Source organism: Hypomesus transpacificus, unplaced genomic scaffold, assembly GCF_021917145.1.
Source record: "Hypomesus transpacificus isolate Combined female unplaced genomic scaffold, fHypTra1 scaffold_31, whole genome shotgun sequence".
NCBI lineage: Eukaryota > Metazoa > Chordata > Actinopteri > Osmeriformes > Osmeridae > Hypomesus > Hypomesus transpacificus.
This window is the reverse complement of record NW_025813837.1, coordinates 2966959-3027906: the sequence shown is the minus strand read 5'-3', so window position 1 is coordinate 3027906 and position 60948 is coordinate 2966959. Positions and strand designations below refer to the sequence as shown.

The window sequence follows — 60948 nt, the reverse complement described above, 5'->3', positions numbered from 1 at the left end:
TAAAAGTTAATATACTATGTAATTTTTCTGGTATCTACCAGTTTGTTCACAAATGACTGACAGTGGCATTTCACCAGTCTCACTACTATTTAATCGAAAAGCTATATAAGAAGACCATGTTAATAGAGGACCCTTCAGTTAAATAAGTTACTGACGGAACTGTCAACTAAACTGTCACTTTACAGCAGTATATACAGGGGGCCACTTTTCATTGGCCAACCACGACAGTGAGTCCGCCTTATTTTCAGTTTTCTTGATTTTCATTGGCTAAACTCGAAAGCAGACATCGTTCCTTTTGCTGACGTCATCAAGGCGCTGGAACTCAGTGATAGTGATGTTGTGGTTGTCCATGCCGCCGAGGTCCCCGGTAGCTTACGTGTGAAAATCTATTTTAGACCAGTGTCCCCCCGCATGGAGTTGAGCGCGGACCCGGTGGTGGCAACCTTGGAGATGTCGGAGATTAAAAGTAAAGATACCGAGTCGTCGGAAGGCGACGGTGACTACGAGAGTTTGCCACCTCATGTCTCAATAACGACCCACATGACAGCAGGAGCCGTGGCAGGAATACTGGAGCACACGGTGATGTACCCTGTGGACTCTGTCAAGGTAAGCTTACTGCACTACTGTAGCCAGCTAGCGCATCGTTAGCCTGAATCCCAAGATGCACAGCAATGTTTTACAGCTTCCTCACCTCTTTCCGATTTAAGATTTTGTCCCATTCCACAAGCAGCAGAAATGAAAGCTTTATGCTAGCTAGCTAGTAAGTGCTGCTAGCAAACTTGTATAGCCAGGGTCAGGGAAGAGCCGCCCTTGATGGCTAGCAAGCTAACTGCACTGCCATGTACACGATCATGATAAGAGTAGCCCCAACGTTACGGACATTGGCAGCTTGAAATTGACATTCTGTGTTTCACAAATTCTTGAGAATTAACTTGTTCCAAAGCCACTCTACTGATGGCGGAGTCCTTTCGCCAGCTACGTACTAATCAAGCTACCGACATAAATCTTGCATCAAGTTAGCCAACGTTAGCTAATTACTTGGCTACTTGCTTAGATTGTCAGAATATTGAGATTTGCTGTCGTTTGTTCAGTTAGCTCTTGCAGAGTCTTGCTCTGTCTTCTACTCAGATCACTCTCTGTCCCAGTCCAGGAAGTGAAGGTCACATTCTGGACAGAGGAATGTTAGGTTTCAAAAGCTGCCAATATGATATTAAATCTGCAAGTATATAGGTGTTTCTCATTGGAATCAAATAAGTCCATGAAATCCATTGGAGGTTATGTGTGTCACTGAATCCCCCCCCCCCCCCCCCCCCCCCCCCCCCCCCCCCCTCCTGCAAAGAAAGACAAAACTATGCAGGATACTAAATGTAGTGGCTTTGTAAACTTTGCCCCCTGCCATGCCCTCTCGTGCTTACTTATTTTTTCCGGCTTATTCCGATAGTTCGAGGTCCTGACACCAGTGTATTCATACAGTTGCACAACATACATAATACACAATGTCCAAACTCTTAATCACTATCCATTTATCCATGACAACGAGATGGTTTTGACATGCTCTCAAATAAGTCATTGTTTCTATTGAATAGGCTTACACAAGCTATTGTGGCCACTTCCTCCAGTCTAGCTGCCAGGATCTGTCTGTTGGACTGATAACTGTCCATCATGATACCAATGCTTCGACTGGTTCATTTTTTTACATTCAGTCAAACAATGCACATATCGTATTAATAGATAACTTAGAGACTTAATACCAACTTTGGAGAACCCTAAAATAAATAATGAAACACTTAATTAGTCCAGATGCTTTTTTCCTTGCTGAAGAGAAACATGTACCACAGTGTAGCAAGAAGCCTTTCATTGAATTGTGGTATAGCTAATGAACAGAAGGCTTGTTACTGAGAATCATTTGATTAGTGTGGAAGTTCAAGACTTGTTTATTATTTGATAAAAAAGCCATTCTGTGACTGCAACGCTAATGCCTGTTTAGTTGCGGGGGGTGGCGATGCAGGGAGTAGGCGAGAAGTGTAAAAAACGTTGGATAAAGGGGACGTAATCTTTATGGAACATACGACTCCTATTTGTGACTTTTGGAATCGGAGGTATGCAGAAGTAGGGTGTACTAGGGTGTGTAGAAGTAAAGTTGCTGCTCCACCTTCACAGCTGATTAACAAACGGCCCTACAGCCTCTCCCAGTACTGCCATCATATCATGCACCTAGGAAAACCTTCATCTGTCAAACACAAACTCACCCCAGACCAGCTGTATTCATCTCCAGTCCAAACTGGCAGGGTGAACTGGAGTAGAGTTACAAAAAAGGGGATTTCCAACCAAGATACTAACCACATTGTTGGTATTTCTCAACCCAGACAGAGTTGTTAACCATTTGCTTTGCACCAATGTGTGGTCTGGATTTTTAAGATCTGGGAGAGTGTTTGGCCGCTTGGCGTGAGCATGTTGCGCAACCATGCTTTTTTATTTTGATCACCGGTATAGAATGTCACAAAAATGTTTTTCATTCAGGGATTGCATTTCGTGTTAGTTTGCGCAGGAACATTGCAGTGAATTCATTTATGTGATTCAACCATGCAATTATGCCAATACCTTTATTGTGACAGCGTGGCAGTTCCCAGATACACAGAACCAAATAATGAAACTGTATTGAAACTAGTCGTATTAGGTTATCGTTACATTTCCCGTTTCTTTGACACTGCAGAGTATCCATCTTGAAGACCTGAGGCAGTGTAACGTCACAGGTAGGGATGTCACGAGAACCGATACTTACGGTACCTTCCGATGCTAAAATAACACAACACCGACGATGCCCATTTTTTTGAAGGACCGTAAGTACCGTGAGCGCCGATGCCAGATGTTGGCATCGGTGCTGCGCCTTCAGGAGTGTTCCAGTCGACGTTTACATTAAGAAAAACAAGATAACAACTGCTGCTTTAGCGATCGCCCCGCTTCGACTTGTTGACAAGAAAGGCAAAAAAAGTAGTTTGCGTTTGAGGCAGATGACCGTGGCGTTATAATCCGCAGAAGCCATTATGCAAAAAATGCTACCGCAGTCTTCAGACCAAGGGGGAATACTTCCAATTTAGCTAAGCACCTGAAAGATCGTCATCTGGATTTGTTCAAAGAATTCAAGGCAAGTTCTGATTCAGTTCCAGAAGAGGCGCAGCACCGATGCTAACATCTGGCATCATACAAAATAAATCAATGTTCGTTTAAGTCGCGGCGAAATTCTGAATACATCCAAAGAATGCTCTTTTTCAGTTTTTTTAATCTGTCATACTAAAATACACGTTACATGATGTTTGAGATGGTGGGCACGTGTGTTACAATGGCTTATGTACATAGTTTAGGTTAGCTGTAGTTTTAACGTTAGCCCATAGCTTAGAAGGTAAACTCATGTGATGTTCATCTTGTTAGCTGAATGGCTTAATTGCATGTTATTATGTTGTGCTATGCTCTATTGCACATGTTTTGTATGTCTTTGTAGGACATTTTGCTATTTTTCAAATATTTTAAAGAAGTTCATGGTTCTAGTAGCCTACATGGAATCTTAGACAATCCTCTTTTTTTTACCATGGTATCGAAATTGGCATCGAGAATCGTGTTATTTTAATGGTATTGGCACCGACTACTGAATTTTTGGTATCGTGACACCCCTAGTCACAGGAGACTTTCCAATGTGATATAACCGGTTGTCCATTGCGTTAACCATAGTGTGGCAACTGTATCTGTACCATTTGTATCTCCTGTAATATTTGTATTTTATATTGTAAATTACAGCAACTTTTATTTTATTGTATATTTTATTTTAATTCTATTCCACTTAGTATTGCTAGTTTATGTACCCTTAGCATAGTTGGACTACCTATTTAAATTTAAGATTCCTATATATTTATTGTATGCACCTTCCTGCCAAAGCAAATTCCTTGATAGATAGAGACAAGATGAGGCTAGCATCAGGTAATGAGTCATCCTCCCCCCCCCCTCCTCCTGGGGTTTCTACAGACTGGCCCTTCCTCCCACTGTAACGTAACTCTGTCTGCACACCTGACGATCTGGATCACGAATACTCAAGTGATAAACACCCCGCTCTTCTCCTTAGCACTCATTACGCAGAGATAATCCCATGTTGTCAAGTGCATGGGGTTTATCTCTGGACAAAATCTCTTAAGTAGGGCGTGCTTGGATAGGGCGATTTGATGGTGAAAGGTGAAAAATAGTCTGTTAATTTGAAAATCAGGTTTCGTAACCGCACACGGATACTGGTCATATAATCACATGACGCCAAACAGATTTTTTAGGACAAACAGACGTGTCAGAGGTTAATGACATTGATATGTCATTGTTGAAAAGAAGGAAGGAAACGCAAGAAATATGTTGAGGAAGATAGACGTGGTCGGCCTTCTTAGTTACCCTACGCTTTGGGGCAAAATACAAACATTCTTTGTGCTGTCCAGATATCTTGGCATAGAGGAGTAAAACAAAGATGTCATGCCCCCCCCGCCTGATGCTTGGGAGATACACCATCACTTAGAGAGAGTACTGGATGAGTGTTGTCTCACTGGTAGAGACCTACAACAGAACTGTGGAAGACCGTGCTTCGACAACCATTCCTCAGCTGCCCATCCTGGCCAATCAGGGTCCGAGTTCTCTTTCTGCGTCTGCATCCGGCTTGCTAGTGCAGTGCTGGCTGGCAGGTTACCACAGGGTTTTATCAACATCCAACCCCAGACCTAAATCATAGCTCTGGGACATTTTAATACTTGGAAGCAAGGCAACATTTAAATAAAAAAATGATTTTTTTCATCTTTACCAAGGTCCGACCCTTGGGTACCTCAGACACTGCCCTGCCCCTGCTCATGTCTCTTAAGTGATTGTTTCCCGTTCCTCCAGACCAGAATGCAGAGCCTCCAACCGGACCCCAAGGCCCAGTACAGCAGTGTGTACGAGGCCCTGAGGAGGATCGTCCGGACGGAGGGCCTCCTCCGGCCCTTCAGGGGCCTCAACATCACCATGATGGGTGCCGGCCCTGCTCACGCCCTGTACTTCGCCTGCTACGAGAGGGTGAAACGCAAGCTGAGCGACATCATCCAGAACGGGGGCAACAGCCACATAGCCAACGGTACAGTCACGGTCCCCCCCTCTGGGCTCTCGCTCAAACACTTCTGTTTCCCCTCTTTTGTTCGGCGCAAGCCTTGTGTCTTGAGGTTAGGGTGGTATTAGGTGTGTGTGTGTTCTGATGCTGATTCTGGTCTCTGTCTGAACCAGGGCTGGCTGGTAGCGTGGCAACAGTCCTGCATGACGCCATCATGAACCCTGCGGAAGGTAAGGCAGGCGGGAAGGGGAAGTGGAGGGGCGGCTCTCACTGTTGAATACAACCAGCCGTGGTTGACCAGAACATTCTGACGGTCTTTGTGTTTGTGTCTGTCTCTCTCGCTGTATGCCCGCGACCCAGTGGTGAAGCAGAGGATGCAGATGTACAACTCTCCCTACCGGGGCTTTCTGGACTGCGTGCGGACGGTCCGTCAGACCGAGGGCCTGGCCGCCTTCTACCGTAGCTACACCACCCAGCTGACCATGAACATCCCCTTCCAGGCGGTCCACTTCATGACCTACGAACTGATGCAGGAGCGCCTCAACCCCCACAGACAGTACCACCCCGGCAGCCACATCATCTCCGGGGCGGCTGCCGGGGCCGTGTCGGCCGCCGTCACCAACCCCCTGGACGTGTGCAAGACCCTGCTCAACACGCAGGAGAACGTGGTCCTCAACTCCATGAACATTAGCGGTCACCTGACCGGCATGGCCAACGCCTTCAGGACGGTGTATCGCCTGGGGGGCATGCCTGCCTTCTTCAAAGGGGTGCAGGCGAGGGTGATCTACCAGATGCCCTCCACAGCCATCGCGTGGTCGGTCTACGAGTTCTTTAAGTACTTTCTGACCAAGCAGCAGTTGGAGCACGAGGCTGGGTCTGGGCCAGCCTGAGGTGGGGTGAGTGGGGGTGGAGGACCCCCCCGCTCCCCCCAACCCCCCCGCTCCCCCCAACCCCCCGGACAGGAGAAAAAAAATCCACCAGTAGTATCAAATCAATGCAAAATGCCTCTGAAGAAAAGGCAATGTGTTTCTGTGTGCTGTTGTATAATAATGTCAGTGTATTCTCTCAAAAGGGAAGCCACTAGGGTCCGTGGAAGTTTCCGGGGTATCGACAGAGCGTGTCCCTCGTGAAACTTACCTACCCAAGCAGCTCGGCGCAGTAGCAGAGGCTGTTACGTGAACAGGAAACGCACAAAGATCATCCATCTTTCTGGAGAAGCAAACAAGCGTAAAGGGCATCTTCAAACAAGGACACTCCGTTTTTATTTTTATTTTTTGCCAGAGCTCCTTACACAACATTCTCCTCGCTGTGTGTGTGTGTGTGTGTGTGTGTGTGTGTGTGTGTGAGATTGTGTTTGGCTTCATTTATATGTTTATACATCTGAAATGGAAGTGTTTTATTTATTTCAGTTGATTTCCTGGACCTGACGTTTTATGGTTTTGGAAGAAGCGCACAGTTGTTTGCTTGTTTTATTTCCTTGTATATTTATAAAGGACTGTTTGATTGAATTCCTTAGTTTCACTGCACAGTAACCACAGAACAATTGGGCTTTTAAAGTGCCTCTTAATTGTTGAAGGCTGCCTCTTCAACTAAGTTTGTTCCCTGGTAGAAAGGATTGGTATAGATCCTTATCACCCTTATCTCTGCTTTCAGAAGGGCTTCTTATTATATTTGGGTGTCTTTGTCATGTGATTCAACAAAACACATCATTTCCCTAAACAAAAGAATAGTAACAAACAGTGCTTGTGAAAACAAGATGTACCAAATAGAATCCTGTTATTTGTCTTAATAGAGAAAGGTTGGCAACTGATTTAATATATTTTCTACAACTGCTCTGTGCTTTCCCTTACTAAGGAACAGTTCCTGTGATACCTACTGTTTGGACTGCTTTGCAGTTCACACCCTGAAATATATAGCATCTTCCCTGTGGACCAGTGCTTTTAGCCTGAATACAACTGAAGGTGTCTGATCTTTTGACCACAGGAAGTGATTTGTCTCTTTGCATTCCTCGATTCCTTTGCATATCAAAGGAATATAAGCCGCAACAGGTCCAACGTTAACCTTGTTTTAGCGAAGTATGATGCTCTTAAATCACGCACAATATTATTTAGTGTTAGCGTAAAGGGTATAAATATCTTCGATGTTGCAGAGTAAAGGCAGCTTTTTATATATTTTTGCAAGTGATCGTTTCCTAGGGACTTCATTATGCAAGTGCACCAGACCTGTCTGAGGCTGCCTCAAAGCTTCACGCCGATACATCTGTGATGTTGTTAAGAGAAAGATTTTAAATATGAATTTAGTTTGTTATATAGATGGTTTAAAGCTATGGAATATTTAACATGAAACCGGGCAAGTTTATTCCTACTGGAGCAGCCTTGTGTTCTCAGTGTTCCGGAGAGAACTTTAGAGTTCTTTTGAGTTTGAGTTTAGCTGGGTCAGTTAATCAGTGGAGTTGGCCAGTTTGTGACCATGGAAACCGTAATAACGGCAGGCCGAATCAGCTGGTTGGCAGACTGCGGTTCTCCTCTCCTCTGTCCCATTTCACTCACAAACTTCCTTTTCTCTGCTTGCTCTCTCGTCCTCTCTCCTTCTCTCCCTTGGTAGTCAGACATTCCTCCATTGCTGTAATCCACAAAGCCGAAAGATTTGTTTGTTTGCCTTTCATTAAATGCTTAGTTTTCTTGTCTTATTTTCTTCCACCAGTGAAATACAGAGGTTTCTGTGATATTCACTCACGCACATGTATTCCTAGATACTGACCCAAAGATAGGCCTTATGTCTCCTGCTTCTCCCTCAGAAAACCTCTAGTTTTGATGTTGGAAGGAAATTGTGAACTGAACTACTTACGTCTGTCTTTAATATCCATTTAATTAGCAGGCTCTCATTCCATTTGTTCTCTGCTGCCAAAATAGCTTTACCATTTTAGAGTTTCCTTTCTGCTTTAACTAAACTTGCCATTTAACTGTTTCTAGACTGATGTATGAAATGTTGAGGTGTTGCCTCAGCGCACTATGAAGGGTAGGATACCTTCCGGATGTCTCCGTTGAGGTGATTGGTTGTGGAACGCTGTGTTTCAAGTGGGACTTATAGGTTACGACGCATTGATGCTGCAGTATTTATTATGGAGAAATAAGATTACACAGCGCTCCACGTTTTATATTGCTTCCGTTTTTTTTTTTTTTTTCCCCGCCTCATTTTATAGACCCTATATGCAATAGATCATATCTGTCCATGTCATGGCAGTGTAAATATGCAACATAATAATCACATTGGTTGCTCAGAGGTAGCCCTATTCTGTGGAGTCTTAAATCCTACACTGAAGGCCTTTTGGGATTGATTCAAACAGATACTCTATCTCTCAAGGCCTCTTTATACAGACTTGTATAAATCCCATAGGTCATTTAGGACTTTAAGGATCCCATCGCAATATTGTTTTGATGTTCGACCACTACTCATATTTACAAGAAATATTGGCTTAGAATTGGGCTTTGATGGTCACTGGTTGAGCTACAATTGGGGACATCTGGTTTGGTCATATTCATGAACCATTCAGAACAGATTGGACAGTGTCTGATCCGTTTGTACATGCCCAGTAGGGTTCCCACTCCTGAACGCTGGCCTGGGGCGGAACGAGACGACCGTGTTAGTATGGGTAGTCAGAGTGTGCTTGTTTTGTTTTGTTAGTCAAGATTCAATAATTAAAAATTAATTCCAGGGATGTTTGTCATGTAAATTTCCAGCTGCTTTGTACGCACAACAAAATGATGGTGAAACTGGGATGATTAATGACTTTATAGTGCCATCTACAGTACGAGAATGTTTAACATTTTGAATTAAGACCATGCAGATGTGAAATAATTGTGGTAAAGCTGCTACAGTATGTAACACTGGAGCCGAAATAAAATACAGATGATTAATGAAGGAACTCCTGTTTAATTTGAATGTAAAGCCTCTAATGTCAGTTAATGCATTTTTTCACACGGATGAGAAGTTCCACGAATAAGATGTGGGATTTGCTTGGTACTGTTCTTCATTTTGCTTTGGTCATCTTTCCCGAGAGGATTGAAAGCAGGCTAACGTGGTGCATCTCTTTACCAGCCTGGACTGACAGGATGGACCGGTTTATACAGTGGTGACATGACACCTACCTACAAGTGTCATCATTTCAAATGAATCCACTCAGATGAATGGATGCTGTCATACAATTAGAGGACAATGTAAGTGCTGAAATTACTCCACATTTGCTGTTAGACTGCCATAATTCGCACCAGTAGGGGAAAATAATACAAACCTAAATGCCTCAAAGCATTCAGGGCCACCAGGAATATCAATCATGTCTCATTACCTAGTGTAAGAGATGGCTGAGGACAAGCGTCATTATGTGATGTATATTAAAATATGTATCAAATTTGTTATTTGACATGTATACAGGTGTATGTATGCATTAAAAACATACCTGTTGGATTAAACATAGTTATCAATCCCACCGCTGTTTTTTCTCCACCAACCATCCTGACAATGAGGACCTGTATGTTGATGAACGGCTGAGATATCGTACATGTCCCCAGCCACGTACACGCTGAGAACCTCCTGGAGCTTTTGTGTTTTGTTTTGCTCCCTGTGCTGGCTGTTTATCTGGATCGTACGATGAAAAGCCCCACTGCCCACACGCCACTGCCCACACGCCCTGCTGCCGCAGGATCTCTGCGTCTGTAATAAACTGGCCCGTCACTGTGCGAGTCCCTGCCCGGGTGATAAGGCTGCAGGAGGGTTTCCAGGTATTCCGTCCTTTTGGGAAGATTTAGTCTGGCAGAGGGGCAAACTAAAATATGTATTTCTCTCTCTCTCTCTCTCTCTCTCTCTCTCTCTCTCTCTCTCTCTCTCTCTCTGTATCTCTCTCTCTCTCTGTATCTCTCTCTCTCTCTGTATCTCTTTCTCTCTCTCTCTCTCTCTCTCTCTCTCTCTCTCTCTCTCTCTCTCTCTCTCTCTCTCTCTCTCTCTCTCTCTGTATCTCTCTCTTTGGGTGGTTGTTGGTCTCACCCATGCTGCTCACATACACCACCTACGTACCAGTGCCTATCAATGCCACCCATCAGATGTGTCGGATGTGAGGGAGTATCAGTTGATGAAGAATAGGAGCCATGCTGCTGGTACCCTCAACATCAGGGATCCAGTTCCACACAGCTCTCCCTGGGAGTTTGTAAAGTTTCCCTTGTACATGGATGTGGGCTGTTTTAACCGGCCTTATCAGTTCCTGCAAATTTGTTAGCCGGTCAGGGCTTATTGGAGCGCCGACAATGGTTGTCTTTGTCTGGTTGTCTGGTTAGGGCCCCCCTCCATTTCAACGTGTTTATATTCCAAAGTATGAGTGGCCGCTGTGAGGCCTAGCATGATGGCTGCAATGCCACACTGCCAGCTGGATCTTAAGGGCCAATCAGATCCCAAAGACCAGATAGGGCACAGAAAATAAAGAACTGGTGAATTACAGTGGAAACCGAAAGAGATTTACATGGAGAAACTAACCTTGAGGTCTTTCAATGGCAATAATAAAGCAGATTTGTCAAGTGCAATGGTCTTTGTGTGTTGATTTCATTGTTATTTTATTAGGTTAGCTGATGCTTTTGTTCAAATAAACAGAAATGCTGCAAATGAAAAGTATAGATAATCAAGGATTACAAGTGCATAGTTCTTACTGTATTTTTGTCAGTTAAGAAATCCAAGATTGAATGGAAGAAAGCCAAGGAAATACAGGAGAAGTGTGAATTAAGTAAAAATAAAACCTTTCTTTGGGTGTGTTTTCTTTCATTTGGAGAACTGTAGAGTTTTGAAAAAGGCAACACTTTTTTTTATCCTAGCCCCGTATAATGCTTCACAATAGTGAAATTCTTGTAGCTAATGTACCAGTAATGTGAAATACTATTCATGGCTACCCCTATCTGAAAGTTTGGAAAAGCCAGTTTGGCTGGGTGGTGGAGAGACACACTCAAAGACACTCCCTCCTTCTGACACTCAGGGGAGATTATGAGGAGGAGGAAGTGCTTTCACTTGGCGGCGTTTGTGAATCAATGTACCGTGTCCCTCTTAGCTTGTGGAAGTGCAGACATCACAAAGCCAAGTGGGGTAATAATAGTTCTAACCTTCAGCTGTGCCCGTCATCAACCTCTGTTATTATCTGATGGGCATGTCTGTACACCTTGTTGCCTTAGACACACTGAGCGATACTGTCAGATGTTTTAATGCCGTCAAAACAGATGCTATCTCAACTGTCTTGTCTTATTAGTTGTTCTCACTGCGTGTATTTTGAAAGCTCAGCTCAGTGCACCAGTGTACAGCAGAGGTAAAGTGACTCTTTTGTTGCACCCAAGCAATGGATAACACGCTAACATAACACAGGTGCAGGATCTTGACTCAACTACGCATGTGTCTTGTTGATCGACAAGGGAGTGTTTTAAGAACTGGGTATATGCATGTCCCAGGCCTCAAAGAATGACAGCCTAAAGATCCAGTACCTGTCAAAACATTTCTGTAAAGCAATGCTTACAATAACTATTTTTGGTGGCAGTGGGCGCAAACAACTCATAATCAAGAGTGCAGTACATTAAGTTTATCCAAACTCTTTGTTTACTGTTTCACCCGTCCAAATAGACACTGTGTTAGTAATTTAAATAGATTACTTGTTAATATTGAACACATATAGCACAGTCTATGACAAGGAAAGGATATCTCAGAGATATCCATCAAGTCCAGTAGATTTACATTTACATCATTTAGCAGACGCTCTTATCCAGAGCGACTTACAGTAAGTACAGGGACATTCTCCCCAAGACAAGTAGGGTGAGGGTGAAGTGCCTTGCCCAAGGACCCAACGTAATTTGTCATGGCCGGGAATTGAACTAACAACCTTCTGATTAATAGCCCGACTCCCTAACCGCTCAGCAATCTGACAAGGGGAGTTACCAGCTGTATTGTGACACTGTCAACTTGAGAAACCTTCCAAGGTCATTGAGTCATCAGGCAGAGGCAGGTTACTGTGGTAACAGCTCTGACCCCCAGGATGCAGATTAAGCATCTGATCAGGATCAGGCCTCTGCTTACATGTTTAAGTGTAAACATGCCCTTCCTAAAACTGCTCAGCCACTAACTCAGCTAATCTGCAATGTGTGGATGGGATTGGCCTTTTTTCTCTTATTCGTGGCTTAAAAAGAAGGTCTTCAAAAAGACACAAAGAAATGTATTCCTTTCATTTTTGTCCGCTGGCAACCGGTGGATTCCATCCATGTGTTTTCTTATTGGGGGCACTCTATATTGTCATGGTTCATTATGGCAACATTAAACGGGAATGAACTTTTCCGAAGGAACCACAGATCTTTGAAAACAGGATCTCAGCGCCGCAACTGTTATGCAAACATCTCCTAAGACCTTCAGTTGTGTACAAGCACCTGCCAGATTAAACATGGATAATATCAATTGGCCCATGCTTCTCTTTAGAAGCATACAACTGGACCAAGTGCCACATCTACCACTGCGGTCAACGGATGGCGATCCACTCATCTCATTAACCATATCCTGGCTGACCCAATGCTTATCTCATCATGAAAACAGTGTCAACTGAGAGATAGCAATTATAAAGCAGCATGACATTTGAGCAAAGAGATCGCAATGCATTCTGCATGCTCCACCACATGTGCAGGCAAAAGTACCTTCTTCTGAATCCCAGATAAGCAATCAGAAACCCTTCAGACAGAAAGATCCACCAGTCAATCTAGTGCCCTGTATATCCAAAACTTTTACAATAACAAATAAAAAAGGAATGACAGAATTTCTTTAAATAGTGTGTTTACAGCTCTGCATCCAATGTGACCTCAGCAGTTTGTTGGAGATATTTCAGAATTTCTCTTTGCTGTGTGGTACACAGTTTCCGTCTCTGCTTCACCTTGCTTTTGTGGTGGGTCATACTCAAAAGCATGGCTTTCAGTAGAATGCACTGAAAGCCGTGCTTGTGAGTATGATTCATGATGTCACCATAGAGAAACTGTGAACCACCTGCAGGGCAAACTAAAAACATCTTGATTTTGAATGGGGCCTCACTTTAAATAGATGATAGGGGCTCTTTTATCAGTTGGAGAAGTCATGCATCGTTGTTTAGAGTGGGCCCTCATGTTTAAAAAAAAAAAGATGCCAGTCTAGTTCTTATCTTCTTGTGTAATTTGCCATTTTATCAGTTTAACTTCGGTAAAGCCATGGTTTTGAATGGAGTTGCACTGAAGTTTCACTTCAGCATGCAATGGTTGTCGTACAGCAAAGCAAATAAAGACAATATGACAAATGTTTTTTTTTTTTACCAAAACTTGTATTCAAGAATTTTCACATTATTTATTTTATTATATTAGGAGTCTACAATAAGCATTGAACATGAAATAATATTTTCTGTAAATATTCTCAATATGTTTTATACGGAGACACGTGATAGAATTGATTAACAAAAAGCACATCTGATTCCAACAGGCTCTTAACATCTTATTCAATTCGATTGCAGTCGAATTTGTTTTGGGCATGCAGCAGGAATGCAGAGTCTCATTCTGTTTTGCTATTTATAATTAAAACTACTGTCTACACACGATGACAAAAATCGACCAAACACATTATGGAAAATGGAAAATCTTTGTGGATACGTTATATGATGCTCTCAACAGTTGTAAAAGGAGTTACATAATTAGTAGCCCATATACAGGCCTACACATTGTTTTCAGGTTTTCTCACCAAACCATGGGTCTCCAGACACCTCCAAAGTCACACAAATACGGTCGATATTGGTAGGATTTGTAGAACGTGTCAAAAAGTGATGCTCTGACACAATCGTCCTCTAAACCAAGTCCTTCTGTTTTCTTTGTGTCTTTATGTAACTCCGTAGCTTGTTTCCTTTTAGTCTTGTATCTTCTGTTCTGAAACCAGATTTTTACCTGGGTTTCAGTTAGTCTTAATGTGTTGGCCAGGTGAGATCTTTCGGGAGCGGACAAGTACTTCTGGTGATTGAATTTCTTTTCCAATTCAAGAACTTGCAGATGCGTAAAAGCAGCGCGAGAGCGTTTTTGCTTCCCCAATGATGTAAAACCTCTCGCTGCTACGGAGTCGTCGAAAGGTATGTCACTACATTCTGAAAAAGAAATATGCCGTTACCCTTAATATCTAAGTAAGCTACATAAAAAAGGAAATCAACGCAGTAATAAAACATATCAGATAAGTCTGAATGAACAGTTGGCAATGTGGGTTGTTAATTGAATAAAAGATGCTCACCTTTTCGTCCTACAAATTCGGTGTCCTGCAAGTTAAAGTTATCTGAAACCTCGCCAGACCGTGCGTCAATCCACAGCGCGCACCCATCCGTAGACTGATTTGAAGCACACCTGGTGTTACATTGGGATTTTTCCTTGATTGACAATATGTCTTCGATAAAAAACGAAGTCAGAGGCTTTATAGACATTTTTGCCTAAAATAATCCACGGTTTGGATGACAGTTTACAAACTTGGCACAAACCAAGAATGTCGCCTCTCAACAGAGTTTCTTCTTTGGGACAGTAGGCTTTTGATCAGTGACGACGGAATTTATACCACCGAGTTCTGACTGCACTGTCAACCTCTGTGGCAGAAGCTCTGGGGCGGTCCTTACACGTCACCGGCAGCCTACCTCCAAACATGCCATCCTCTGTTTTGATTTAGTCAGATGTCTGTTTGCCAGATGTTCTATTTATAATCTATCAAGCATATTGTATTATGTATGGCCTTTTCAGAATTACTAATTGAGGGACATTCTTTCAGCAGTCTTATTCATACTTCAGGACGGGCATATGATAAATACATGTTTTTATTTTATTTTGATGAACTGAAATTAACTGCTTACAAATCTCAAAATGGTTTCAAACTATGTTGATTGCTGAATTCAACATCTAATGAATATTCATTCTGGTATTGGAATTATGAGATTGTACTGAGTGGGTGCAACAGGATATTCAGTTTGAGCCCTGGCCTGTGTTTCAGTCCCCTAACCCCCAAGGACAGGGGAGCGACCTCGGTGTCTACGCCTGCAGGGGGTGGCCAGGGAGGGATCTGGCTGGGTGGCCAGGCCTGATGGAGAGCCTAATGTGTTCAACACATTTACACCGGCTCCTAAACTGACACATACATTGTTTGGCGCCCGTTTGTTTGTTGTGCTCCATGCTTCTGCCTGACCTCCTTCCAGGAATGGGGTTTTCGCAGGGACACCAGCCCAGTCTCTGTTTGCAATAACATGAATCTGGGATGACAAACACATCTACTGTCTCCTGGATTCCCCCTGCTCATGTCCACTACCCCCATCCACTGCCCTCAATGCTTTCCTTTTTATAATCAGGGAGACCAGTGCCTGCCCCATATCCTCCATTTCATCTCGATCACTTGTTGCTTTCATGTAAAACATCAGTTTAGTTTTGTAGCTTAATGTGGTTCCGCTTCATCTCCTTCCCCAGGTCCTACTGAGTGTAGCTCTGAATCAACAGTCACCATACAAGAGACCACAGTACACCTTTGTAAAGCTTCTTTCCTGTTTAATGTTTTTCTGATGCCTATCTTAATTGTCAAAGCCCAAACTCTGTTTATCAAGCGTGCAGTATCATCCCCTCTGTCATCCCCAGCATCATCCAAGCTGTGTGATTAGCATCGCTCATGTCATGTGGACACTATTCTGTCTCACTTGGAAACCCCTATGCCAAACGATATATCACCAAAGGTAACAGATATTTTGGTTGCTTATGTAGCTACTCTTCTTGACTGGGCCTAGACCAGATGTTGGCTTGTTAGAATCTGACCCTTCAACCCAGGAAGTCGTTTATCTTCCACCGTGGATAATCCAAGAAACTGTTGTTTTGTTTGTACCATGTCAAGATGCCTGACTGAACTATCAATCATTGTTTTGTTTTCCATTCAGGACTGTAGCCATTTTCTTGATTGAAATGAAAGTGTAAAGCGAAGAAAACTTTGTGTGGGCATATTGAAAACCATTATCGATGTAGATATACTGAAAAGGATAAGGATGGGTAAGTCTTGTACCTTTTATTGTTGCTACAACAGTGCTATGTGGTGGACGTGGTTAGGATGAAAGTTCTGATTGCTGTTGCAGTGAAACCCTTAAGAAAGCATTTTTTAGATGTTGTTTATAGTGATGCAGAATGAATAAGGGGACAAGGGGAGTCAGGTGGAACAAGGGGAGTCAGGTGGCTGAGCGGTTAGGGAATTGGGCTAGTAATCCAAAGGTTGCTGGTTCCATTTACGGACAAATTACGTTGTGTCCTACCCTACTTGCCTCGGGGGAATGTCCCTGTACTTACTGTGAGTCGCTCTGGATAAGAGCGGCTAAAATGTAACAAAAAACTAAAAAAAGAATAAGAAGGCTCTTCTACCTGTGTATCAGGATTCCTTGAGTGTCAGGGGGCTTAGGGTTTGACACATGACACCAGCTCCTCCGGAGCCAGATGAAGGGCTATCCTTCTCTCGTCTTTCATCACCTCTCAACAGCCGCATAGCATCCTGACTCACCCATGCACAGCCATGTTATGACCTAATCTTCCAGCAGAGGGAGCTCTAAGGGTACCTATGCCTTGGAGAGCAATGGACTTGTTTAAATAGAAAAATCATAATAATATGATATACATGTTTTGATGTTTTAAATATCAACAGTTTTTTATTGTATTCAGATCCAACAAAAAGGCTATGTTAATCGCATTAAATTGACTGATTTAAAATATCTGTATATAGGCCTATACAGTACATTTGATGACAATTCAAATAAATGGAAAAAAAAGATTTTAAATTATAGCATTTGAATATATGACATTTCTGTCTGGATGAAAAAGAAAATGTGAATTAACTTAAACAGCTAAAGGCCCAAAGAAAGGAATGAGGACCTCAGAGCAGAGAAAATAATTCTACTCCAAACATAATTCAAGACCCAATCAGGGTTATCTGATTTTGTAATATTTGTTGGCACCTTTTCAGCATTGCTCATCGCGGGACGCAGGCTCTTGTTATCTGCTTCTTACTCTGATGTCAGGTGTATGAGCTCAGTCCCTTGGAAAGACTGTTGAATTCATCCCTATTCATGATGTCTCCTCTAACTCTTAACAGCGCGCCTTGTTGCAGTTCTTTCTTAAACACAGACACAGACACACACACCTTATCTGTTCATCTCGAGAGGCCCTGGTCTCCACTCTGTCTACTGCTGAAATCTACTCACAGCCCCTTCTGGCCTTATCTCCGGTGTGATGGACTTCACTATCTCTAGCCCGGAGGCAAATAGGGAATCCACATTCAAAGTCACGAAGAACCGCTAACAGGGAGCTCATTAGTCGAGTTTGAAAAGGAAATACATAGCCTTACATCACTGTAAATTTGTATATTTATCTTTATTTTATAAAATGACATTAAAGGTAAAAACATTCATCTAAATACCCGGTCCTGCATTAATAGGTACATTTTTGCAACTGGAAAGTCAAATTAATAGCCTATATTCACGAATAGGCCCTAATTGGGCTATCAAGTCAACGCAATTGGTGGTAGGCACCTATCAATGGCAGACAGTTTAGATTGGAACGTTTCCCTATTTGATTGAAAGCTAAGAGGTAAAGAGTCGCTGTGTCTACGCATTTGTTTACCTACCCAAGGCCCATGACAGGACAAGCTCTCAGGCCTTATCGGGAGTGGCATTGTTCACCGGCTTTGTCAATGGAACAGGAATGACCTATTGGTTTGATAACATTAAGATTGTGGAACCTCGTTTAGCTGTGACTATTTTCGTCATTACAGACATGTAGCCCAATGAACGGGTTGTATTGCATACAATACAAGTCCTCACGTTCACATTTTGTGCGGAAATTAGTCCAACAGCTTTTGCCTATCATCACTAAACTGCAATCCTCACTTTGGCTAATTCGTAAATAAATATATAGCCTAATCAAATATCCAATAACCAAAGTGTAGACAAATAATTTGCTCTAAAATTGGATATTTGAGTTCTCGCTATAACATTTCTACATGGAACCTAGCGTCCTGAAAATCGGTTAAAAAAATGAATTTACTTTTTTTAACGAGGGTTTTTTTTATTGTCTATGGGGCCAATACGAGGAATGTATAAGAAAAATGTATTCGTTGAACAAGGACCAAAAGAGGTAGAAACATTTTCGTTTTTGCCACTCACCGAAATTAGGCCTGTGTCCTTTTTGACGCATAATGTACAGCCTAATACTTACTACAACAATAATGATAATAAAAATTATAACGTTTTGGGGGATATCATACTGCCTTAATAATAACAAAATTATGTTCAATAATTGCCCCAATCATTAGCCCGCTGGTGTTGACATTTTAAGTTAATCACATCAAACATGTTTGGGTCTATTTTAAGTTATTTTTAACTGAAGCTGGTTCGTTGAAGCCAAAAAGAGGTTAAAGGGCTGTAACCAAAAATAGGCTAACATGTAGGAGTACAAATTCGTTGAGAAATTTAAAATAAATAATTGCCTAAATAGTGGACAATAAAAATCACTAACGAAATAACTATAATTCTGTACATATTACGATTCATAGCCTTCACTGATCTATTTCCTGTAGGCTATATACAAAATATGTAGGCTAATAAAAAAATTCCGTCCAAATGAATCTGACAATTCGGGGTTTACTCTGAACCACTGATCTAGCAAAATAAATCACATTGCTGGAGAGAAAGAATAACTTACAAGATTCCATTTCGTTCCTCACCACGCTCTAACCCCTGACAAAGTCTGAAAGTGTGCCGCCTGCCAGGGTCCTCCGTCGGCACGTCCCACTGTATCAACATCTGTTAAAGCGCTGTTCATTTGCGTTGCATTTATAGATGATACACAGGGAACAGATGGCATACAGTGATAGTTACAGCTATACGAGTTTTTTCCATATACAAGGTAAGGATTGTAGGAGCCAATTGTCATTTTGTATGGTGAAGAAGACCCACCCATGCAAGGCTTGCCATCTCGGACCAACACGGGCACCGCCACCCGCCTTGGTGGCGGCGGGTAACTTGCCATTTCCAAAGATTTGTCTTGTCTTTGTCTCTTGCACTTGTACCTTCTGTTTTGAAACCATATTTTGACCTGAGTGGAAGTTAGCTTCAGAATGTTGGCAAGATGATCGCGCTCGGGCGCAGAGAGGTACCTCTGCTGTTTGAAGCGCCTCTCCAATTCAAACACCTGTGTCTGAGTGAACAGCACTCGGGGCTTTCTGCGCAATCTTGATTTTGCCGTTCCTATTTTCTCAATTTGTTCGTCACAGCCGAGCGATTCGTCAAGACTGCACATAGACCTACCTGTAAAGACAAAAAGTATCCTATTCTTAATTGACAGTACATCCTTGATCATATGGCTAGCAGAGCCACATTACACTATAAGAAAGCCTATCCCACCAAACGGAGTTGCATCAAATAGGCCTAATTGCATAGGCGTATAGGCAAAAAAATTATTCTGAAATTTGATTATATTATTGATTTATTAATGCTTTATTTAATTTAATTGTCGGCTGTTTGAGATGTATGGAATGGAATTACAACTAAACAATATCAACATTCAAAGTATATATTCTGGATTATTTGGTTTTCAATGTAACCTACTAAAGATCGAAAGTGTAGACTAACTGAAAATGAATTTTCCAAAAAAGAAAATGTTCATTCATTAATAAATAGATAGATATATGCCTACATGTTCATTTCTTTAATATATTTAAGTGCTCAAACCATCCCATTTCATGACTGCTGAATTCCCCAGCAGTTATAACATATTTATTAAAAACGTGCCTACCTGGGTCCTCATTCACCTCATCTTCTGTTGAAATGAAACTGCCCCTCAGGATGTCAACGTCCGAATCACAGATGCCTTTCACCTGCTCCCCAGAGACGCACAAGCTCTCCTGGCTGTCGAAAAAGTCCAGCCTGCACAGCGCATTGTTGACCTGCTGCAGATACGCTGAGTCCTGGTCTGGCATCATAAATCCTTGTTGGCTCAGAACATGGTAGGAGTTCTGATGATCCAGTTTTAAGATATCCTTAACAGAGAAAGGCGTTGAAGTCACTGGACTGGGAAACATCGCTCGATGATTTATTTGCAGAGCTGCAACTGCTATAAGGCCTGAATGTTATTTCAGAGCAGGTGTAGTCTCCGTAAGGATGGTCCTCAAAACGATTTGTTATAAGAAGCAGGTTATTCTGAAGACAGCTCTCCACTCAAGTTTGCGACCAAGACACATTGCTGCTTTCATGTAAACTCTCCAATGAAATATAGCCAATGGCCGGGCGCGTGATGGAAAAACAGCTCAGTCACTAACCACTCCTTTTTACTCGTCTTACAGACACTGACACGAGACGGACCACACACTTTTCTCAGATTATAAATAGGGAGGAATCCCTTTTATATTTTGTTCCAGATATGTTATTTTTGTTTTAATTTGAATGTTGATAATTGATTAATTTAACATCTGGATCATAAGAGAAACACTTTTTTTGTGAGAAGTCAAGATGGATACGTATAAAGACCTGTACGCGGCTTCAATTGTATTTAAACATATTAATGACCAGTGTCTCATTGATGGCACATATGCCAAATCACTTCACCCATGCCCTATGCTGGAACCGCTTGGTTGAAACAACATTGGCACCACCATTGCACCAAATTAGTGTGCAGGTCCTCGCGGTTGAATGACCTTTGGCGTCTCGGTGGATGTCGGACGAGTTTACACCGATGCTGACTTCCAAAGACCTATTAGTGTGCTTAGACCACAACAAACAGTAACATTACACCTTATGTTGTGGAAGTGGAGAGGCTACGGCGCCAGTCTGCAATGCTTGGCTGATGCCCAGACGCGCCGGAAGAGATATAGGCCCTACCTTCAGCAGGAACGATTCTGAAACACACTAATGAGCTCGGAGCCAAAAGAATACCAATGTTTTTCATTTAGATGCAAACTAATCATTTACGATTCGTTTTCATATACATTTTAGAGTGTTTTAAAAATAGCCATATCCAACATTGAAAATAGTAGTCTATAGGTATGCAGGCCACACGTTTTAGACCATGATGAAACGCAGTGCAAGTTTAATTTCTATTTCTTTCAGACTAGATTGACTATTGAATGAAAAAATCCCTTTTTATTTTGGGGTAATAAACGTTTAAAATCACATATCGTTTTCAACAACTTTGATAAATAATTGTTCTCAAACGATTTTGATATCTAATTTAATCACTTATCACTTTAGTCTTCTTAGTATTTTTTTCTAGATGGACAAATCAGCCACCGATGTCGATCTGTTCTATTTATTGGATATGTTTTTCATAATAATTTACTGGAAATAGCCTACGGTTTGTGGGAAATATATATTCACCACAATGCGGCATGAGTATTATTTCGGGGTGGAATTCCATATGATGTATGAAATAATTATTTTTTTCACTCTCAAGTAGCGATGTATAATGATGTCTCTCTTTGTAAGGACAAATATGTGACATTGCTTTGTATTGTAAAAAAAACACATGAAATAGCAATTAAAGAGAGGCACCTGACATGATCAGGATAACAAGCTCAAACTTCAAAAGCTTCTTTACAACATTTCACAGCAACAGGCAGGCATTAATTTCAGGGAAAATTGATAGGGAGGTTTTGAGGAGAGACAGAAGCTTACCTAGGGGATTTTAGGGTGTTCGGATTGATGGCTAAATTACACTACGTCAGTGTTCTCTGAATGCTTGGAGGTTCCTTAGAGGCCAGGACACTGCACGTTTCAGCAAAGCCTCCAGAGAGCAAAACAGCCCCTCTAATTCAACCATTTGTCCCCCTGCTGTAACGTAAGAAGCCAGTTAAGTGCCGTTTACCACAAACTACCCTAATTCATCATACTGTAAAAAGGAGGATGATAGCAGCTGAAAGAAGAGCTGGCCTCATCTTGCTTTGAATTAAGTTGAGCCCCATCTCTTTTGACCAATTTGTCACCAAGGATCTTCATTAAAATGTTACGTGAGATTCCCCTTCATGAAAGTGGGACATTTGTGTCGAAGAGCCCCACTTCATGGCCTCTCTAATCCCATCCAGTAGAGCAAATATATATTCACGGTTTCAAATGACAAACATGACTAAAATGCTGAATATTATAAACCGTGAATAAAGTCTTGCTCATTTGAGAAGACGACTAGATATTTTTGTGTCTATGACAGACTACCCTCCTAATTTAGCCTGCCTGCTGACAGCAATGTTTTCAATTCAGTCTTTTAGGGGACCATGCACAATTACAGTTGAACCTGTTTGAATCCAGCTGCATCCCTGTTCAAGTTGATCAAAAAGTTGATTTTGGTGAGTTGTCTGTGTAGGATTCACATTAGGCAGGGGGGAGGGCGACAGACGGATCCTTGTCAAGTAAAAAGGCTGTCGTCTGTGTTGCTCCTGGGCAGAAGACGCATGAAGAGACGCCCACACGTCTTCAAGTGCTGTCAGTCAGCCGGAATCTCTCCATACAGTCAACACAGCTCTGGCTGCGCCTGCAGCTGGAGAGTTTAACATAAAATAAGATGTCTATTTTCTGCATTTAACGGTTTAGTCACCGATGTATGCGTTCAGATGTAGAGAGATTCACCTTTTCTGTCACCACTAGATGTCTCTCCTAGACTGGAAATATGTAATGTAAATAACAGCTTTTATAATCTAAGAGATAAAACGAATTTTAATAATTGCAATTCAAGAAAAAAAAGGGTAAGACATCTTTGTTATCAATTATTCTAAAATATAATACGGAAGTCTGGAACAATCGTTAGGGAAGTACAATCAATCGCTTAAAAATGACATGTGCATGTCACACTATTTTGTGATCTCATAGCAATGCTCTTTCTGCAGGATCTCATCACAGTGCATTGTTGGTTACATGTTACATGGCAATGATGTTGCTGTGTGATGGTGTTACTGGGGATGATGGCAACGTGCTTTGACAATTAAACATCACCCTCTGGTGGTGAAGATGGTCGGTTCACTTGTGTTTCCACCCAGCTGGCAAGTTGGCAGAATTGTGAAGAAGGCTTTGAGGGTGCTTTCAGTGCAAAAAGCCTGTGAGTGCGACATGTTCTGTAATATTGTAGAGTGCTCAAATCTATGTAATTCAACAGCTCAATCATGAGTCAGGATGTGAGAATAGCATTATGTAGCATTTTTTGATGTTCGACATGGAAAAATGGACTCCACAACTGACACACACTTTGTACAGTTCCTCTCCTCCCTATCTACTGTATCTTTAGTCAGATTTGGTTTCTCATCTTCAGTTACTTTCTGACAGAAATGAAAGGATTGTGGGAAGACTGCTGGATGGGTTGGAGTAAATCAAATCCCCTCTGCGCTCAGTCACTCTCTGTTTCACTGCACAAATGATTTGTCATGCTGCCGAATAGTGCACCACAAATTTCTTGGGAAAGAGGAAGACAAATGAATTTGTAAAAAATATGAATATGTAACCAGTCTGAAATACAGGACCCACTTAGCACACTTATGAGAGCACATTTGACTATCCCATTGGATAATTGGTAGAGGAAGGCAGCTTATTTGATGGATGTGGACACTACAGTTGAGAGTTCAAACATGAGCTGGATATGTGATTGTACTATGAAACTGGATTCACAGCCGACGTGTGTTTGTGTGTCAATGTCTCTTTAAATCACGAGTACTAGAGTGTTTCTGTGCAGCACTGTGGCATCACCTATCCCCAAGACTGGAGAGCCGGAGATGAGAAAACCCTCCAGGACTTTCTTTCTTAATTGGCATGAAATTATATCTCCCTCCGCCCGAGATATCAGCGCTTCCACCAGCGTAACTCTCTCTCTTTCCCCCGGGCTCCCCGCTGAAACAGGCGCTCTGCAGTTTCGGCTCATTTGTGCTCAGATTTCAGAAAAGTTCATCTTCACAGGGATGCCCTTCGTTCTCACTTCGTAGGTCCTGCTCGATTTGTCACACCCTGCATGGGCGTGGAGGAAACTAATTGGTTAATGTAATATACTTCGGTATCTTCTATCACAATCAGAGCAGAGATTTTCTCTGTTCTTGTAGGGTTGTTTTCTATTCAGTGGAGTCTGTAGCTTCAGACCAAAAGATTATTGTGCCATAGTTGTTTTTTGGAACCACGACCATGCAATAAGAGAGGTGCAGTACATGCACTTACCGGCTTGACATGATGTGTTAAAAAGAAGAGGAGGGGCATGAGAAAATGAGAGCAGTCAATCAAGTTGATACCATATGCCAGATATGATATTTTATTTCTTGTCAGCAAAAGACACTGAGTTGATACATTTGTATCTTTCATAGGTTTTCCGAACAGAGAAAAGCCCATACACATATACAGTACGGGTGTATAAGAAGATGGGTATGTTTAAAGTGCAAGTGATTCACAAGGATCGATCATGCGTATCAGAGCTATACTGTGTCTGGAAACATCAGCCTCAGATTCCTAAGTTGCTTGATTGCATTTGAGTTTGAGAGCAAAGTAACCACACAGGGTTCATTAGCATCGAAATACTCCTCGTGATCGGAGAAGCGTATATTCTGGCAGAGTACTGAAACATACATACACACACACGTATATATTCATATTTCAAGTCTTAAGAGGAAAGAGTACCTTGGAGTTCCAGAGTTCAGGGAGCCTATTTGCCCCTCTGTTATATAAGTCTGGGGTGTGACAGGAAACCTTAGTTGCTGATGTCACAGATTTTGCCATGAGTACATTTATGCATTTAGCATGAGTACATTTAACCACTACTGTCCCATCTCCCTAGAGCACCACAATGCGGACATCTAACTAACATTCAACTGAATCGAACTGAACGACCTAAATTTAAAAACTGATTTATCTTTTCAAAAGCTTTGTCTCAAGATTTCATACAACCCAACAGTGCTGACTCACACAGTCCTGATCTCCACTGCTGAACCTTCTGGGTGAGGGCATATCTGCAATACACCAGACATTCATAATAAGGTACATTCTTTGAAGTTACCCAGACCTTGGATTTGAAACCAAAAAAAAAAATGCCCTTGGTAAATCAATCACTGATGACATTATTCAGAAACAAAAGCAAAAAAAATACAGGGACACTGGATGATAGAGTAAAAAAAAATACAGTATTAGATCGATTTGTGGAAACATAATGTATATCTCTGACATTGGTAGATACTGGAAATAGATTACATTGTAGAATTAGGTGGGGACATACAGTATGTTGGGTGGACAGTCTCATATAAGGAAATAAGCTTGTTTAGCAGCAAATATTTGGTTCTGGATTCACTCAGGGTCAACACAGACATAGGAACAGTACATACACCGGTAATAGCCCCAGCTCTTTAGAATGCAAAAATATTTCAACTAATAATATCTGACTATTGGGTAAATAAAATACATGTTTACGTTTAACAAGTGCTGAATGTTTCAATGCCCTTTTATAGAGGTCATAAGATGCAAAGTGCATATTTAACTTGATATACTACAGTGTGAATACAGTCCTTGGATATCTGAGTTATTTGTTTTAAACTTTTCTCTTTTCCCCTCTGCACCACGTTACTACAAAGAGCAAGGTTTTATCATATTCACAGGAAAAAAGAAAATTCAAAATGAAACCACAACAAAATTAGACAACAGCAACAAAACAAGCGAAAGAACAGGAAATTTAGGTTGTATGTCCAGCAGACAACACTGTTGCTATGGGGATAAACAGGCTACTGCCCGATTCAAATGGCAACATCTGACACTAGATGCAACAAAGGGGCAAGGTTCTATTTAACTGTGAATCGTCTTTGTGAAATATTATTGCATAGTTTATGAATTCTGAACGCTGTTTATCATTTCGTATCGAAAAACCAATGCATGTCTTTGCACTAAATTCTCTGATCCTTTCCGTAATGTTGGCCTCTGAAAGCTCCTCCTCAGCCCAAATATAAACGATGTGCAAATACACACTTCCAAAGTCTAGCTCATCCTCTTTTCAATGAAGCACTTACGGACTATTTCATAAGAATAAACCATAAAAGATGACTGGATTTTTGAACGTGTTGTATGTTACACTGAGGATGCGCTCAACTAATTTCCTCGTTAGATTTTCTTCTAATAAAAGACAAACTGTCCTAACTGTGTGTTGCTGTGTTCTCATCTAACGCTCTTAAAGAAGATCACTTGGGGTTAATGACCAGGTTGTTCCCCTATGGCCAGCACAGGGTCTTGACACAGGTCCTATTCAATCAGCAGAGAGGATCGCATAGAGGAGTGACAATTCATCTATTTGATATTAAACCCCTATTCAAACATAGGAGCCATTATCAAAATGGACTTATTTTAAAACTGTATATCTGCAAACTAACTAAAACTATGACAACATCACAAAATACATTTTTAAATAATATGTAGTAGGAAAATAAATATCAATATTATACCAGCAAGACTTATTAAATAGTCAATCTCAACACTGGAAGTCAGTGTGTATATTCATCCCCTCCATGTCAGTTTTGCCCAGGAGAATGTAGTTCAACAGTCCGAGAAGGTAACTTCTCTTGTCAGCCTGTATCCTGCTCATAAATGTAGACCACACCATTGTTTCAAATGAGAATAACGTGACTACCATACATCGTCTCAGGCACAGGCCTAGCTCAACTCCTTACTCATCTCTGAGGGGGACTGCTGTCCACTTACAGATTTGGCATAGTCCTAGAAATGTTGATAAATAGTTTTTTTGTATTGGATGAGGCCAATTGGAACCCAGGACACATGAGGGCCTGAGAACTCAGCACACGCTCCAGACTTGGTGCGTGTGTGTGTTGGCGTCAATGCTAGTTTCAAGTTCCTTCTGAGGATCTCACTATGGCTGTCTCAGATAAATATATACACATAAAATAATCTGGTGTGTCCAGACCATAAATTTGAGACACACATTTCAACATCACATGCTCACTATAGCTGGTCTCATCATACAGAACGTAATAAAATATCTGATCACATCTAACAGTAATTATTCAATGGTCACAATACATTTTCTATAGAGAAACTGAATTGATGAACTCATATTCTATTTATGGATGGATGTCTGTATCCTGCAAGTTCTTTTCCTCAAACTGGGGACCACTTGTGCTGTAGAGATCCTGTCAGGCAGGTTTGTGCTGGGGATTATGGATGTGTTGGTCTCAAACAATGCTTGTAAAGTGTTAATATTGGACCATATTCAATAAAAGTCTACGGTTTAAGAGATAGTTTAGGTGAGGGGTGGGAGGAGATAATATAACTATATATCCAACAACAATAAAAAAAAGAAATCTGAACAAATATTCTTGTTGGATACTCTCTAGAAGTGCATAATATTCTGTCATTTGATAATGGAATGGAACACCCTGGAGAATAGACCCCCCCTTTTCTGTTTTAAGGGTTTTGGAGGAGGGTGTTTGTGAGCGTCAGATGGGACAGTTAGGAGCTGTCACCAGCAGGGCGCTTCTTGCCAAAGTGACTGGCAGAGTCTCTGTTCCGTAGATTAGGCTGGATCTTGTACATGGACCAGCGCCAGTTTCCGGCGGGTTCCGCCCCAGGCGAAGCGGCGGCGGCGGCAGCAGCTGAGGGGGCCTCCCCCTCAGCTGAGGGGCAGGGCTTGCTCTGTAGCAGCTGGAACAGCATGGTCATCTCCGGGCCCAGTCTGGACACCATGCTTTCTCGCACCAGGTCCACCGTCTCCTCGTCACAGTCCATCAGGCTCTGCAGGAGCTTCCCATAGAACCTGCAGGAGGAGGTGTGATGTGTATCATGTATGGAGGAGGTGTGAAGTGTATCATGTGTGTAGGACAACATTGCGTAGCATTTCTGACACATCAGTAAAAGCTAACCAACAACCCTGACACAAATTCTCTTTAACATTGTTCATACACAGACTGTACTTTTATATTCATCGTATATATTACATTTAGACATTTAGCAACCAATATGTGTAAGTCGCTCTTATCCAGAGCGACTTACTGTAAGTACAGGGACATTCCCCCAAGGCAAGTAGGGTGAAGTGCCTTGCCCAAGGACACAACGTAATTCGGCACGGCTGGGAATCGAACTGGCAACCTTCATATCACTAGCCCGATTCCCTAACCGCTCAGCCACATGACTCACTATATTGTATACATGCTGTATACTCAAAGTGTTACTAAGGATAGGCGTGCTCTGCTTCCAAAATAAATAAAAGGTGATTTCGGGTGCGAGTGAAAAAAGACTAGTAACTTGAAGTAGAAAATAACGCACTCACAAGCTTGCTCGTTGCTTCTTTTGACCAGTTTATTAAAATGACAGACTCATTTCGGCCTATACATCCCATACACTGACGATGGCTTAGGCCGAAACGCGTCTGTCATCTTAATAAACTGGTCAAAAGAAGCAACGAGTAAGTTTGTGAGTGCGGTTTTTTCTCCTTAAAGTATACTCAAAGCGCCCATCCACTTCCACTGTATAGTTAGTCTTGGGGGCTTACCTGTTTGGGAAGTGACTGGGGATCTGTGCCACTTCTCCTATAGCATCAGGATTAGCCCTGGCCACAGTGCAGATGTCCAGCTTGCTGTAACAATCCTCCTGCACCTCGGAGATCATCCTCTGGAAGGTGGAGCATCGCCGTATTGAGGGGAACAATCTGGAGGTGATGCCGTTTGCGATGCACTTAAGGCTCTCCTTCACGAAGGCTTTACCCTGCAAGACAAGCCCAGCGTTGCATCAGGCTCACTGTATTCCAATCAGGTGATTTTGAATAGGTTTCACATTTTGAAAATGGCTCCCTCACGACATCGTACAGGGTTTTACGCAATACCACGGAGCTGAGCGTGATTTGCATTTGTTCAACTTTTGGAACGATAATCCTCTGATTCAGCTTTAGGTTTCCTGAAATGTTGTGGAGAAGGGTGAATTAGGTCAAACCTGAGTATCGAACTTAGCAGCGCTGTAGAGGAAGGACTTGCAGATGTCGTGCATGCCATCTGTGTCGCACGTGGAGTTCTCCAGACAGGCAAAAGTCCCACAGCCTACCTGGAGGGCACTGTTCAAGCAGCGGGCCACGTCTGCTGTAAACACACAGAATCCACCATCAAGAAGTGTGTGCGTGTGTATGGAAGTGACAGGGTGTGTGTGTGTATGTGTGTGTGTATGTGACTGTCTGAGAGCTGCCATGTCTTGCTAATTTGATATTCCTTCACGTCATTTAAACGAGTGACAACGTGACTAGTTCCTAGACACCTTAAACTTTTACAGACCCCTGATACTATTTAGGATAATTTCTCTTTTTCTCCTGGCAATGAATTTTACGAATATTCCAGTGTTTTGGTTCTGGAAAAAGGCTAACGATCAACAGCACCAAAAATACCCTATTCTCTCTGGGGAGTATTTTGAGGGTTCACACACACACACACGCACACAAGCACACGCACACACACACACAATGGTACTGTGTGAAGGGTGCCAATTTAGTATCAGGTTCTGCTGACTGCGACTTTTGGCATCAGATCTTTGTTTTCTATTACATGACAAGACAACAGCATGACGCTCCATTGGCAGGCGTGCACAATCACCTCTGACTCTAAGCAGATCTACACACTTCACACACACTCTCACACACTCACACACACACTTTGGCTCTAGGCCCATTCCTTATAAATAGACTTAATGTTTAACTATAGTATGTCGCAGAGACTTCATCTCAACAGCAAGTGGGTATTCTTCGGCAGCTGTGGAAGACTCTTAACAGAAAAGCTTTTTAACCAGAAAGATGTAATGCTTCTAATTTAGTGAATATGTTATACTGTAGCATTAGATTCTTGAAACTGCTGACTTATAATGCTACACAGAAAGGCAAAATGTGATACAGTACATCAGTGTATAACAAGCTTTTTAGGACTCAGTCTTGCTGGCAGAGATGCTTACATAAAACGTGCAGTGTACCCATGGTGCTGCTGTAGATATATCAATGATAATACCATACTTGGCCCAAGACCAGTAGTTTAATGTGTTCACCGGAGTAGCTTTCACTTTTGCAAGCCAAGTTCACCAAATTGTGTCTCACAGCCAAGTATGATGTTGAAAATTCGGATTGATTTACAGTATCCTTTTACATCCTGCCGTGCACTAAGTTGGCATGGTAAAATATCTTCTAAAGAAACAGGTTGCAGAGTAACATTTGCATTGCATTGTCCTCACACCTGTAATTCTTCAAATTTTTCAACCTAAAGAATATTGCATATTAACATTTAGGCCAGGTAATACTCTCGATATCTGATGGAAGAATTTGTCCAATCATTGACAACGTTCTCCAAATATTCAAACAATGTGTGACAGCTTAAAGTATTTAAACACAATTGCATTACCTCTCACTAATAGTCCTATATGACATTCCTCGCGTGCAGGTGTTGAAGAATAAGCTTGCGCTCATCTGTTGCCGGCGAAACGCCGGTAAACCTCGGTGAGGCTTTTATGTTTAGGCTATTCAATTATTCTCCCTATCAAAGCGTTTACTTGAAAAAAAATCGTTGCTTATATGGGCTTATGGCAAACATTAGTCCTTAGAGTGAGCAATGTACAAGGTAAGACCAGCACGTTCAGAGATAGGAATGCAGCATGCACTCTGACAGATGTAGTGAAAGGGTAACTGTTACTTACAGGGGCTATTTGCAGAAAAGCGTGCTCTTCTTGGTGAATATGACTCGTTTTGATCCAGTTCATATGCAGATGCTGTTAGCACCATCACAAGAAGAAGTCCAGTCCTTAGATGCATCGCTTCTGTATCACAGCCGATCCAGAAAAATATTAAGAAGAGCGTTTCTTTAAACTAATAGTTAAAATATATCTAATGACGTACGACACCGGGGTCTCAACATGTAATGATTCTACTTCAGATAGGCAGAAGACTTGTCAATGCGGCTAAGCCTCAATATTGGACCACACAGCTCACTGAGTTCTTTTGACGTGTGTGACAGATAGAGCTACGGTCGGCACGGGTTTATATGCGACTGCTGAAGATTACGAGTCTCTCTTTCAGCCCAATCAAATTACAGCATTCCCTGCCATGCTCGGAGTCTCTGGTGCCCAGGGTCCTGCCTTCATTTGCCTATTTCAATTAATTAAATGGCACGTGTCAATTGAAAAGTTTTTGTCTACTCAAGGCAAGCGCGTCAAGGCTATTTCAGTCATCATTAGACTATTTGATGTAATAGTTTGGTGTTTCTGGCAACAATTTGGTTCCAAAAACAGAATGAACCTTTTATACCTGTATCTTTAACTGTTTAAACTGCAAGACGGGTCATTTGATTGTGTTTGCAATACTCAAATACAATTAAAAACTGTTCTAACATTAGCAATCTCAACAACAACAAAATCTGAAACATGAGTGTGACAGTTGACTATGGATAATGCTGTACGCTGACACATATAGGCCATTTGGGCATGGCGCTTAATTTCAGTTGAACAAACCTTTTTTGACCTGTTTTGTCCAGCCCCTGACTGCTCGAAACTCAGTTTACAGGTTTATAATGTTGATTAAGTAATCTGTGTATCTAACCAACCTCGTGCGTTTTAGTCAAATGTAGTAGGCTCTTTGGCGTACTTAAATGCCTTTAAAAAAACATCAACAGAAAATATTCAAATCATTTGTCTTTTATCGCATTGGCATTTTCCTGAACCATGGTCAATAAACTAGAATATGTTGCTTTAACTTACAGTACGACATGGAGATAAACTACGTTTCAATGACATTAAATACATTATATTTGGATAGCCATCTTTGCTGACGTGAACATCAGCCTCTCATGTAATTAGTCAAACGAGATTGCACGTGGTAGCGTGCAGCCACCGTAAATGACATGTCAAGGGAGTCCAATAAGTACGTGACATTCATCTATACATGTGTCATCATTAGGTGAGCCATCCTACAGTGATCAATACGGGTCATGTTGAACTACACGAACTAGGATTCCAGAGGTCTGTTAGATATCAGTTCACTCAATTTATGTTCAGCTGAGGGAAGAAAAAGTATTATCCTGACATGCTGTCTCCTAAATATGTGACAGTACTTTATGTATTGCCTGCTATATTGGAGCCAGATTCCTATTAGCTCAGCATTTTGACAAACTATTCGTTTTCTTTGTTGCAGTTTCAAAGAGAAACAAGGTTTTTAAAGGTACCTTGTTTTCTGTGTTTCGTGATTCAGATTCATAACATTGGTTGTATCCTGGGGTGCTGTTAGACAAACAATCATTTTGTCAAGTTCTCTCTTGAAAGTTTGTCTTATTTGGATAATACAGTAAAAAAAAATTGCAACCGTCTAATTTACACAAGATGTGCACCTTGATGGAAAATCTGTGGGCTGGATAGTGTTGTGATCACACAATATAGCACTTTGTTTTGTTATGATGGCATTTCAATAAACTATTCTCACAGTCACAACTCCTAAATGTGTTTATATCTGATGATGATTCCACTGTCTATCCATTTCTTCTTGAGCAATCTACTGTGATTTATGATTTTTCATAGTACACCATAACATGTAATTAGGTTGTAGTACATATTTAATCATCTATTTACTGACATTTGAGGAGTTGTCAGCCTTTCCATGTGGCTGTCAAATGTCGGTCAGGCCTCGTGAGTAGTCAAGCACAGACTCTGCCATTGGGAACGGGGCCATACCGCAAAACATATTTGAGAGGAGTATATCTGAGTCCTCAGCTTTAGAAATAATGAATCCCTTTGTCGTGGCTGGCACAAGTGTTTCCGCTCTTTTTCAGTGTAAAACGGATAGCATCCATGCGGTGTGAGAGGAGAGGGCATAGTTCAGACAGAGGGCATGTGCTACTCAGAGTGAATATGTCACCTGTTTCTGCATGGTGGTGTAGTTTTGCATCCGTTTGCATTGAGCTAGTTAAGCTGATTCCCTGATTAGAGGGCACTTTGCATCTAGTCCATCACAGGATGTCCCTGTCACTTCCCTTACAGGGCTGAAAATTACAAACATTTTAGGAGGAGTTTAGGAGGAGAAACCCCCTCCTTGAGTCACCACCTTACCGCGGTGGAGGGGTTTGCGTGTCCTAGTGATCCTGGAAGCTATGTTGTCGGGGGCTTCATGCCCCTGGTAGGGTCACCCAAGGCAAACAGGTTCCAGGTGAAAGACCAGACAAAGAGTGGCTCAAAAAACCAACCATGAAGAAATACAACAATGGTTCTCAGTTGCCCCTGCCCGGAAGCGGGTCACCGGGGCCCCCCCCTGGAGCCAGGCCCGGGGGTGGGGCTCGATGGCGAGCGCCTGGTGGCCGGGCCTTTTCCCATGGGGCCCGGTCGGGCACAGCCCGAAGAGACAACGTGGGACCCTCTTCCAGTGGGCTCACCATCCGCAGGAGGGGTCATGGGGGTCGGGTGCAGTGTGAGACGGGCGGCGGCCGAGGCCGGGGGCCTTGGCGGTCCGATCCTCGGCTGCAAAAGTTAGCTTTAGGGACGTGGAACGTCACCTCGCTGGCGGGAAAGGAGCCTGAGCTGGTGCGCGAGGTAGAGAGTTTCCGGCTAGATATAGTCGGCCTCGCCTCGACGCACAGCGTGGGCTCCGGAACCAGTCTCCTTGAGAGGGGCTGGACTCTCTTCCACTCTGGAGTTGCCCTTGGTGAGAGGCGTCGAGCTGGGGTGGGAATACTGGTTTCCCCTCGGTTCGGCGCCTGTACATTGGGGTTCACCCCGGTGGACGAGAGGGTAGCCTCCCTCCGCCTTCGGGTGGGGGGACGGGTCCTCACTGTCGTTTGTGCTTATGCACCAAACGGCAGCTCAGAGTACCCACCCTTTTTGGAGTCTCTGGGGGGGGTGCTGGAAAGCGCTCCTCCTGGGGATTCCCTCGTCCTCCTGGGGGACTTCAATGCTCATGTGGGCAATGACAGTGAGACCTGGAGGGGCGTGATTGGGAGGAACGGCCCCCCCGATCTGAACCCGAGTGGTGTTTTGTTGTTGGACTTCTGTGCTAGACACGGTTTGTCCATAACGAACACCATGTTCAAGCATAAGGGTGTCCATATGTGCACCTGGCACCAGGACACCCGAGGTCTCAGTTCGATGATCGACTTCGTAGTCGTGTCATCGGACTTGGGGCCGCATGTCTTGGACACTCGGGTGAGGAGAGGGGCGGAGCTGTCAACTGATCACCACCTGGTGGTGAGTTGGCTTCGATGGTGGGGGAGGACGCCGGTCAGGCCTGGCAGGCCCAAACGTAATGTGAGGGTCTGCTGGGAACGTCTGGCGGAACCCTCTGTCAGAAGGAGCTTCAACTCCCACCTCCGGGAGAGCTTCGATCATGTCTCGGGGGGGGCCGGGGACATTGAGTCCGAATGGGCCATGTTCCGGGCCTCCATTGTTGAAGCGGCTGACCGGAGCTGCGGCCGCAGGGCGGTCGGTGCATGTCGCGGCGGTAACCCTCGGACCCGGTGGTGGACTCCGGAGGTGAGGGATGCCGTCAAGCTGAAGAAGGAGGCCTATCGGACTTTATTGGCTGGTAGGACTCCAGAGGCAGCTGATGTGTACCGGCAGGCCAAGCGGAACGCGGCTTTGGCGGTCGCGGAGGCAAAAACCCGGGCATGGGAGGAGTTCGGCGAGGCCATGGAGAATGACTTCCGAACGGCTTCAAAAAGGTTCTGGACCACCATCCGGCGGCTCAGGAGGGGGAAGCAGTGCTCTGTCAACACTGTATACGGTGGGGATGGTGCGCTGCTGACCTCGACTGGGGACGTCCTGGATCGGTGGAAGGAATACTTCGAAGACCTCCTTAATTCCACCAACACGCTTTCCGACGTGGAGGCAGAGTCTGGGGACATCGGGGGGGGCCCTTCTATCTCTGGGGCTGAGGTCGCCGAGGTGGTTGAAAAGCTCCGCGGTGGCAGGGCCCCTGGGGTGGATGAGGTCCGCCCGGAGTTCCTTAAGGCTCTGGATGTTGTAGGGCTGTCTTGGTTGACACGACTCTGCAACATCGCGTGGACATCGGGGACAGTGCCTCTGGACTGGCAGACCGGGGTGGTGGTTCCCCTCTTTAAAAAGGGGGACCGGAGGGTGTGCTCCAACTTTAGGGGGATCACACTCCTCAGCCTCCCTGGGAAAGTCTATTCAGGGGTCCTGGAGAGGAGGGTCCGTCGGATTGTCGAACCTCGGATTCAGGAGGAGCAATGTGGTTTTCGTCCTGGCCGTGGAACAGTGGACCAGCTTTATACCCTCCGCGGAGTCCTGGAGGGTACATGGGAGTTCGCCCAACCAGTCTACACATGTTTTGTGGATTTGGAAAAGGCGTTCGACCGTGTCCCTCGGGGGCTCATGTGGGGGGTGCTCCGAGAGTACGGGGTACCGGATTTCCTGATCGGGGCTGTCCGGTCCCTGTACGACCGGTGCCAGAGTTTGGTCCGCATTGCCGGTAGTAAGTCGAACTTGTTTCCGGTGAGGGTTGGACTCCGCCAGGGCTGCCCTATGTCACCGATTCTGTTCATTACCTATATGGACAGAATTTCTAGGCGCAGCCAGGGTGTTGAGGGGGTCCGGTTTGGTGACCTCAGGATCGGGTCGCTGCTTTTTGCGGATGATGTGGTCCTGTTGGCTTCATCGGGCCGTGACCTTCAGCTCTCACTGGAGCGGTTCGCAACCGAATGTGAAGCGGCTGGGATGCGAATCAGCACCTCCAAATCTGAGGCCATGGTAATCGACCGGAAAAGGGTGGAGTGCCATCTCCGGGTCGGGGAGGAGATCCTGAACCAAGCGGAGGAGTTCAAGTATCTCGGGGTCTTGTTCACGAGTGAGGGAAGAATGGAGCGCGAGGTCGACAGGCGGATCGGTGCGGCGTCCGCAGTGATGCGGGCTCTGCATCGGTCCGTCGTGGTGAAGAAGGAGCTGAGTCGAAAGGCGAAGCTCTCTATTTACCAGTCGATCTACGTTCCTACCCTCACCTATGGTCACGAACTATGGGTAGTGACCGAAAGAACGAGATCGCGAATACAAGCGGCCGAAATGAGCTTTCTCCGTAGGGTGTCCGGGCTCTCCCTTAGAGATAGGGTGAGAAGCTCGGTCATCCGGGAGGGGCTCAGAGTAGAACCGCTGCTCCTCCGCGTCGAGAGGAGCCAGCTGAGGTGGCTCGGGCATCTGATTAGGATGCCTCCTGGACGCCTCCCTGGTGAGGTGTTCCGGGCACGTCCCACTGGGAAGAGGCCCCGGGGAAGACCCAGGACACGCTGGAGGGACTATGTCTCTCAGCTGGCCTGGGAACGCCTTGGGGTCCCCCAGGAAGAGCTGGCGGAAGTGGCCGGGGGGAGGGAAGTCTGGGCCTCCCTGCTTAGGTCGCTGCCCCCGCGACCCGATCCCCGGACAAGCGGCAGATGACGACGACGACGAAAGAAATTGGATTTAACAGCTGATTGAAATGGTTTTGCCTTTGAACGTTGCTTTATTGCGGAACTTGAAATGTGTAAATTTCTATGACATTTTTTATCCTTGTTTCCACAGCAATTGTGGGTTTTCTTCATTTTTTATGTGGTAATTAAACGTGGATGTGTCTGTCAGTTTGTATGTCATGCTATGTTTTCCCCCCAAAATTGTCATGCTAAGTGTCAATAATTTACCCCAATGTTATAGGATATGAACTGTACTGCCGTAGCAACACTGGCCGAGGGTATTGTAATTATGCCTCTGTCCACTAGAGGGACTTTGAGTAGGCGGTCTTCTCACACAGGTACGTTTTTTGGTTGGTCAAGGGATGCTGGATGAGGATATAGCTGCTAAAACAGGAAACTGACTGTAGACATAATAGATTGTATTGATAAACTTGCCAAAAGCTCATAGCGGTATGACATGTTTTAAGTGCTCCTTACTCAGCAGAATTTTAGTGCCTTTGAGTTCCAAAAGTCAACAATTTATTTTCTCCAGAAAAGTATCGCCAATATTTATCCTGATCATAAAGCTGCTTTGGCACTAGAGTCATAAAGTACTGCATTATTTTGTAGACAGCAAACTCCCGTCCAAGATGTTAAAGTTATTATCCTAATAACTACATAGAAACTGTACACATGAAGGTTTTCATGAGTTCATTTTGGCGCTGGCATTACTCAGGGTCCCTACACCCTCTCTCACGACAGTGATGCTGTTCATATTGACTCGATGAACTGATCACATTCAGGATGCTACTTTGTCTTCCACTGTAAACAAGTGTAATAGTTGGTTTATTTCAGACAAACAACTTAGTTTCATACAGTTTAGCTAACAAACAAAAGCATATTTACATCTGTCTGAAACAAGCACCTCTCTAGTAGTAATGCAGTTCTACCCGTGCTCAACACCAGCAAAGGATGAGTGAGGCTGACTTCAGTTTTAGAAGAACCAGAAGACTTTACATTTACATTCAGTCATTTAGCAGACGCTCTTATCCAGAGCGACTTACAGCAAGTACAGAGACATTCCCCCGAGGCAAGTAGGATGAAGTGCCTTGCCCAAGGACACAACGTCATATCGCACGGCCGGGAATCGAACCAGCAACCGTCTGATTACTAGACCAATTCCCTAACCGCTCAGCCACCTGACTCCCTGACTCCCTGACTTTGATTTAGAAGACGCACAATGCTGCGAATCCCTACCGTGTGTGCAGTGAGAGTGGACCTCCTCCATCCCCTCTGGTGAGACGCTGCCAGACTGACACACCCATCTCTGGTGCAGCAGGGTTTGTAAAACTGCGTTGGCAATTCTGAGAGGTGTGACCCTGCTGTAAGCTGCGGTGGCACACAGAGAAGGAGGCTAGCAGCTGGCAGCGGAAAGAGAGGAGAGAAGGGAGAAAGGAGTGGAGGGAGAAAGGAGAGGAGAAAAAGAGAGGTAAGAATGAGAAGAGAGAGGGGTCGATTGTAGAGATGGACAAAAAGGAGAGAGGAGAAGAGATGATGGAGAAGAGAGAGGGAGAGTAGAGAGGAAGGGAGAGGAAAGGAGATGAGAGTGAGAAAGGATGAGAACAGTCCATTTCGTACCATTCAAAGGTTTGAATGGTTTGTTTACTGTAACGCAGAGGAAAAGTGTTCTGGTGTATCAAATGCCTCACAACCCATTGATGAAGCTTTAAAGTGAAATCACAATTGAAATGCAGCGCAAAGTGACATTGATGCGATACAGGGGATGGTTCCTTTACACCTGACCAAGGAATGTGAGCAACATTGGGGCAGTGTGAAATGTGTCAGAAGAACGGCTATCAACAGGTCGACTTCCTCTTGATAAAGTGGAGGAAGGATTTGGCCTCTTGTCCACTCTTGTACAGTACTACCTAGACTGTGCTCTTCTTTGAATACATCCTTGTCCCTTGTCCCAGCCCGCCATCTGGTTCCAGTTCAGGACCATCTGGATTTGTATCCAGCCCAGGAATTTCAGGAATACGTTTTGGATCGGTGCCCACATCCGTTCACACTGACACGTGTTTTCAATTACTCGACTCTAAATGTCTCTAAACCCTAAAGTGATTCTTTTTTTTCTTTTTTAAGAAGATAGCGCTGGTGGTAAATGAGTTGCTTCAAAGAGTAAAGGTGACAGAGAGCCGCAGAGTGACTTGCACCTTGAGTGACAAGCTGTGACTTCAGAGACCAGAGAGGTTGTCTTACCCGGGGCTGGTTTCGGGCTAGTCAGCTCAGCTGTAGAATCAGGAAACAGATAGTTAGCCAACGTGAGAGACTATATTAGTGACCACGAACATCCTGTCAACCAAACATGAATGCACTCCAGACTAACAGTCCTGACAATAATAAGGTATGGGTATATGTCATAACTGTCAACGTCTTTGAAAAAAACTCTTCAACAGGTGGTTTTGCTAGGGTTTGACAATATTGAGGGAAAACAGTGAACTATGAATTCTTCCAGTATGTGAAGTCATACTATGAGGCAAACTGGATGCATAAATTTTCTTGAATGAATCTATACTGTTAAAAATGCATGAGTGGGTATTGAAGTGAAATTTAAATAGTTGCTTTGTGAAATGTTAAAAAAAACAGCACCACAGTCCTTGCTTTGGAATTGGACAGTACTGTTTACTGTGTGTGTGAGTAGATATACTGTATGTCTCTGTGTGTGCGTTAGTATGAATCTCTGTTTATGTCTGTATTCATGTGTGTGGGGGGGGTAGGTATACTGCATGTGTATGTTTGTATTCATGTTTATGTGTGTGTGTATCTGTGTATGTGTGTGTGTATGTGTGTGTGTGCAGAACACTGCGCCATGGGCTGCTTTCCCAGCTCTCAGATTTCAGCTGTGGCAGAGCACTGCCTTCATTACCTGGATCTATTTTAGGATGTGACCAGTAATGGCTCCCAATGTAATGAATTAAATCACTAAACAAGGGTTGACCTTATTCTGGAAGCCCGCAGGTTTGAACTCATCTTGGTATTTTACTTGCTGTCTGATAAGGCCTACACAGACAGAAGCAGAGAGTTAATCCAAAAGATACAGTACAAAACCAACTTTTTTTCCAATTTGCATGCTAATGCAGTTCTTGATTTCATCAGTGTGCAAAGTTATATCTTGAAGGTAAAGAGGTTGCTATGTCATTCACACCAGCGTTCTTGGTTAAACTAACATTGACACTTGAAAGAACAACGTTTATAGTTCAGTAAATAAAAAAACAAAAAAATATGCTATATTGGTAATATGGTCTCTCTCTCTATAACCCCAGCATCTCCTTCAAGGCTTCACAGCTGCAGCCATGACCTCTTAGTTGCCTAGCACCGAAACAGTCAGCTGTTTCCAAGAGCTGGCTTGCACCACTGGCCACCCGTCTGAATTCTAGAACTTGCTCTTCAAGGCAGGAAGTGTAGGCTGTTTGTTTTCTTCACTGCTGGTGACTAACTACAGTTGTTAGGTTGTATGTGTGGTAGTTTGTAGCACAGACATCCACTCACATTTTTACTTGCAACTTAAAGTCATAGTAGAAAGGTAACTAACTGCACTATTCAGTTGTCCTCATCAATTCACAATGCCCCCTGGGGATCAATTAAGTACCTACTACTACAGTTTTTGTCATTTATTCACGCACTGTACATTTTGGAACAAACTGAAAGTGAAATGGTACATTCCTCCTCACCATGACCGGTGAGCTGCGTTGAGATTTATTCACTTTGTGAATCTGGAGTGTTTCTCAGTCACCTGGTGGAATGTGCAACATCTCTGCATGATTCTCAGTCAAGCATGTGCATAAAACTCCATCATGTAGCCTTGACAGTGTTCAGAGAACGTAGACCTGGTGAACTTGAGCATGTTGCATGATGGGAACACAAGCAAGATGTGGAGATGTTTACGGGGACGTTGTTCTATGGGCACCTCTGCCACACAACCCTCCCATCACGCTTCCTCAACCTCCTACTCGCATCCATGCTCCGCCCCCCCTTCTCCCTGTCTTTCTGCAGAATTATTTTTCCATTCTCCATCATCTACTAACCCTGTACAAAGAATATTGCTAATGCACATAATATGTCATGCAGCTATAGCCAGGTTGGAATGTTTTGTGGCAATTATAGCAACTTTTATAAAGTATGATAATGATGTTGAAGGATAACTTACCGAAGCTTCATATTGACTATTTTTTGTGCACAGCTGGAGAAAATAAAGACTATTCTCATATTGAGTGCTTGTGCTGTCTGTGCCCACACAACTCTCCCACTGTCGGCCAAGGTTAATGATCATTTACTTTCTTGCTTTCTGCAGAGGGGTTTGGTGATTGGCATATAGAGTACAGCTCATTTAACTTTCAGCCACAGTCCTATCATTTAGTTTAGCATTTACAAAAAACAGCCTTCACCTAACCTCATTATGCTAAGTTAAAAGAATACAGTTCAGACTTTTGACGTTGAGTTGGTTTTTAGATAACGTGACAGTCCGCTGGTCACAACCAACTCACTCTCTAAACTCACAACCACTGAGGTGAATCATGGAAGCAGCTTTGGGATTTGTAACCGACACACTGCATCTCCGGGCTGTCTCTTCTCAGGCCCCATCAGCCAGGCTGATCACTGTGAGTGAACACAGATGCTAGTGATGCCCAGCAGTGGAAAAAGAGGAATAAACGGATTTAATGAAAGCATCATGGTGCAGTGAAAAGCAAGTCCAAGGCATCAGTGAGCAAGCCCCCGGGGTAGGAAGATGGGATGGTGTGCGTGCTGGGGGATGGATGCATGCCCACACCCCGGAGCTGTGTTGGCCCTCGTGGGCTCCTGACTGTCCCATCCCTCCCTCACCACACACCACCTCCTGGGAGCAGGAAGAAAACGGATCCACCAGGCTACAGGTTCAAGCCTAAGGTAAATGGCATATCAAGGACATTTAATATGCTTGGAAACAATGAAGATTCCCTTGCCCTGATGGATTTATTGCCTTGTAGTGTGTTGGAAGGAAGGGTGAGGACACTGAATTCATTCACAGGACATACTGACTTCCATAATCTTGAGCACTTCCAGAACTGTAGTGTGCTACAGGCTGTCAGCTGATGTGCAGTTTTCACAAAGTTCCAAACCTGTTTTTTCAAAGAAAAGAGTAAGGTTTTAATGGCCTTAGCCATTTATGGAAGAAGTCAAACAACCAGTTCGAAAGAGACTTTCTCTCAGCTGGTGAAAGTTGTGTGTAGCTAGGGTAGCGTGAAGCATTTTCCCTTGTGGCCACTTACCACCCCCCTGGCATGAAGCGCAGCAGCCGGGCAAGAGATTAACATATGTATGTATTTTGGCATTTTTACTGTTTATCTTTGGGAAAACTTAGAAGAATTTATCTTGCTGCTGAACTAAATTAATTGCCTTTGGATAAATAATAAATTAGCTGTAGACTCAATGACATTTACTCTTACATAGGATAAGGATTTGTTTGTTTAAAAAACTAAATTCTAGGAGAAACTTTGAGAGCAGTCCCAAAAGTTCCAGTTTACTTGTGCTTGAACTTGTTACAAATGGCAAATCAACTTCAAACTTGAAACTCTTCTGTTCAGCTTGAGAGAAATGCATTTGCAATTGGGTGAGTGGGTAGAAGAACCTAAAAAAGGTTCAAATATCATTTTTTTCTCTGTGCCCTTTCTAAAAATCTGGACACAGTGTTTTGCAATGCAGTTCCACTGATGGTTAGATAAGCTCTCATACCCTCATAAAACACATAAAGTGACACAAAAACCCTGCATATCATGCATGCTTGCCCAGTGTAGGACAGAAAGACGGAAATCAAACCAAATGATTTTTTCCAGAACTGCATGGCCCTTTTCATTCTCGAATAACTTTAATGGACCTATCTTACTTTTCCAACTTTAGATATTGATCTTTTAACAGTGAAAACGGGTCTTACCTGCGAGGGAAGATCATTCCCCACCAACACATTGCAATCACAGCTGACGTCTAAAACACTGATTCATGCAAAGACCTTTTTCGGTCGGTGTCCTTGTCTTACGCTTTTTTCCCTCTGTTCCTTATAGATGCTTTCTCTGTGCTATGAATAAAGTCTGTTTTTTAAAGCACCTTTATCAATAGGAAGCATTCTTCCCTCTGCCCAGGGTGAGCTCTAGGTTTGTAATGTGTCCCTCTAGTCGGAGGTCACACATTCACAATGGTGCCTTTTCAGATGGCTGAGCGGTTAGGGAGTCGGGCTATTAATCAGAAGGTTCGATTCCTGGCTGTACCAAATGACGTTGTGTCCTTGGGCAAGGCACTTCACCCTACTTGCCTCGGGGGGAATGTCCCTGTACTTACTGTAAGTCGCTCTGGATAAGAGCATCAGCTAAATGACTAAATGTAAATGACTAAATAACACGCTCCTGTGGAACTGTCCCTGTGCTTTTAGATTGTCGTCTTTATCCCTGTATGCTCTCATCAAAACATGCCATCACCCTACTGTAGACGCTCTGTCATCTTTTTTTAAAAGGTAGCGTTGTCTCATTTACTTGAAAGTCGTAGGCATTTCGATCACTCGTGACCGAAAGATTCCCACGCAAGGAGATTTAATCGTGCCGCGGGTGCCATTGGTCACACCCATGCGACATGCATTTCATGGAGTGCAATATGGGGTTGGTATCTCAGCAGCTGTAGACAGCATGGGATGCTTTCCTTCCAGTGTGTTGGGTAATGTCAACGGTATGGACGGCAACTCCGTTTACAGCTACCAATTAAAACCTGCAGCAGCCTCGGAGCTGACAACCAGTAAAAAGGTTGCCATGCATTTTTCCACAGATCCATCAAGCTTGAGACAAACTGTACAGGGGTCTATGGAGTGGAAACCCAACTAGGAAATGGCCTCCTCCCTGCTTTGTTGTTTGGGAGGAGCGGATATTGTATGTGAATTTGAACCCTGCGTGCTGATGACACAGGTGAATGACAAGGTGACGGGAAGGAAGAGAAAGCAAGTTGACAGGTCCCAAAAAGGAAGCTTTTCCATATGAATCTTCATGCAGCTGGAGCAGAAGGTGAGGACTTGTATTGAAATATATTTTAGCATGGCTGTATATCTTATTTCCTTTGGTCTAATGACTGTAAACCATACAGAAAATGTACAAAGTGACAAAGGACAAAGATGAAAACATCTACTAAGGTCGTAATGACCCTGCATTCTTGGGATCTCTCAAAGACGCTTTCGATTTCAACCTCCACACGAGAGAGTGTTTGAACGTACCGAAGCTGTCGTAATACTTAGTCATAAAGTTCAGGTGTTGGCTGTTTGCAACAACTTCAATCACTGCTCTCCAGTCCAGCTGCCTTCATCACAGACCTGGGAGGGCTTGGCCCACTGACCACAACTGCAAATAGACACACATAGAGCCCACACTTGCTGCCCTCCCCCCCCCCCCCCCCCCCTCTCCCCTTATTCCTCTTTTTCTCTCTATTTTCCTCTCTCTCCGCTTTTCTCTCTCTCTATCTGTCGCTCCCTCTCCCCCCCTCTCTCCTCTCTCTGATGGAGGGTGTCCCAGGTCCACAGATCGTGGCCCCTGAGGGGACCGGGTTTGGCTAAATGACATGATCCCACCATGAGGCAGATAATCTCTCCTCTCACCCTGACTGCAAATGTAAACCATGGAGAACCTTCGGAGTCTTCTGAGGCCTCACCTGACAGAACGCTGACACGTGCAGTTGCAGAACGATGAGTTTGTCAACAATAAGATAGGTTACAGCACACACTGCCAGAGTTCAGAGTTCACTTTGCTGTTTATTTTGGCTTAGGGTCATGTGATAGGAAGGTATAGAAAGGTGGAGGACAGCAATGGGTTTGATGCTGTGTTGTGGAACTGTAGTCCTCACTGGAATTGTTTGCATTCCTGCTCAAGATACCAAATAACTAAGGTACATTCTGTGCGCTGCAGAGAATGTAAAAACACAGTTTCTCACAGTTGAAAGCCAGGGGCTGTTTGCCATCACCAAAAGCATGCCTTCCTTAAAGTCCTCTGCAGCCATGCAGGCTTAGTCTATGATCGGTCATGTTCAATATCCATCAAACATCATTCAGCGGCCTGACTAAGCCCTTGTGCTACCTTCGGGTCATCGTGAACCTTCACAACAACTTTACCTCATACAAAAATAAAGTGAAGCATTTTTCCTTGCGCTGTCTCAGACCCCCCCACAGCGCGACGGTTAAAAGAAAATGCTTTAATTTATTTTTGTATTAGGTAAAGTTGTCGCAACACGACGGTGGGTCACACTGACCCGAATTTTCACAATGACCCGATGGTAGCACAAGGGTTTTTAATGTTGCTTACGTTGAATGTTGTCACTTCAATCCTACACCTTGGAGGCAACTAACAGGAAGTGAAAATGACTTAACAGGAAATGTAACTGGTACACAACATAGCTTCCCCATGTGGGGATATTTAGGTATCTTATAAGTATTGAGCTATTTAAGATTGTAGGTTATGCACCTTGACTATCCTGTTTTACTAGCAGTTCAGTGAAACTAATCATTTGAAAATAGCTTTCTATGTGTGAGGCATAGTACAAGTATTGTAAAAGTTTATTCTGGCAAAAAACACCAGATTAAAAGCTCTCAATTCGATTATTTCATTTTCCGTGGCACTTAATGTGCTGTAATTTGACATCAATTTATCGTATAGGAATGAACTCTTGTTTATATGTGTTTATATGATGCTTTCATCAGTATCCAGGCTGCTGGACGGTTTGAGCTTGGCGTTCGACTCAGCGGTGGCTTGTTTGACGGCTGCCATTATGGAGTAAAGAGAGGAGAGAATTCTTGGATGCAAGTGTGTTGTTCAGAAAGGCCACTTTCTTACATCAAAATTCCAATAGCCCTCAATAAAAAATAAAAAGTCTCATGAAATAAAACCATGAAGAAAAGAAATGTTTGAATTTGAACTAAAAGAAAGCGTCTGCTAAATGAATACATGTAAATGTAAAAGGGAATAGCTCTAAATTGATGCAGTCATTTAAATTCACAATGTATTCATTAATCAAGGCGATAGACATGAATACTGTGTTCCCTTTGTAAGTCACTGATATGATGATGGTTCAAAATCTGCATCTCTTGGATGGCTTGTCAGGTTTTCCTGAAGATGAAATATTTCATAGTGTGTTACTGTGCTTATGTTGATATAGGATTTGGAAGGAAGCGTCAAAGCTTCAAGGGATTTTTTAAACTGAAACAGGCCTTTGCTATGGGGGGTGACTGTATTATGGGAAAATATTTTCCATTAAGAAATTCATGAGCTTGTAAACACCTCTGTTCTGGGAAGCCTCTTGTGTCTGGAATGATAACCAGCCAGTCTGGTGAGAAATATCTCTCATTTTGTTTTCATGGACATACCTATCTCGGAGAGTTTGTTCCCTGATAGTACCTCTCCTCCATTGGAGGACCTTAGCCTTGGACACTGGCCGTAGCCTTGGTTACACCTCTGCCTCTACCGTAACCACTATCCTCAGACTGGCCTTTGTGTGAGCTATTTAAAAAGCTGTACATCACAATCTGTTTCAAAGTTGTTTAGGAACACGGTTGCTTTTCATTGACTGCCTCCAGCATTTTTATGTTAATTTCATTGTATTCGGTTTAATTTCACCTTAATTTTACCAGGCTGGGTAATTAAAAACATATTCGTATTAACAGTACAGGCCTAGCTAAAGGTGAAATCCATCATCTAGAGGCTGGACTTTAACTGTGTGTGTGTGTGTGTGTGTATGTGTGTGTGCATGTGTGTGTGTGTGTGTGTGTGCATGTGTGTGCATGTGTGTGTGTATGTGAGGGCATGTGTGTGTGTATGTGAGGGCATGTGTGTGTGTATGTGAGGGCATGTGTGTGTGTATGTGTGTGTGCATGTGTGTGTGTGTGTGCATGTGTGTGCATGTGTGTGTGTATGTGAGGGCATGTGTGTGTGTATGTGAGGGCATGTGTGTGTGTATGTGAGGGCATGTGTGTGTGTATGTGAGGGCATGTGTGTGTGTATTTGTGTGTGTATGTGAGGGCATGCGTGCCCCGGTGTAGGTATACTGGAGAGTGTTGCCATGCGTTACAGATGACTCAATACAAAAGCCACTTGTCATCTCTATACTTCAAAGAGGATGCTAGAAACTTTAAAGGGCCACCTGTGAGAATCCATGAATCTGAATTTGGTCCATAGACTTTGACTCATACTGTTTCCCAACATCATCTTAAAGGGTTTTTAGGGGGTTTTTCCGTATGGAAACTGCTGACATGTAGTATCCGTTTATCAACCGTTGTTAAACTACATGTCAAAACCATTGAAAGCAAATCATTTTCTATGCATAAAACTTCCCTTGAACTACTTCATGATCTGAGCTTAAAATGTTACCTGCTTTAAGCAGGTTAGCACCAATGCCCATAAACTATTTACACTTTTACTGTACATCAGTAACAATTCACTTGCATGAGAGAAACTGTTAAAGCTTTAATGAATCTTAAATTAGAAAATAATCACAATCTGAGTACAATATAACTTTCATTAAAAAGGGAGGAAAAAAAAGATTTTATGTGGTGAGTTAGTTTGTGGGAAGCCTCCAGAGAAAAAAACATTTAAATGACCATTTGTTAAATAAGAACATTGTTTCTTTATTCAACTGCTCTATTTCTCTGTTCTATGTGGCCTTTACAGGGTGTGAAAATCTGGGATTCATTTTCTGTTCCCAATCAGAATGGTCCATTCCAGAAGTTATGTAACAACATCTTCCTGGAGAGCAAAAGCTATTTTTGGTCAATACTAAAACCCAAGTATAAAATCTTAAGTATCTCTTAAAATGTGTCTCACCGGAGTTTATGATTCATATTGAAAACTTAAACCCCTTGCACTGCCTTCGGGTCATTGTGATTCACCTTTGACTAAAAAGCTATGCAGTGTTAGTTTTCAGATTCAGGGTAGCTGAGGAGAGATCTAGCCAATGACGATTCCAATCGAGGATGCCTTTCAAAATACAGAAAGTTGCCAATTTGGAAAAAAGGTCAACTTATCTTGTGGTCTTTCTGGGTCCATCTGAACTGTGGGCTAAGTTCATCAGACTTGTATTTGCTCTAATGAAGGACGATCAGTGACGATGCAGTCCAACCCTCTCGCTCGCACACACACCTTCTCCCATGCATCCTCCAGCATCTTTGTTGTGTGAATCACCTACAGCAGAAACTGTGTTTTCAATGTCAGTATCGGGATGAACGAGCTGCCGTTACAGCAAGAATCGGGCCCTGTGAACACCTGCCCTCTCAAGCACTCAGTCGTCAACGCTAATCATCCACAGCTTACACAGGAAGCTGCTCAGCTTCCTGTTCACTTGACTTCATTTCCCCTCCTGTTGCTAGAGCCACATTGTTTTCTCGCGTGTTTCTTCCTCTGCATGTATATTCTGTGTTCACACGCACATTTATTCAGTCCTTTTGAGAGGCCTGTCTGCCCCCTTGATTGGAGATATTGATAGTGCAACACAGTTCAAATGGCCTCCCCTGTCTGTGCCAAACAGCCAGTCTCTTTCACACTTTGCTAAATGGGTTCCCATGTGCTTGGAAAGCAGCTCAATCTTCACCTGCTCATATTTGAAGCCCTCACAGGCTATTAGCATCCCAGAGGCTGTCTCCGCTCAGACCAGCTGCTTTCTGCACTCCGCTGGCTGGAAACGTAATCTTCTCGCAGATAACATTAGATTTAGTCTTTTGTTTACTTAGCGCTGAAAACTGAACCATTCTACCTAGAACGGTCATGGTCTCTGGAGGTCAGGGCTAGGCTATAGATAGCACAGGAGGGTTTAGGATTCCCTTCAGTAGATCATGGGGCAGCGGTATGTTAGCTGTTCCACTGGTGGATGTGGAAATGGGATATAGGAGTCCTGTAATTGAAATGGTTGTTTCATCAATGTCTCTGCCTGGCCTGCCGTAGTGACAACACCCCCTTCAATACACAATGACGCATCTTGTTTGACAGGAAATTAAACCGTGAGAAAGCTTGCGACGGGGTGTCCTTTGACGCAATGTGTAAGTAAGGAGGGTTTCGAGAGAGCAGGCGGCGTGTCCGAGACAGCAGAGGAAACAAGTGGCCCGGGTTTCTCCTCTGGCAACATGGCAGAAAGCGCGTGTTCCAGAGAACACTGTTCTTACACACACCGACTCCAGCCGCAACCAGCAGAGGATATAGAGCTCAAAGCACAGTACTTTATCTTGGCCAAACATAGTTTCCGACTAAACTATGACGAGTCATTTGTCAGTGGGAAAGTTGCCATGCTCCTTTCATCCTCTCTGACTCAACGGTTAGTTTACGGCGTCTCATGTCGGACTGTGGTGGTATAGGTGGCTTACTGTGGGTTAGGAATGATTTAGCAATCAAAGGTGTGTTGAGAGGCTCCAGTCTCCTGGCTGAATCAGTGCTTAGATCTTTACATGAAGGAAGACGCGCTGGCCTGCTGTGCTAATGGTTACTCAAAGCCCATTCTCTCAGACTTGGCAGAAACTCAAGAATGCTGGTTCACCTTTGAGCTGAATTCAATCAGCAAAGTAATTGACCGAATCCATCAGCTCTACAGTAGGCAACGTTTTATAATTTTTTCGAGTTTTTGTGATTGTTAAATTTGATAGATTCAGTCTTACTGGATTAGTTCAGACTATATATGGTTTCATGACTGCATGTAATAATAAACTTTACGGCATAACCTAACGAGCAGCACCACCAGAGTTAGCCAGCAAGGGGTATGGTGCTCTTGGCCTCAGTGATATGCAGGAGGTATTTTAAGCTGCTTTGAATAAAGCCACAGTTCAGTGTTCTCTCTGTGGGGCTGTTCAGATCTACCTGGTTCTGAGGGCTGCTATTAGCTGAACTAATAAAGGCCAGATTGTGGGAAAAGTGGTGCTGAATGTGATCCGGCTGTGTCTGAATGTGATCCGGCTGTGTCTGAATGTGATCCGGCTGTGTCTGAATGTGATCCGGCTGTGTCTGACAGACTGAGGCTCACAGCAGTCAGAAGAGGGCTGGTTCACTTTTCTTTCCATGGGAAAGGTGCCATTAGCTCCTAACGGTGCAGCGGACTCTCTGTGTTCCACTGCTATCTTGCCATCAACAACAAGATTCAATGACAAGATTCTTTACTGGGTTCTCCTGCAAAGTTCTCCTGCATGAATGCACAAAGTGGATTTTTATTTTATTTTTTACCAAAGCAGTAAGGAGTGATTTCTCAAAGGCAGCACAGACGGCACTCGTGCTGCATCTTGTTAAGACAATTTCCAACTAAATCACATCTTCAACCCTCTAATTAACATCCGGCACTTTACCTTCAAGCTTCAGACTCAACAGGAGAGCCCTGGAATAGCCTCCGCTCCTCTGCGTGAGACAGTCTACTTCGAGCTACTCTGGAGCTCCTGCGTGAAGGGCAATTTCTCCGAGGCCTGATTGTGGCCAGAGCAGTGGGTTTGGGGTGGGAAAATGACTAACCAGTGCAGCTTGGTCACACACTCAGCTTTCTTCCCAGCGTACATGCTTTTCTTTTCGCGCCATGAAAACCAACTCTCTTCGCATCCACTTCGCTCAGAGGGCCTATCGCTCTTTTATCTAACTGTACTCCAAACTAACGAACTGCACTCTTACCACCATTTTCCTGCTAGCACTGAATCCATCCAGTCCGAGCAAATCTCTTCATAGAAACAAACACGGCTTTCGAATCCATTTGTGTCTCTGCCGTTAATGGTGCCTCCCCGCGTGCCACACTTAAATCCAGGGTTAGACCCAAATCTGTTTCCACATATTACAAGATTACGAGGGTTCTTCGAAATTGTTTTGCACGTTCAGACCTCTACTGCACGGAGCAGAATGACTAGAAAATCCGAACTCGGCGATCATTGAAACAGCAGGGAATTGAAAACACCGACAAATGCTTCGTCGTGTTTAGTACACTTTAGTGCAAGCTCTTTCTCCTTAAAGAAAGCAGTTATCATCTTCATTATTCTGCATGCAAATATGTGCAATAAAGTACCAAACGGGTCACAGTACGTTGCAGTGTTACAAGACTCTTTTCTGGGTAATTGCATTTTATAGACCTTTCTTGTTTGAAGACTGGAGTTGGAATGGGAATATTCTGACCCCTGTTGAGCGCGCGTTTGTGTGCGCACGCACGCATAGATTGGTTTGTAGACTGGATTCCACCCTGTTGGGTGTTTATATTAAATGTGTGTGTTTTCTGTGGGGGAAGGTGGGGGGTAAGGGGGTGGGGGCCATGGAGAAAAGAAAATACTAAGAAGGAAAACTTGTCATCCCGTTTTTACTATCAGGCTATTTAAAACTTGTGTGTTATTTCTGGCCAGACACTCTGTCTTGACGTTACTGGACAATAGTGGAACATTTTGGAAAAATATGTTTGGAAAGTGGTCTCATTAAACTGAGCACTTCAATTTTGCAAATGATGCATCATGTGTAGCGACCCAGAGCAAAGTACTGAGATGGTGAATATTAGTAACACTTCACTTAAAAAGAAGCTTTGGAGAGTTTTGAGTGTCTTACTGAAGGTCATCTATTCATTTCTAGCCTTATTCACTTATTTTAGTTCACTTTGGCTTGGACCTGGCCCTGGTCCTGACCCTCCTCTGGTCCTGACCCTCCCCTGGCCCTGACCCTCCCCTGGTCCTGACCCTCCTCTGGTCCTGACCCTCCCCTGGCCCTGACCCTCCCCTGGCCCTGACCCTCCTCTGGCCTTGACCCTCCTCTGGCCCCGACCCTCCCCTGGCCCTGACCCTCCTCTGGCCCTGACCCTCCCCTGGCCCTGACCCTCCTCTGGCCCTGACCCTCCTCTGGCCCTGACCCTCCTCTGGCCCTGACCCTCCTCTGGCCTTGACCCTCCTCTGGCCTTGGTCCCAGCCCACCCAGATTCTTCCACAGCTCTGTGAACAAGTCCGGATCTCGCCTGGGAGGAGGAATGTTTTCTCTGGGAAGTTTGGGATTAGAAGACCCCTCCAAGATTTTCATTCAATTTCTCATGTGCCTTCACTCCAAAGGAAGCCCCATTCTTATGGAAGTCATTTGTATGGATGAATGAGGTCCACGTAGCAGAACAGGAAACTATGCAGTGTACAATAGTACAGGGTGTCCTTGCCTGCTCTTCTGGATATTCATTCTCTCTCTCTTTTACAGTCAAAGCTGATGCTGTACAAGAACACTGACTATAAATTACACAGAGTCCAATTGTTTTCAATGGTTTGTAGATATGCACAGTTTTCATATAGATTACTCGCTGGAGGGTGTCGAAATGTATATGCAGAGCATCATGTTACCAGAGTGTCCTGTGGGATGCCTACAGGAGATGTGTTGAAATGAAGTAATCTCATAGAGTATCACAACATGTTTATCACCTGGCTGTAAAAGAGACAATGTTTTAAACAGCTGCCACTCAATTTCAATCAGGCTAACGGCAGGATGAGTTTAATGGACACTAAAAAAGCAGGTGTGAACAGCCACCCGATGATATGAATCTCCAGTTCCTGAGTGTTTGCAAATTCGCCACCCCGTAGATAGGTGATTAGTATTTATCTTCGATTACCTGCTGTGTAACCTACACCCGAGTACGGTCACGCTCTCCATATCAAGCAAAACTATCTTGGTGTTTCTGTATGCACAGTGAGCGGAGGCGTCTGTGGGTGTGTTTGACAGGGAGATAGGGAGGAGTGGATGCTCCCTCTGTGTGCGGGAGAGTCCCCCGAGGGGAACTTCCTGCTGCTTGGTTCTACGCCCTCGATGGGAGGTCGGTGATACCGTGAGTGTGTGGGCGCCAGCGGTTGAAGGGTGACATTACAGACAACCTTTGAAGGAAGAGGAAGTCAGTGGAGCAGGAGCAGGAAGGAGGTGGATGTCAGCTGCAGGAAGGGGGAGAGGGAGGAAGTGCTGGGGGCTGGCGGGGGGGGGGGGGGGGGGGGGGGGGGGGGCAACATGAGGTTCAACGGCGACAGGTCAGACTCAGGGCCATGTTGTCAATCAGGGATGTGACGTGATGATGAGTCACGTGATGCGTTTGTGCTTCTGTTCCACACCTGGCCAGGGGTGAGTCAGTCAATAGTGAGTGCCAGAGAGGGGCCACCGGGCGTGTCATTGTTCTCATGACTGCGTTAACCTTTCGAACAAAAGGCCATGACGCGGGCAGATTCCAGCCAGCCCTGCGAGGGGAACCGCCTTGAATGCTGGGTATTCATCTTCATTCTACTGGCGTCTCATTTTATACCAGGAGGAGAACATCTCTAGGGTAACCATTCTCCAGCGCAAACTGCGAATGTCGCTGACGTTTTTTGTCTGTTTGCTGCGGTTAAACACGCTACAGATTTAAAGCTTTCTGGATTTCGCCGTGCCCCGGTGACCTATGACCCGATAAAGAAGAGGCCATTGGCATTGTCTCCCCGTTGTCTGACGTAATGTCATTCTACTCGCACACACATCATTCTTCAGTCGCACTGAGGGAATGACGTGTGGGGCCGGGAGAGAAAAGAGGGCGTGTGTTGGTGTGTCACGTTCTCTCCCGAAACCAGCCACTGTTACAAGATCCTGAACCTTTTCCAACTTCCCAGACAGTACAGGCTCGGCCACACAATGAACACATCCTTGGAGATGGTTTGTTTAGCTCCAGGTTGTCAGGGACTCCTCCACAATCGGGCAATAAGGAAGGGGATTATTTGCTTTGGCTGCAGAGAAGGGCTTTAATCAGATCAGTTAGGACATGCGAGCAGAGGGTTTGTCCTTTTCGCCACCCAGCACTCCCTCTCTCCTCTCTGTTCTCCCCTCACCTCTCTCTCCCCTCTCTCTCTCTCTCTCTCCCTCTCTCTCTCTCTCTCTCTCTCTCTCTCTCTCTCTCTCCCTCTCTCTCTCTCTCTCTCTCTCTCTTTCTCTTTTTTCTCTCTCTCTCTCTCTCTCTCTCTCTCTCTCTCTCTCTCTCTCTCTCTCTCTCTCTCTCTCTCTCTCTCTCTCTCTCTCTCTCTCTCTCTCTCTCTCTCTCTCCTCTCTCTCTCCTCTCTCTCTCTCCTGCTGCTTGACGTGATTAAAAGCAACGTCTCAGATCGTCTAGGGGCTCTGAGTTGAGTGTGAGTTACAGGGAATATGAATGAAGCAGGCTTGTCTGACTGATCTTTCGGAACAGCCTAATCATCCTCATGACTCAACAACCACACATTGGTACCTGAATATTGGGATTGTCGTAAAGTATCCGTGTAAACTGGCAACACGCTGCATGTGTGTTTAATAAAGAATGTTAAAAAGATTGGCTTAACCTATAAACATTTTTGGCATGTCTTCAGAGTACTGTACTGTATGTGGAAAGAAAGAGTGAGATACAGTAGATCGCCTAGGTTTGTGCGATAAGATTTCCATGGCAGAGTGCCACATCAACCGTCTTATCTGATCGTAAAACTATTATTTTAATGATACGCCAATGGACACAAGCCAGGAGAGGTGAAGATGATATGACTCAAGCCATTTGTGGCACAATCCCATTCTTTCTGTCTCTGGGATTTCCATGCTCTACCCTTCCAGGAAGCACTGGGCATGTGAGGGCTGGATGTGGGCTGGAGGATGGCAGGTCGACCAGAGGAACCTCTGATTACAGGTGTATCTCCACATCATTGTGCATTGTACTGCAATATAAAAACTCCATTCAGATACCTCACAAACTTCATGTAAAAGCCTGACAATGGCCTCTTATGAGAAAGGAGAGCTCTAATCTGGCAACATTCTGAAATGTACAAACCATGAACAAACACAAAGTTGTCTTAGTCTGGCTAATGTGTTGCCTGTTAAACAGGCAGCATTAGTCTTTCTATTCATAAAGTCTCATAAGCTAATCTTATCTTGTTACAGCCTATCTCTTAAACAGAAGCCGAGATCATAGACCTGGTTATTTATAGACCCTGTACAAGACTATGTGGAGCATGTGTGCCAGGTGAAGTGTAGGACATACAGTTCAGTCCCTTGGCTGTCAGTGAGGCAAAAACTCCTGAGCTCAGGGAGCTTCTTCACTGCCTCTCTCTGGTGTCCTGTGGTACTGCACGCTTCTAAGGGAAAACTATTGCTGTTTTACATTTAGTCATTTAGCAGACGCTTTTATCCAGAGCGACTTATAGTAAGTACAGGGACATTCTCCCCGAGGCAAGTAGGGTGAAGTGCCTTGCCCAAGGACACAACGTCATTTGGCACAGCCGGATATCGAACTGGCAACCTTCTGATTACTAGTCCGCTTCCCTAACCACTCAGCCACCTGACTCCCTAAAGTCAGATTTTAAAAGGAACGATTGAGTATTTAAATCAGTGTACTTGAAATATAGAGAATGTTCAATCTACAGTGTCTTTCTAGTCGCCATCAACTACTACTACATCCTATCGAAACAAAATCTTGATTATAAACTTGTTGGTCCTACTAAAATAATTGCTGCGAAGAACAAGATGACTCGACTTGTCGTCGAGGATTTGTGGATTGTGGTGAGGGCACACAAACTACATTCTTTGGATTCTACTTGAAGTTAAGTGAAGAGATTAGCGGTTGCATTCGTTCAAACACTGATGGTTTATATTATAGCTTGGACTGACTGAGTGGCATCGATCTTGATGAGCAAAAACAGAGCTCTGTTTACTACCAAGACAGCACTCAAGAACAAAGCATTTACAAAGAATTCTCAGAAAGGTCCAGTCATTTATTAAAAGATTGAACAGATATAAAACATTGAGTGCAATGTGATTTCACCTCGTTTAGTACCTTCTGTGTTTTCTTTGTTTGTGTGCTTGCTGCATTGTGTGTTCACTGGAAAAGGTCATGTGACCTATGAGGATCCATTGAGACCCTGCCCGTCGTCGTTAGCCTTAACGGGCAGAGAGACGTCTCGGGTTCGATTTCTCACCGACTTCAGGAAGCCCATGATACCCGAGCCTCCGGTCCCCCTGTCCTCCAGCACGGTGGGCGCCCTGCTGACCGTGTCCCCCGCTGAGCTCTTCCCCTGGGCACGGAGCTGGCGCGCGCGCGCGCGGCGGGTACCGTGATGTATCGGCTCACCACGTTGATGTGGTAGCTGCGCATGGCCAGCAGGTTGGTCACGCACAGCTCGAAGGCCCTGGTCAGGGGCTCGCTAGCCTGCTCCTGGACGAAGATTCGCAAAGGGGGCTGCCGTGAGATGTCCCGGATGAAACGCTTGTGGGCGGGGGGCATGTAGTCCCTCATGCGGGTCAGAAAGGCACCTACATACGGGATACAATATGTGAGCATGCCCTTCCCTCGACATTATTCCTGGATCTGTCACAGTAACATGATTGGCTGGGGTCTCCTACCACTCTGTGGCTCATGTTGGACCCCCAGGAGCAGGTCGAAGCAGTGCAGCAGACTGCTCTGGGCAGCACTTCCTCCTGAAAACTCCAAGGGCTCCTCCTGAACTCCCTCATACACCAGGCCCTCTGGCATGGACGGGTTGTCTTTCCACCTGACCACACACACACACACACACACACACACATGTTTACTTGTTTAATATTAAACATGTTACGTCATTGTTGCTTTAGAGAGCAGTTGTTCACCTACCCCGACAGATAGATCCTCACGATTCCATAGAACACTGATGGATCCACATACACTGGAAACAACAGCAGAGACACACTTTCCCAGTATGAGAATGTGCACGAACCCGACACAAACAGCCAAATGTATTCTCCGAGGAGAGCAGAGAGGGTTAGAAAACAAATGTGGAACATGTGACAATGGTTAGTGCTCTGTGGCACAGTGGTGTGGGTGTGTAGGCCATGCGGTTCTTCCTACCATGCATCAGTTTGAGTTTGTCTGTCATGTCTTTGATGCCGTGGCTGATGTCCTCGAGGGCTCTGGTCACCGCCTTGATGTCACCATCCCGAACCCCATTAATCACAACAGGGATGCTCTGAAACGCAGAGTGAAACATGCTGCCACCCACAAGATCCACCATGATGTTTCTTGGCCGTGCCTCATCCACAACAAAGTGTTTTAAAAAAGACTTTACCGTGAGCGCAGGGACTGCAGCTTTCTCCACCAGCAGGGTGACGAGAAAAAAGCCCCGCACGCTGTCCCCCCCGGGCAGAGAGAGAAGCAGTTCCAGGTTGCTAACCAGGGAGGGGCAAAAAAACATAGTCAACATGGCTGACTTCCCAACATCCTCATCAACAACACAAAGCTGAGTCTGAGTGCATTTGTGATGACGTTCCAACAGTTCCATCAGAGTGTGGAGCAACTACCAGAGACAACCAACAAATGCATCTTCTTTAGAAGATACCTACTCCATGTCGAATGGTCTGAAGCGGGAAGAGACGAGGCAGAACATGAAAAAAAGAAACACGGAAAAGGTCCTTAGCAGATGCATTTAGAACAGAATAGAAAAGAAGTCTAGTGCAGGGCGACCCAACCCTGTTCCTGGAGAACAATACCCTGTAGATGTCTGGTCCAATTATAATGCACTGCACCTAATACTGCACCTAATAATGATCTCACTGCTGATAAGCTGAATCAGGTTTGTTACAACTGAGGTTCAGATGAAAACCTACTGGAGGGTGGCCTCCCAGGAAGTGACCTCACAGGAAGAGGGTTAGACTTTCTGGACTAGTGTCCATACCCATCTGGGTCCCTCTTCCTCCAGTTAGCCAGCACCGCGTCTGCGTGGGTAAGGATGGGGGGCAGCCCCAAGCGCTGGGACACCTCCCAGTATGGAACAGCCAGGTTCCGGGGAAGCATCTACAGAGGGTATCCATGTAACATAGTGGTGATCAGCACTCGCTCCGCAGTCCTTTTGAAACCAATTCCAAGTTTTCAAAGACAAAAGGTAAGCCTGAAACACTGAAGGGCATTTTGTAAACGGACGGAGGGTAACCTTGACGGTGTTGTTTTCTCCCTCTTGCCATATGTAGCCCATCGTCATGATGCTGAGGGCCAAGTGGGCCATGCGAAGTTCTCTGTGGCTCTCAAGGAAGGCGGGGTTCAACATGGGCATCTGGGAGGCAAAGTACACACACACAGTCTGACTGACACATGCATGAAACCCACACGTGTTGTGTAGCAGTGCACTTAGAACTTAGAATTCCCTCGTCGTTCTTAGAACATTAATTCTGAAGACACATTCAGGTCACATTCCGCTTCTTATGTTATATTTAAGATTCAAGCATGTGAATCCTAAGCAGGCTGGTTTTTACTGCAAGTCAGAATGGGGGTTAGGGTACCTGGAGAATTCTGGAGCGCAACATGTGAGAGTCTATTAGTTCCGTGACATGTTGAGCTATTTCCATCCATGGTTGGTAGTAGGGAGGTACCTCTGTCTTTGGGGGAGGATGATATGAAGATAAGTATGAAATCCCAAAACAAGTAACTTACATGACATATATGGTTGAGGAATTGATGAGTAGTTGAATAGTTGAGTAGTTGATCATAACATCAATCTCACTTGAGGATAGAGGATAACAGGTTTGCTGACTTGGCGAAAACATAAATTACGCCAGTTTAACGTTCCTTCTCTACCTTGCCTGGAGTAAATAACAAATCTCCTTCCAGGAGTTCTAAACTTTAAAGACGTAAAATTGTAAAACAGTCAAGTTCAAGGTGCTGCCACAGTCTCATTGAGCATGCCGCCCATAGGCCAAACTGTCAAAAACCCCAACCCCGTCTGTCAGCCTCAGTTGTTGGTCAAAGCAAGGCCGTAATCATCATACATATTGGGGGGGGACACATCCCCCCCCAATATTCAAATCTGGTCAAAATGTCCCCCCCAATATATTGATATAAAAATATAAATGTGCTACGCTACGACAGGCAACCACGCACGCTGTCTGAAATTATCCACAAAAAAAAAAAATCCCCCCCCCAATGTTGATTCCATGGCTACGGCCTTGGGTCAAAGTGTACTGATTTTACATTTACTTTCTTTGAATTCCCAATTTTTTAAGAAATTTCTCACTGCAGTCAACACTACTTACATTCAACAAACAGTAAAAAAAATAAAAAACAAGAATGAAATTCACACCAGAGCAAGTTTAACAAGCAAAAGTAACGTGTGTTGTACGATACAACACAGTTTACACAAAAATAAACGTATTTACATACCAAAGGTTCAGGGAGGATGAATCCTAACTCTGCTGAGATGTGGTAAGCCTCCAGAGAGAGTCTCTCTGAGTCTGGACTAGTAGTGGCCATTGGGACTGTTAATGAAACCTTATGAGCGCCACAACCCTCAAGCTCTTTGAGTCAATAAACCATCAAGCAAACGAAAACTGCCTGGACCCTAGAACAGAGTCCAGACTAAACCACTGTCAACAAAGCTTTTGTTACACAATTGTATTTGACCTTTAGACACTGTTTGATGTTACACAAACCCATGTCTCATGGTTGTGAGAGTGCATACTAAGGCAGGATCAAAGAGCACATCATTTATTAAGCATTGTGTCTCTTTAAAGTTGTCTTGTAATGGTGACAAGAAAAAAAGGTTACCCATTATATAACTATCCTAACATTTACATATAACTCATTTGTAAATTCCCTTGTGGATTTATTTTTATTTATTTTGATTTCACCTTTATTTAGCCAGGTAGGCTAGTTGAGAACAAGTTCTCATTTACAACTGCGACCTGGCCAAGATACAGCACAGCAATAAGACACATACAACAGAGTTTCACATAGAATAAACAAACAAAATAAAGACCGGATTACTCTAAGTGATCTGGGTAGCACTTCAGATCCAAGTGCTTGTAATAATATATGTACTAGGGCCCTTTTAAGATGCGTATTAACAATACAATGTTAAACTAGAACAAATACAAAAACTTGAAAAGGATTGTCATTATAAAGTCCTATAGAAAAGTTTTACATGGAAGCAAGTCGGTGTAGCAGCCTCATCTGGTGGATCAGAGCATACATTACAGGTACATCCATGTACTCAGCTAGCCTGGTTAAACAGTTTTGAAAGGGAAATGTTTACGACTTGATGGAAATGCAGGTTATACCAGGCAGTAGACTATTACAGTTCTTTCTTAAAGTCAATTCAGAAGGTCAAATGGTGACTGGATTCCAAACAAATTAGAATGGTACTGAAACATAATGTGTGTAGGCTATGTGAATGTGCTGTGTGTGTGTGTGTGTGTGCGTGCAAGAGAGAGAGAGAGGGGGGGGGGGGAGAGAGAGAGAGAGAGCGGGAGAGAGGAGAGAGAGAAAGAGAGAGAAAGAGAGAGAAAGAGAGAGACAGAGAGAGAGAGAGAAAAGAGAGAAAAAAGAGAGAGAGAGAGAGAGAGAGAGAGAGAGAGAGAGAGAGAGAGAGAGAGAGAGAGAGAGAGAGAGAGAAAGGTTTGTATGAATAATGAATGAACTGAAGTTAGTGCGCGTGCCTCTATTATTAGTTACGTAGACTGTAACAGGAGGTGGTTCTTCGGCGCTGGGTGGACGTGGCCGTTCGGCGAAGGACCGAGCCTGGTGAACAGTGTTCGTGGCAAACGTTGCGATTATGTTGGACGCATTCGTCATACAAAGAAGACACAATTTGTGGTAACTGCGGACGACCGCCTGCATTAAAGACGGGTAACCTTGCTGCGAAGATGAAGGTAAATTCAAGCTGCCGTCAGGTGCAAGCCGCATCCGATGGAGTTCTTTCCCTCTCGGTCTCAAACGTCGGTCAATCCGATTCACCACTTCCCTATGTTGCGGTAAGGAAACACGATTACTGTACTTTAGCAAAATGCGTATGCATTCAAAATGAAAATCCTGCCAGGCCATTACATGCCATTTAAACCACACACTGGGTGTTACGTAACATGTCGCCAGAAGCAGTAGCCTAGCGCTGAATTACCAGTAAATTGGCTCGGTAGCCTAAAATAATTGAGGTTTATTAGCTCAGTTTATACTACTGGATTCAGAACAGTTATGGGGCCTGCAAACAATAATATAGGCATCTGGCCTTTCAGACATCACATCCTAACGTTCTGCAATTGCATGACGTTGATTATGCTACCTTTGCAAACTCGCGCAAGAGGTTACAGTTTCACTAACTCACGGCTTGTGGGTCATTGCATCATAAAGCAATCATGTGAAATTGATAGCCTAGCTTGGAAGTTTTTGACTTTCTAATAGCTTAATGCACTATGAATAAACTGGATTACAAACAGCAAGCCGCGGAAACACAACTGCATAGAGGAGGTGCTTTCGTCTAGTTCTTTTTTACAATTTATCACGAGACTGCCCTTCTTGACGAGTTAATCTCACCGCAACCAAACGTTGTTTTTCTCCAGAGTTGCTGTAACGTAAGTTACCTGAACTCATCGTTTTAAAAGGGGAAATTAATCTATCTTAATACAGTGTTT

At 44.0% G+C, this 60948-nt stretch overlaps 6 protein-coding genes across 10 annotated transcripts in view; 2 read left to right on the top strand and 4 right to left on the bottom strand.

The window, feature by feature from the left end:
* Positions 1–286: 286 nt before the first annotated feature.
* slc25a37 (solute carrier family 25 member 37) lies at positions 287–9028 on the top strand. Of its 2 annotated transcripts, XM_047015872.1 has the most exons (5): positions 542–606; positions 2714–2753; positions 4906–5134; positions 5281–5337; positions 5468–9028. In XM_047015872.1, the coding sequence occupies exons 3-5, from the start codon at positions 4912–4914 to the stop codon at positions 5995–5997; spliced, it is 810 nt and encodes a 269-aa protein (XP_046871828.1). In that variant the 5' UTR covers positions 542–606; positions 2714–2753; positions 4906–4911; the 3' UTR covers positions 5998–9028. The 2 variants fall into 2 exon arrangements, with proteins under 2 accessions (XP_046871827.1, XP_046871828.1); XM_047015871.1 differs by lacking the exon at positions 2714–2753 and having other exon boundaries at positions 287–606.
* Positions 9029–13372: 4344 nt separating this feature from the next.
* On the bottom strand, positions 13373–14764 carry nkx3-1 (NK3 homeobox 1). Of its 2 annotated transcripts, none has more exons than XR_006955685.1 (2): positions 14402–14764; positions 13373–14261 (listed from the first exon to the last, which is right to left on the bottom strand). XR_006955685.1 is itself a non-coding variant. In XM_047015854.1 (2 exons), exons 1-2 carry the CDS (start codon positions 14586–14588, stop codon positions 13864–13866), a joined length of 600 nt encoding a protein of 199 aa, XP_046871810.1. In that variant the 5' UTR covers positions 14589–14738; the 3' UTR covers positions 13453–13863. The 2 variants fall into 2 exon arrangements, 1 of the variants encoding a protein (XP_046871810.1); XM_047015854.1 differs by having other exon boundaries at positions 13453–14276; positions 14402–14738.
* A 2492-nt stretch (positions 14765–17256) lies between these two features.
* On the bottom strand, positions 17257–20248 carry nkx2.7 (NK2 transcription factor related 7). Its single transcript, XM_047015629.1, has 3 exons — positions 19963–20248; positions 19055–19475; positions 17257–17284 (listed from the first exon to the last, which is right to left on the bottom strand). The coding sequence occupies exons 1-3, from the start codon at positions 20246–20248 to the stop codon at positions 17257–17259; spliced, it is 735 nt and encodes a 244-aa protein (XP_046871585.1).
* A 4182-nt stretch (positions 20249–24430) lies between these two features.
* stc1 (stanniocalcin 1) lies at positions 24431–31131 on the bottom strand. 2 transcript variants are annotated; one of them, XM_047015825.1, is made up of 4 exons: positions 30831–31131; positions 29100–29242; positions 28663–28874; positions 24431–27927 (listed from the first exon to the last, which is right to left on the bottom strand). In XM_047015825.1, the coding sequence occupies exons 1-4, from the start codon at positions 30943–30945 to the stop codon at positions 27624–27626; spliced, it is 774 nt and encodes a 257-aa protein (XP_046871781.1). In that variant the 5' UTR covers positions 30946–31131; the 3' UTR covers positions 24431–27623. The 2 variants fall into 2 exon arrangements, with proteins under 2 accessions (XP_046871781.1, XP_046871782.1); XM_047015826.1 differs by having other exon boundaries at positions 29100–29239.
* Positions 31132–55341: 24210 nt separating this feature from the next.
* ido1 (indoleamine 2,3-dioxygenase 1) lies at positions 55342–58848 on the bottom strand. The gene is given in 11 exon segments (XM_047015949.1): positions 55342–55622; positions 55625–55833; positions 55924–56072; positions 56171–56222; positions 56405–56522; positions 56622–56721; positions 56896–56910; positions 57228–57346; positions 57483–57602; positions 57829–57924; positions 58706–58848. Coding segments are annotated over 11 exon segments (1269 nt in total). The 5' UTR covers positions 58796–58848; the 3' UTR covers positions 55342–55421.
* Positions 58849–59928: 1080 nt separating this feature from the next.
* The window catches only part of LOC124464095 (rho-related BTB domain-containing protein 2-like), a 9500-nt gene continuing 8480 nt past the window's right edge, over positions 59929–60948 (top strand). Inside the window, exon 1 of one of the 2 annotated variants that reach the window (XM_047016002.1) lies at positions 59929–60192. Coding sequence is in view for 1 of the 2 variants with exons in the window: in XM_047016001.1 (XP_046871957.1) it covers positions 60230–60294 (65 nt within the window). In the remaining variant the exon portion in view is untranslated. Of the gene's footprint in view, positions 60295–60948 lie in introns of both variants that reach the window. The other variant, XM_047016001.1, reaches the window with a different exon arrangement.

Coding starts and splice junctions, on each gene's coding strand:
- slc25a37 (XM_047015871.1), top strand. CDS start 412: ATGGAGTTGAGCGCGGACCCGGTGGTGGCAACCTTGGAGATGTCGGAG. Junction 607..4,905: donor ACCCTGTGGACTCTGTCAAG/GTAAGCTTACTG, acceptor CCGTTCCTCCAG/ACCAGAATGCAGAGCCTCCA. Junction 5,135..5,280: donor CAACAGCCACATAGCCAACG/GTACAGTCACGG, acceptor TGTCTGAACCAG/GGCTGGCTGGTAGCGTGGCA.
- nkx3-1 (XM_047015854.1), bottom strand. CDS start 14,588: ATGTCTATAAAGCCTCTGACTTCGTTTTTTATCGAAGACATATTGTCA. Junction 14,277..14,401: donor CGAATTTGTAGGACGAAAAG/GTGAGCATCTTT, acceptor AAGGGTAACGGC/ATATTTCTTTTTCAGAATGT.
- nkx2.7 (XM_047015629.1), bottom strand. CDS start 20,248: ATGTTTCCCAGTCCAGTGACTTCAACGCCTTTCTCTGTTAAGGATATC. Junction 19,476..19,962: donor TGAGGTGAATGAGGACCCAG/GTAGGCACGTTT, acceptor TTGTCTTTACAG/GTAGGTCTATGTGCAGTCTT. Junction 17,285..19,054: donor CTTGTATATGGAAAAAACTC/GTATAGCTGTAA, acceptor TCTGTGTTTAAG/AAAGAACTGCAACAAGGCGC.
- stc1 (XM_047015825.1), bottom strand. CDS start 30,945: ATGCATCTAAGGACTGGACTTCTTCTTGTGATGGTGCTAACAGCATCT. Junction 29,243..30,830: donor CTTTTCTGCAAATAGCCCCT/GTAAGTAACAGT, acceptor GTGTGTTTACAG/CAGACGTGGCCCGCTGCTTG. Junction 27,928..28,662: donor CCCAGTCACTTCCCAAACAG/GTAAGCCCCCAA, acceptor CTCCTCCTGCAG/GTTCTATGGGAAGCTCCTGC.